Below are 72,089 nucleotides of genomic sequence, written 5' to 3' on the forward strand. Positions count from 1 at the left end.
ACAATGCTCAATGATCCTTGTTCATTCTTCATCGTTCATTCATTATTGATCATTGATCCTTGTTCATTCTTCATCGTTCATTCATTATTGATCATTGATCCTTGTTCATTCTTCATCGTTCATTCTACAATGCTCATTGATCCTTGTTCATTCTTCATCGTTCATTGTTCATTGATAATTGATCCTTGTTCATTCTTAATCGTTCATTCTTCAATGATCATTGAACCTTGTTCATTCTTCGTCGTTCATTCTTCAATGATCATTGATCCTTGTTCATTCTTCATCGTTCATTCTTCAATGATCATTGATCCTTGTTCATTCTTCATCGTTCATTGTTCATTGATAATTGATCCTTGTTCATTCTTTATCGTTCATTCTTCAATGATCATTTAACCTTGTTCATTCTTCGCCGTTCATTCTTCAATGATCATTGATCCTTGTTCATTCTTCATCGTTCATTCTTCAATAATCATTGATCCTTGTTCATTCTAAAAAGTTCAATCTACAATGCTCAATGATCCTTGTTCATTCTTCATCGTTCATTCATTTTTGATCATTGATCCTTGTTCATTCTTCATCGTTCATTCTACAATGCTCATTGATCCTTGTTCATTGTTCATTGTTCATTGTTCATTGTTCATTGATAATTGATCCTTGTTCATTCTTTATTGTTCATTCTTCAATGATCATTGAACCTTGTTTATTCTTCGTCGTTCATTCTTCAATGATCATTGATCCTTGTTCATTCTTCATCGTTCATTCTTCAATGATCATTGATCCTTATTCATTCTTCATCATTCATTCATTGATGTTCATTGATCCATGTTCATTCTACATCGTTCATTCTACAATGATCAATGATCCTTGTTCATTCTTCATCGTTCATTCATTATTGATCATTGATCCTTGTTCATTCTTCATCGTTCATTCTACAATGCTCATTGATCCTTGTTCTTTCTTCATCGTTCATTGTTCATTGATAATTGATCCTTGTTCATTCTTAATCGTTCATTCTTCAATGATCATTGAACCTTGTTCATTCTTCGTCGTTCATTCTTCAATGATCATTGATCCTTGTTCATTCTTCATCGTTCATTCTTCAATAATCATTGATCCTTGTTCATTCTACATCGTTCATTCTACAATGCTTAATATTCCTTGTTCATTCTTCATTGTTCATTGTTCATTGATCAATGATCCTTGTTTATTCTTCATCGTTCATTCTTTAATGATCATTGATCCTTGTTCATTCTTTATCGTTCATTCTACAATGCTCATTGATCCTTGTTCATTCTTCATCGTTCATTGTTCATTGATAATTGATTCTTGTTCATTCTTAATCGTTCATTCTTCAATGATCATTGAACCTTGTTCATTCTTCGTCGTTCATTCTTCAATGATCATTGATCGTTGTTCATTCTTCATCGTTCATTCTTCAATAATCATTGATCCTTGTTCATTCTACATCGTTCATTCTACAATGCTCAATGATCCTTGTTCATTCTTCATCGTTCATTCATTATTGATCATTGCTCCTTGTTCATTCTTCATCGTTCATTCATTATTGATCATTGATCCTTGTTCATTCTTCATCGTTCATTCTACAATGCTCATTGATCCTTGTTCATTCTTCATCGTTCATTGTTCATTGATAATTGATCCTTGTTCATTCTTAATCGTTCATTCTTCAATGATCATTGAACCTTGTTCATTCTTCGTCGTTCATTCTTCAATGATCATTGATCCTTGTTCATTCTTCATCGTTCATTCTTCAATGATCATTGATCCTTGTTCATTCTTCATCGTTCATTGTTCATTGATAATTGATCCTTGTTCATTCTTTATCGTTCATTCTTCAATGATCATTTAACCTTGTTCATTCTTCGCCGTTCATTCTTCAATGATCATTGATCCTTGTTCATTCTTCATCGTTCATTCTTCAATAATCATTGATCCTTGTTCATTCTAAAAAGTTCATTCTACAATGCTCAATGATCCTTGTTCATTCTTCATCGTTCATTCATTATTGATCATTGATCCTTGTTCATTCTTCATCGTTCATTCTACAATGCTCATTGATCCTTGTTCATTGTTCATTGTTCATTGTTCATTGATAATTGATCCTTGTTCATTCTTTATTGTTCATTCTTCAATGATCATTGAACCTTGTTCATTCTTCGTCGTTCATTCTTCAATGATCATTGATCCTTGTTCATTCTTCATCGTTTATTCTTCAATGATCATTGATCCTTATTCATTCTTCATCATTCATTCATTATTGATCATTGATCCTTGTTCATTCTACATCGTTCATTCTACAATGATCAATGATCCTTGTTCATTCTTCATCGTTCATTCATTATTGATCATTGATCCTTGTTCATTCTTCATCGTTCATTCTACAATGCTCATTGATCCTTGTTCATTCTTCATCGTTCATTGTTAATTGATAATTGATCCTTGTTTATTCTTAATCGTTCATTCTTCAATGATCATTGAACCTTGTTCATTCTTCGTCATTCATTCTTCAATGATCATTGATGCTTGTTCATTCTTCATCGTTCATTCTTCAATAATCATTGATCCTTGTTCATTCTATATCGTTTATTCTACAATGCTTAATATTCCTTGTTCATTCTTCATTGTTCATTGTTCATTGATCAATGATCCTTGTTCATTCTTCATCGTTCATTCTTCAATGATCATTGATCCTTGTTCATTCTTCATCGTTCATTGTTCATTGATAATTGATCCTTGTTCATTCTTAATCGTTCATTCTTCAATGATCATTGAACCTTGTTCATTCTTCGTCGTTCATTCTTCAATGATCATTGATCCTTGTTCATTCTTCATCGTTCATTCTTCAATAATCATTGATCCTTGTTCATTCTACATCGTTCATTCTACAATGCTCAATGATCCTTGTTCATTCTTCATCGTTCATTAATTATTGATCATTGATCCTTGTTCATTCTTCATCGTTCATTCTACAATGCTCATTGATCCTTGTTCATTCTTCATTGTTCATTGTTCATCGATAACTGATCCTTGTTCATTCTTTATTGTTCATTCTTCAATGATCATTGAACCTTGTTCATTCTTCGTCGTTCATTCTTCAATGATCATTGATCCTTGTTCATTCTTCATCGTTCATTCTTCAATGATTATTGATCCTTGTTCATTCTTCATCATTCATTCATTATTGATCATTGCTCCATGTTCATTCTTCATCGTTCATTCTACAATGCTCATTGATCCTTGTTCATTCTTCATTGTTCATTCATTATTGATCATTGATCCTTGTTCATTCTTCATCGTTCATTCTACAATGATCATTGCTCCTTGTTCATTCTTCATCGTTCATTCTACAATGCTCATAGATCCATGTTCATTCTTCATCGTTCATTCATTATTGATCACTGATTCTTATTCATTTTTCATCGTTCATTCTACAATGCTCATTGATCCTTGTTCATTCTTCATCATTCATTCATTATTGATCATTGCTCCTTGTTCATTCTTCATCATTCATTCTACAATGCTCATTGATCCTTGTTTATTCTTCATCGTTCATTCTTTATTGATCATTGATCCTTGTTCTTTGTTCATTCTTCAATGATCATTGATCCTTGTTCATTCTTCATCGTTCATTCTACAATGCTCATTGATCCTTGTTCATTCTTCATCGTTCATTGTTCATTGATCATTGATCCTTGTTCATTCTTCATCGTTCATTCTTCAATTGATCCTTGTTCATTTTTCATCGTTCATTCATTATTGATCATTGATCCTTTTTCATTCTTCATCGTTCATTCTTCAATGATCATTCATCCTTGTTCATTCTTCATCATTCATTCATTATTGATTATTGCTCCTTGTTCATTCTTCATCGTTCATTCATTATTGATCATTGATCCTTGTTCATTCTTCATCATTCATTCTACAATGCTCATTGATCCTTGTTTATTCTTCATCGTTCATTCTTTATTGATCATTGATCCTTGTTCTTTCTTCATCGTTCATTCTTCAATGATCATTGATCCTTGTTCATTCTTAATCGTTCATTCTTCAATGATCATTGAACCTTGTTCATTCTTCGTCGTTCATTCTTCAATGATCATTGATCCTTGTTCATTCTTCATCGTTCATTCTTCAATAATCATTGATCCTTGTTCATTCTACATCGTTCATTCTACAATGCTCAATGATCCTTGTTCATTCTTCATCGTTCATTCATTATTGATCATTGATCCTTGTTCATTCTTCATCGTTCATTCTACAATGCTCATTGATCCTTGTTCATTCTTCATCGTTCATTGTTCATTGATAATTGATCCTTGTTCATTCTTAATCGTTCATTCTTCAATGATCATTGAACCTTGTTCATTCTTCGTCGTTCATTCTTCAATGATCATTGATCCTTGTTCATTCTTCATCGTTCATTCTTCAATAATCATTGATCCTTGTTCATTCTACATCGTTCATTCTACAATGCTTAATATTCCTTGTTCATTCTTCATTGTTCATTGTTCATTGATCAATGATCCTTTTTCATTCTTCATCGTTCATTCTTCAATGATCATTGATCCTTGTTCATTCTTCATCGTTCATTGTTCATTGATAATTGATTCTTGTTCATTCTTAATCGTTCATTCTTCAATGATCATTGAACCTTGTTCATTCTTCGTCATTCATTCTTCAATAATCATTGATCCTTGTTCATTCTTCATCGTTCATTCTTCAGTAATCATTGATCCTTGTTCATTCTACATCGTTCATTCTACAATGCTCAATGATCCTTGTTCATTCTTCATCGTTCATTCATTATTGATCATTGATCCATGTTCATTCTTCATCGTTCATTCATTATTGATCATTGATCCTTGTTCATTCTTCATCGTTCATTCTACAATGCTCATTGATCCTTGTTCATTCTTCATCGTTCATTGTTCATTGATAATTGATCCTTGTTCATTCTTAATCATTCATTCTTCAATGATCATTGAACCTTGTTCATTCTTCGTCGTTCATTCTTAAATGATCATTGATCATTGTTCATTCTTCATCGTTCACTCTTCAATGATCATTGATCCTTGTTCATTCTTCATCGTTCATTGTTCATTGATAATTGTTCCTTGTTCATTGATAATTGATCCTTGTTCATTCTTTTTCGTTCATTCTTCAATGATCATTGAACCTTGTTCATTCTTCGCCGTTCATTCTTCAATGATCATTGATCCTTGTTCATTCTTCATCGTTCATTCTTCAATAATCATTAATCCTTGTTCATTCTACATCGTTCATTCTACAATGCTCAATGATCCTTGTTCATTCTTCATCGTTCATTCATTATTGATCATTGATCCTTGTTCATTCTTCATCGTTCATTCTACAATGCTCATTGATCCTTGTTCATTGTTCATTGTTCATTGTTCATTGATAATTGATCCTTGTTCATTCTTTATTGTTCATTCTTCAATGATCATTGAACCTTGTTCATTCTTCGTCGTTCATTCTTCAATGATCATTGATCCTTGTTCATTCTTCATCGTTCATTCTTCAATGATCATTGATCCTTGTTCATTCTTCATCATTCATTCATTATTGATCATTGATCCTTGTTCATTCTACATCGTTCATTCTACAATGCTCAATGATCCTTGTTCATTCTACATCGTTCATTCATTATTGATCATTGATCCTTGTTCATTCTTCATCGTTCATTCTACAATGCTCATTGATCCTTGTTCATTCTTCATCGTTCATTGTTCATTGATAATTGATCCTTGTTCATTCTTAATCGTTCATTCTTCAATGATCATTGAACCTTGTTCATTCTTCGTCGTTCATTCTTCAATGATCATTGATCCTTGTTCATTCTTCATCGTTCATTCTTCAATAATCATTGATCCTTGTTCATTCTATATCGTTCATTCTACAATGCTTAATATTCCTTGTTCATTCTTCATTGTTCATTGTTCATTGATCAATGATCCTTGTTCATTCTACATCGTTCATTCTTCAATGATCATTGATCCTTGTTCATTCTTCATCGTTCATTGTTCATTGATAATTGATTCTTGTTCATTCTTAATCGTTCATTCTTAAATGATCATTGAACCTTGTTCATTCTTCGTCGTTCATTCTTCAATGATCATTGATCCTTGTTCATTCTTCATCGTTCATTCTTCAATAATCATTGATCCTTGTTCATTCTACATCGTTCATTCTACAATGCTCAATGATCCTTGTTCATTCTTCATCGTTCATTCATTATTGATCATTGATCCTTGTTCATTCTTCATCGTTCATTCTACAATGCTCATTGATCCTTGTTCATTGTTCATTGTTCATTGTTCATTGATAATTGATCCTTGTTCATTCTTTATTGTTCATTCTTCAATGATCATTAAACCTTGTTCATTCTTCGTCGTTCATTCTTCAATGATCATTGATCCTTGTTCATTCTTCATCGTTCATTCTTCAATGATCATTGATCCACGTTCATTCTTCATCATTCATTCATTATTGATCATTGCTCCTTGTTCATTCTTCATCGTTCATTCTACAATGCTCATTGATCCTTGTTCATTCTTCATCATTCATTCATTATTGATCATTGCTCCTTGTTCATTCTTCATCATTCATTCTACAATGCTCATTGATCCTTGTTTATTCTTCATCGTTCATTCTTTATTGATCATTGATCCTTGTTCTTTCTTCATCGTTCATTCTTCAATGATCATTGATCCTTGTTCATTCGTCATCGTTCATTCTACAATGCTCATTGATCCTTGTTCATTCTTCATCGTTCATTGTTCATTGATCATTGATCCTTGTTCATTCTTCATCGTTTATTCTTCAATTGAACCTTGTTCATTTTTCATCATGCATTCATTATTGATCATTGATCCTTGTTCATTCTTCATCGTTCATTCTTCAATGATCATTGATCCTTGTTCATTCTTCATCATTCATTCATTATTGATTATTGCTCCTTGTTCATTCTTCATCCTTCATTCTACAATGCTTAATGATCCTTGTTCATTCTTCATCGTTCATTCATTATTGATCATTGATCCTTGTTCATTCTTCATCGTTCATTCTACAATGCTCATTGATCCTTGTTCATTCTTCATCGTTCATTGTTCATTGATAATTGATCCTTGTTCATTCTTAATCGTTCATTCTTCAATGATCATTGAACCTTGTTCATTCTTCGTCGTTCATTCTTCAATGATCATTGATCCTTGTTCATTCTTCATCGTTCATTCTTCAATGATCATTGATCCTTGTTCATTCTTCATCGTTCATTGTTCATTGATAATTGATCCTTGTTCATTCTTTATCGTTCATTCTTCAATGATCATTGAACCTTATTCATTCTTCGCCGTTCATTCTTCAATGATCATTGATCCTTGTTCATTCTTAATCGTTCATTCTTCAATGATCATTGAACCTTGTTCATTTTTCGTCGTTCATTCTTCAATGATCATTGATCCTTGTTCATTCTTCATCGTTCATTCTTCAATGATCATTGATCCTTGTTCATTCTTCATCATTCATTCATTATTGATTATTGCTCCTTGTTCATTCTTCAATGATCATTGAACCTTGTTCATTCTTCGTCGTTCATTCTTCAATGATCATTGATCCTTGTTCATTTTTCATCGTTCATTCTTCAATAATCATTGATCCTTGTTCATTCTACATCGTTCATTCTACAATGCTCAATGATCCTTGTTCATTCTTCATCGTTCATTCATTATTGATCATTGATCCTTGTTCATTCTTCATCGTTCATTCTACAATGCTCATTGATCCTTGTTCATTCTTCATTGTTCATTTATTATTGATCAATGATCCTTGTTCATTCTTCATCGTTTATTCTACAATGATCATTGCTCCTTGTTCATTCTTCATCGTTCATTCTACAATGCTCATAGATCCATGTTCATTCTTCATCGTTCATTCATTATTGATCACTGATTCTTATTCATTTTTCATCGTTCATTCTACAATGCTCATTGATCCTTGTTCATTCCTCATCATTCATTCATTATTGATCATTGCTCCTTGTTCATTCTTCATCATTCATTCTACAATGCTCATTGATCCTTGTTTATTCTTCATCGTTCATTCTTTATTGATCATTGATCCTTGTTCTTTCTTCATCGTTCATTTTTCAATGATCATTGATCCTTGTTCATTCTTCATCGTTCATTCTACAATGCTCATTGATCCTTGTTCATTCTTCATCGTTCATTGTTCATTGATCATTGATCCTTGTTCATTCTTCATCGTTCATTCTTCAATTGATCCTTGTTCATTTTTCATCGTTCATTCATTATTGATCATTGATCCTTGTTCATTCTTCATCGTTCATTCTTTAATGATTATTCATCCTTGTTCATTCTTCATCATTCATTCATTATTGATTATTGCTCCTTGTTCATTCTTCATCGTTCATTCTACAATGCTCAATGATCCTTCTTCATTCTTCATCGTTCATTCATTATTGATCATTGATCCTTCTTCATTCTTCATCATTCAATCTACAATGCTCATTGATCCTTGTTTATTCTTCATCGTTCATTCTTTATTGATCATTGATCCTTGTTCTTTCTTCATCGTTCATTCTTCAATGATCATTGATCCTTGTTCATTCTTAATCGTTCATTCTTCAATGATCATTGAACCTTGTTCATTTTTCGTCGTTCATTCTTCAATGATCATTGATCCTTGTTCATTCTTCATCGTTCATTCTTCAATGATCATTGATCCTTGTTCATTCTTCATCATTCATTCATTATTGATTATTGCTCCTTGTTCATTCTTCAATGATCATTGAACCTTGTTCATTCTTCGTCGTTCATTCTTCAATGATCATTGATCCTTGTTCATTTTTCATCGTTCATTCTTCAATAATCATTGATCCTTGTTCATTCTACATCGTTCATTCTACAATGCTCAATGATCCTTGTTCATTCTTCATCGTTCATTCATTATTGATCATTGATCCTTGTTCATTCTTCATCGTTCATTCTACAATGCTCATTGATCCTTGTTCATTCTTCATTGTTCATCGTTCATTGATAATTGATCCTTGTTCATTCTTTATTGTTCATTCTTCAATGCTCATTGATTCTTGTTCATTCTTCATTGTTCATTCATTATTGATCATTGATCCTTGTTCATTCTTCATCGTTCATTCTACAATGATCATTGCTCCTTGTTCATTCTACATCGTTCATTCTACAAAGGTCAATGATCCTTGTTCATTCTTCATCGTTCATTCATTATTGATCATTGATCCTTGTTCATTCTTCATCGTTCATTCTTTAATGATTATTCATCCTTGTTCATTCTTCATCATTCATTCATTATTGATTATTGCTCCTTGTTCATTCTTCATCGTTCATTCTACAATGCTCAATGATCCTTCTTCATTCTTCATCGTTCATTCATTATTGATCATTGATCCTTCTTCATTCTTCATCATTCAATCTACAATGCTCATTGATCCTTGTTTATTCTTCATCGTTCATTCTTTATTGATCATTGATCCTTGTTCTTTCTTCATCGTTCATTCTTCAATGATCATTGATCCTTGTTCATTCTTAATCGTTCATTCTTCAATGATCATTGAACCTTGTTCATTTTTCGTCGTTCATTCTTCAATGATCATTGATCCTTGTTCATTCTTCATCTTTCATTCTTCAATGATCATTGATCCTTGTTCATTCTTCATCATTCATTCATTATTGATTATTGCTCCTTGTTCATTCTTCAATGATCATTGAACCTTGTTCATTCTTCGTCGTTCATTCTTCAATGATCATTGATCCTTGTTCATTTTTCATCGTTCATTCTTCAATAATCATTGATCCTTGTTCATTCTACATCGTTCATTCTACAATGCTCAATGATCCTTGTTCATTCTTCATCGTTCATTCATTATTGATCATTGATCCTTGTTCATTCTTCATCGTTCATTCTACAATGCTCATTGATCCTTGTTCATTCTTCATTGTTCATCGTTCATTGATAATTGATCCTTGTTCATTCTTTATTGTTCATTCTTCAATGCTCATTGATCCTTGTTCATTCTTCATTGTTCATTCATTATTGATCATTGATCCTTGTTCATTCTTCATCGTTCATTCTACAATGATCAATGCTCCTTGTTCATTCTACATCGTTCATTCTACAAAGGTCAATGATCCTTGTTCATTCTTCATCGTTCATTCATTATTGATCATTGATCCTTGTTCATTCTTCATCGTTCATTCTACAATGCTCATTGATCCTTGTTCATTCTTCATTGTTCATTGTTCATTGATAATTGATCCTTGTTCATTCTTTATTGTTCATTCATCAATGATCATTGAACCTTGTTCATTCTTCGTCGTTCATTCTTCAATGATCATTGATCCTTGTTCATTCTTCATCATTCATTCATTATTGATCATTGCTCCTTGTTCATTCTTCATCGTTCATTCTACAATGCTCATTGATCCTTGTTCATTCATTATTGATCATTGATCCTTGTTCATTCTTCATCGTTCATTCTACAATGATCATTGCTCCTTGTTCATTCTTCATCGTTGATTCTACAATGCTCATTGATCCATGTTCATTCTTCATCGTTCATTCATTATTGATCATTGATTCTTATTCATTTTTCATCGTTCATTCTACAATGCTCATTGATCCTTGTTCATTCTTCATCATTCATTCATTATTGATCATTGCTCCTTGTTCATTCTTCATCATTCATTCTACAATGGTCATTGATCCTTTTTTATTCTTCATCGTTCATTCTTTATTGATCATTGCTCCTTGTTCATTCTTCATCGTTCATTCTACAATGCTCATTGATCCTTGTTCATTCTTCATTGTTCATTCATTATTGATCATTGATCCTTGTTCATTCTTCATCGTTCATTCTCCAATGATCATTGCTCCTTGTTCATTCTTCATCGTTCATTCTACAATGCTCATTGATCCTTGTTCATTCTTCATCATTCATTCATTATTGATCATTGCTCCTTGTTCATTCTTCATCATTCATTCTACAATGCTCATTGATCCTTGTTTATTCTTCATCGTTCATTCTTTATTGATCATTGATCCTTGTTCTTTCTTCATCGTTCATTCTTCAATGATCATTGATCCTTGTTCATTCTTCATCGTTCATTCTACAATGCTCATTGATCCTTGTTCATTCTTCATCGTTCATTGTTCATTGATCATTGATCCTTGTTCATTCTTCATCGTTCATTCTTCAATTGATCCTTGTTCATTTTTCATCGTTTATTCATTATTGATCATTGATCCTTGTTCATTCTTCATCGTTCATTCTTCAATGATCATTGAACCTTGTTCATTCTTCGCCGTTCATTCTTCAATGATCATTGATCCTTGTTCATTCTTCATCGTTCATTCTTCAATAATCATTGATCCTTGTTCATTCTACATCGTTCATTCTACAATGCTTAATATTCCTTGTTCATTCTTCATTGTTCATTGTTCATTGATCAATGATCCTTGTTCATTCTTCATCGTTCATTCTTCAATGATCATTGATCCTTGTTCATTCTTCATCGTTCATTGTTCATTGATAATTGATCCTTGTTCATTCTTAATCGTTCATTCTTCAATGATCATTGAACCTTGTTCATTCTTCGTCGTTCATTCTTCAATGATCAATGATCCTTGTTCATTCTTCATCGTTCATTCTTCAATAATCATTAATCCTTGTTCATTCTACATCGTTCATTCTACAATGCTCAATGATCCTTGTTCATTCTTCATCGTTCATTCATTATTGATCATTGATCCTTGTTTATTCTTCATCGTTCATTCTACAATGCTCATTGATCCTTGTTCATTCTTCATTGTTCATCGTTCATTGATAATTGATCCTTGTTCATTCTTTATTGTTCATTCTTCAATGCTCATTGATCCTTGTTCATTCTTCATTGTTCATTCATTATTGATCATTGATCCTTGCTCATTCTTCATCGTTCATTCTACAATGATCATTGCTCCTTGTTCATTCTACATCTTTCATTCTACAAAGGTCAATGATCCTTGTTCATTCTTCATCGTTCATTCATTATTGATCATTGATCCTTGTTCATTCTTCATCGTTCATTCTACAATGCTCATTGATCCTTGTTCATTCTTCATTGTTCATTGTTCATTGATAATTGATCCTTGTTCATTCTTTATTGTTCATTCATCAATGATCATTGAACCTTGTTCATTCTTCGTCGTTCATTCTTCAATGATCATTGATCCTTGTTCATTTTTCAATGATCATTGATCCTTGTTCATTCTTCAGCATTCATTCATTATTGATCATTGCTCCTTGTTCATTCTTCATCGTTCATTCTACAATGCTCATTGATCCTTGTTCATTCATTATTGATCATTGATCCTTGTTCATTCTTCATCGTTCATTCTACAATGATCATTGCTCCTTGTTCATTCTTCATCGTTCATTCTACAATGCTCATTGATCCTTGTTTATTCTTCATCGTTCATTCTTTATTGATCATTGATCCTTGTTCTTTCTTCATCGTTCATTCTTCAATGATCATTGATCCTTGTTCATTCTTCATCGTTCATTCTACAATGCTCAAAGATCCTTGTTCATTCTTCATCGTTCATTCATTATTGATCATTGATCCTTGTTCATTCTTCATCGTTCATTCTACAATGCTCATTGATCCTTGTTCATTCTTCATCATTCATTCATTATTGATCATTGCTCCTTGTTCATTCTTCATCATTCATTCTACAATGCTCATTGATCCTTGTTTATTCTTCATCGTTCATTGTTCATTGATCATTGATTCTTGTTCATTCTTCATCGTTCATTCTTCAATTGATCCTTGTTCATTTTTCATCGTTCATTCATTATTGATCATTGATCCTTGTTCATTCTTCATCGTTCATTCTACAATGGTCAATGATCCTTGTTCATTCTCCATCGTTCATTCATTATTGATAATTGATCCTTGTTCATTCTTTATTGTTCATTCTTCAATGATCATTGAACCTTGTTCATTCTTCGTCGTTCATTCATTATTGATCATTGATCCTTGTTCATTCTTTATTGTTCATTATTCAATGATCATTGAACCTTGTTCATTCTTCATCGTTCATTCATTATTGATCATTGATCCTTGTTCATTCTTCATCGTTCATTCTACAATGCTCATTGATCCTTGTTCATTCTTCATTGTTCATTGTTCAATGATAATTGATCCTTGTTCATTCTTTATTGTTCATTCTTCAAATATCATTGAACCTTGTTCATTCTTCGTCGTTCATTCTTCAATGATCATCCTTGTTCATTCATCATCGTTCATTCATTATTGATCATTGATCCTTGTTCATTCTTCATCGTTCATTCTACAATGCTCATTGATCCTTGTTCATTCTTCATCTTTCATTGTTCATTGATAATTGATCCTTGTTCATTCTTAATCGTTCATTCTTCAATGATCATTGAACCTTGTTCATTCTTCGTCGTTCATTCTTCAATGATCATTGATCCTTGTTCATTCTTCATCATTCATTCATTATTGATCATTGCTCCTTGTTCATTCTTCATCGTTCATTCTACAATGCTCATTGATCCTTGTTCATTCATTATTGATCATTATTCCTTGTTCATTCTTCATCGTTCATTCATTATTGATCATTATTCCTTGTTCATTCTTCATCGTTCATTCTACAATGCTCATTGATCCTTGTTCATTCTTCATTGTTCATTGTTCATTAATAATTGATCCTTGTTCATTCTTTATTGTTCATTCATCAATGATCATTGAACCTTGTTCATTCTTCGTCGTTCATTCTTCAATGATCATTGATCCTTGTTCATTCTTCAATGATCATTGATCCTTGTTCATTCTTCATCATTCATTCATTATTGATCATTGCTCCTTGTTCATTCTTCATCGTTCATTCTACAATGCTCATTGATCCTTGTTCATTCATTATTGATCATTGATCCTTGTTCATTCTTCATCGTTCATTCTACAATGATCATTGCTCCTTGTTCATTCTTCATCGTTCATTCTACAATGCTCATTGATCCTTGTTTATTCTTCATCGTTCATTCTTTATTGATCATTGATCCTTGTTCTTTCTTCATCGTTCATTCTTCAATGATCATTGATCCTTGTTCATTCTTCATCGTTCATTCTACAATGCTCAAAGATCCTTGTTCATTCTTCATCGTTCATTCATTATTGATCATTGATCCTTGTTCATTCTTTATTGTTCATTCTTCAATGATCATTGAACCTTGTTCATTCTTCGTCGTTCATTCATTATTGATCATTGATCCTTGTTCATTCTTTATTGTTCATTATTCAATGATCATTGAACCTTGTTCATTCTTCATCGTTCATTCATTATTGATCATTGATCCTTGTTCATTCTTCATCATTCATTCTACAATGCTCATTGATCCTTGTTTATTCTTCATCGTTCATTGTTCATTGATCATTGATCCTTGTTCATTCTTCATCGTTCATTCTTCAATTGATCCTTGTTCAGTTTTCATCGTTCATTCATTATTGATCATTGATCCTTGTTCATTCTTCATCGTTCATTCTACAATGGTCAATGATCCTTGTTCATTCTTCATCGTTCATTCATTATTGATAATTGATCCTTGTTCATTCTTTATTGTTCATTCTTCAATGATCATTGAACCTTGTTCATTCTTCGTCGTTCATTCATTATTGATCATTGATCCGTGTTCATTCTTTATTGTTCATTATTCAATGATCATTGAACCTTGTTCATTCTTCATCGTTCATTCATTATTGATCATTGATCCTTGTTCATTCTTCATCGTTCATTCTACAATGCTCATTGATCCTTGTTCATTCTTCATTGTTCATTGTTCATTGATAATTGATCCTTGTTCATTCTTTATTGTTCATTCTTCAAATATCATTGAACCTTGTTCATTCTTCGTCGTTCATTCTTCAATGATCATCCTTGTTCATTCATCATCGTTCATTCATTATTGATCATTGATCCTTGCTCATTCTTCATCGTTCATTCTACAATGCTCATTGATCCTTGTTCATTCTTCATCTTTCATTGTTCATTGATAATTGATCCTTGTTCATTCTTAATCGTTCATTCTTCAATGATCATTGAACCTTGTTCATTCTTCGTCGTTCATTCTTCAATGATCATTGATCCTTGTTCATTCTTCATCATTCATTCATTATTGATCATTGCTCCTTGTTCATTCTTCATCGTTCATTCTACAATGCTCATTGATCCTTGTTCATTCATTATTGATCATTATTCCTTGTTCATTCTTCATCGTTCATTCTACAATGATCATTGCTCCTTGTTCATTCTTCATCGTTCATTCTACAATGCTCATTGATCCATGTTCATTCTTCATCGTTCATTCATTATTGATCATTGATTTTTGTTCATTTTTCATCGTTCATTCTACAATGCTCAATGATCTTTGTTCATTCTTCATCGTTCATTCGTTATTGATCATTGATCCTTGTTCATTCTTGATACAAATATGGTATCAAAGACTCGGAACAGCACCAAGGGCCTGAAAGAACAAGACAGTGCATTGGACTTGTCATCTACGCCAAATGCACATATAACACGAAAGGCTCCCATAGATACTCCTCAACAATCAGCTATGGGCCTAAAAACAACTAGCAAGACCAAGGAAGCCAAGAACATCACAAGGAACAGCAACCAAGCTCCAACAGGACAGACAGACTCCAAGAATAGAGCCACAGAGCTACCTAGCAAACAGCTGACCTTGGTGAACCGCCTGAGTTCAGACCGGGATCACTTAGACCGGAAGGAGGGCTGGAATGACATCTCTCTACATGGGCCAAGCCACCAAGGGCCAAGGTTCTTACTAATAGTGCACCAGGAAGACAGTAGAGCAAGCTAAAGGAGGCTTGGTCACCGATTGGTAAATATCAGAAATTTGGCTAAGTGTTGAAGCCTTTCTGTTTGTTTTTGTTTAAGTAATTAGCCACGTGTATTTGTTAGTTAATTGTAACGGCTAGTCTAGATCCCAAAGCCTATAAATATATGGGCCCTCATTGTAATAAACACGCTTAGACATTGTTTTGAATATCAATAATACTTGAGGTATTTTTCAGAAAAAGGATTTTTCTGAGTTTTGAAGTTTGTTTGCAAACTTCTTCAAGGGGTTGCGGAGCAGCCTTTTGGCCGGAGGGAAGTCTTATCACGGAGTGGTTTGAGTTCTCAAAGGCACCCAGCAATCAAGGTTTTATCATCCTTGCATTGTTTCTATCCTAGTTCGCCCATAGTTTACGTTTCACGGTGTTTGTTTCCCCCTCATCAGAAAAACAAGAAACTCTTTCTTGGTTGTTTTTGTGAGTCAGTGTGTGTGTTCATTGGATTTCTGAGTGTTTGAGTGTTCCCTTGATCAAGATAATTGTCTTATCTTCATCCTTGCACTACACCCAACAATTCCCACCCTTGAACACGCATCAACTTGGTATCAGAGCCCAGCCACGAATTGGGCAAAGATAGCACATATTGAGTTTCTGAGGAAAGAGGTTTCATTATTTCTGGGCATTTCAAAGGCAGCAGCATTTGGCGATTTTGAAGCATCGTGGAATTTTTCAATCAATCATTGAATTCACGACATTCAGGGAGTGATCTTCCTATTTCATTTTCATTATCATTCATTTGTTTTTCATTAATTCGTATTGTCATACATAGAAGATTTATTAAATTTCTGAAATTGGGATTCTTGCATTTTCGTTTTTCGCATACATTTCATAATCATCATTTTCGTGCATTGCTGGTATTATAGCTGTCTCTGGTCGAGTGGATATGACCATGGAGGAAAGATTTGGGATATTAGAAGAAAATATGAGATTAGTCATACAAACTCTGAATCAATTAAGGATCGACAATCAACAAGATAGAACACCAAACCCTAATTTGCGACCCTACGAAGATAGAACGGTTAAAATTGATATCCCTGAATTCGATGGACATTCCTATGACCCTGGGAAATATCTTGAATGGGAAGATCGAATGGACAATTACTTTGAATTCAAGAACACGCCCCCAGACCAACAGTACAAACTAGCTAAGGTTAAGTTGATTAAATCGGCTGCCATATGGCTCGAGGGAGTGCAGAAACGTAGAGTCAGGGAAGAGAGGGGTAGGATTAATTCTTGGACCAAACTCAAGAAGCACATGAGAAGGAAGTATGTCCCTACCTCATACAAACAACAGCAGTACATCCAACTAAATGCCATGAAACAGGGAACGAAATCTGTGGATGAGTATCGAAATGAGTGGGAAAGGTTGTATGTGCTTTGTGACCCCCATGAAACTGAAGAGATGAGAGTGGGAAGGTTCATAGCTGGGCTGAGGGAGGAAATCAGGGATAGGCTTATGACTACACCTGACCTCATAGTGCACATAGCCAGTTTGCAGGCTGTGGAGATTGAGAGACAAATCAATAGGGCAGCCCACTCCCAAACCAGAGGCACAAGGACCTACACCCCTAGGAATACGAGCACCATCCCTGCACCTAAGAGAGATATCCAGAACAGTGGGCCAAGAGCCAACACCACAAGAGTAGACCCACCCACAAACCCCAAGGATGTGGTATGTTTTAAATGCAATGGGAGAGGACACTATAAGAGGGATTGTCCTAATGCTAGAGCCTTTACTATGAGGGAGTGGAATGAAATTAGGCAAGATACTAGGCCAAAGAAGATCTTAGTTGCCCAGAATGGTCAGGAAGAGGAGATTCACCCCCCAAATTTGAGTGATGATGATGGCACCTATATAAGGGATGATGAGGGAAACTTACAGAGGTTTGAGGGGAGCACTGAAGAGGATGAAAATGAGGAGCTGGAGAGAGTGTTGCTTGAGGAGGAGCACATGAGTCAGGTCATTAGAAGGAGCTTTCACACTACACCCTTAGCAAGGAAGTCTGACCAAAGGGAAAACATTTTTCAAACAAAGTGTAAAGTGCAGGGGAAGGTTTGTGACCTTATCATTGACAGTGGGAGTGAGTCCAACTGTGTAAGCAAACAACTTGTGGATGAGCTAAACCTTGACACTAAACCCCACCCCAATCCATATAAAATGAAATGGTTAGACAACAAAGCTAGTGGTTCAGTACATAGACAATGCTTAGTGAGTCTCACCTTAGGATCCTACACTGATGAAGTTATGTGTGATGTATTGGATATGGAGGCTTGCCATTTATTGCTGGGCAGGCCCTGGCAGTATGACAAACAAACCATACACAATGGCTACACTAACACTTATACACTTGAGCATAATGGGAAGAAAAAGGAGCTGGTACCTCTACCTCCACATAAGGCTGTTCCCCCTAAACCATCTAAAGCACCCATACACTTGATGACCAGAAAAGAGTGTGAAAGGGAGATTGAACAGGAGGAAGAACTATACCTGTTGATCACTAAGGAAGTGCAGGACACCACACCTATACCCTCTGAGCTGAACAGTCTCCTGGGTCAGTATAGGGATGTTTTCCCAGATGAGTTAACCCCTGGTCTACCTCCTGTGAGGGGTGTTGAACACCAAATAGATTTGATTCCAGGAGCTAGCTTGCCTAACAAACCTGCTTATAGATCCAACCCCAAAGAAACCAAGGAATTGCAGAGACAGGTGGATGAGTTAATGCAAAGGGGCTATGTTAGGGAAAGTTTGAGTCCATGCGCTGTGCCCACCCTGTTGGTACCCAAAAAAGATGGCACGTGGAGAATGTGCATTGACAGTAGAAGCATGAATAATATAACTATTAAGTATAGGTTCCCTATACCTAGAATTGATGATATGTTAGATGAGTTGGGAGGTTCAGAGTGGTTCAGCAAGATAGATTTAAGAAGTGGATACCACCAAATACGCATGAAACAGGGAGATGAATGGAAAACTGCATTCAAGACCAAGTATGGGCTTTATGAATGGCTTGTGATGCCCTTTGGCTTGACTGGAGCTCCTAGCACCTTCATGAGGTTGATGAATGAGGTGCTTAGACCCTTCTTAGGAAAATTCATTGTGGTTTACTTAGATGACATACTAGTTTACAGCAAGGAGATCACAGAACACCTCAATCACCTTCAACAATTATTTGAAGTTCTAAGGAAACAGAGACTTTATGCAAAATTAGAAAAATGCAGCTTCCTTCTTTCAAAGGTCAGTTTCTTGGGTTATATAGTGGGGAAGGAAGGAGTTAGAGTTGATCCTGCAAAGGTCAAGGCTATACAAGAATGGCCCACACCCACTACCCTTACACAAGTGAGATCATTCCATGGGCTGGCTTCATTTTATAGAAGGTTCATCAAAAATTTCAGCTCTGTTTTAGCCCCAGTAACAGAGTGCACAAAACAGGGGAAATTTGAGTGGACACCGGCTGCACAGAGGGCCTTTGAGACCCTTAAGGACATGATGTGTAAAGCTCCCATACTTAAGCTTCCTGATTTTGCCAAACCCTTTGAGCTAAAGTGTGATGCTAGTGGGGTAGGAATTGGAGCAGTTTTGGTACAAGAGGGTAGACCCATAGCCTTTTTCAGTGAGAAGCTGAATCATAGCAGGTTGAATTATTCCACATATGATAAGGAATTTTATGCAATTGTTAGGGCCTTTGAACACTGGTCTCATTACCTAAGAATTCAACCATTTGTGTTGCACACAGACCATGAGTCCTTGAAGCACATCAATAGCCAGCACAAACTGAACAGTAGGCATGCTAGGTGGGTGGAGTTCATGCAAACGTTTGATTTCTCAGCTAGATACAAGGTGGGAAAGACCAATGTAATAGCAGATGCCCTTAGTAGGAAGCACAGCTTGCTTGGGATAGTAGGATCTAGGATTTTAGGCTTTGAATTCATCAAAGATCAATACTCTGCTTGCTCTGATTTCTCTAAAATTTATCAGTCTTGCAAAGACAGACCTCAAGGATTATTTAGCATTCACCAAGGCTTTTTGTTCAAGGGTAATAGGTTATGCATACCAAAGCTTCCCCTCAGATCTGTTTTGGTAAAAGAGGTGCATGAGGGAAGCATAGCAGGCCATTTTGGAATACAGAAAACATTAGATATGCTTGCTAAACACTTCTATTGGCCCAAGATGCTTGGCATAGCGGGCAAACATGTTTTAAAATGTGAGCCTTGCCTTAAGGCTAAGGTAACTTTTCACAAAGGGGAATATATACCCTTACCTATTGCACACAAGCCTTGGGAACACATTAGTATGGATTTTGTGATGGCTTTGCCTAAGACAAGAAGGGGAAAAGATGCTATAATGGTTGTTGTAGATAGATTTTCAAAGATGTCTCATTTTATTGCATGCACTAAAGTGGATGATGCACAACATATTGCAAAATTGTTCTTTGCTGAAATTGTGAGATTGCATGGCATACCCAAAACTATTGTCTCAGACAGAGACAGTAAGTTCCTAAGCCATTTTTGGAGGAGTTTATGGAAGATGTTGGGCACTAAACTATTGTTTAGTACCGCCTACCACCCACAAACGGATGGCCAAACAGAAGTCACTAACAGGACACTAGGCACTCTGCTCAGAATTTTGGTAAAGGATAACATTAGGGAATGGGACTTAAAGCTTTGTTATGCTGAATTTGCATATAACAGAGCACCCAGTCATGCTACCAAATTCACACCATTTGAATGTGTTTATCGCATCAACCCTTTACTTCCTGTATCTCTCATTAATTTACCTATGTGTGACAGCAAAGGAATAGGAGCTGAGGAGATGATCAAGCAAATGGAAGCAGTACACAAGCAAGTGCATGATAACCTGGAAAGCACAAGCGCAAAGTATAAAAAGAAAGCAGACAAGCACATGAGAATCAAACAAGCCATCAAAGAAGGAGATCTTGTATGGGTATACTTGAGGAAAGAAAGATTCCCCCAGCTCAGGAAAAACAAATTCACGCCCAGAGCCATAGGCCTTTACCCAGTAAAGAAGAAATATGGGGAGAATGCATTTGAAGTTCAGAACCCAGCAGAGTATAATATCTCCCACACATTCAACGTAGGAGACTTGACTCTATATGAACCTGCACAAGAATTGAGGACAATTCTCTCCCAAGAGGGAGGAGTTGATACAAATATGGTATCAAAGACTCGGAACAGCACCAAGGGCCTGAAGGAACAAGACAGTGCATTGGACTTGTCATCTACGCCAAATGCACATATAACACGAAGGGCTCCCATAGATACTCCTCAACAATCAGTTATGGGCCTAAAAACAACTAGCAAGACCAAGGAAGCCAAGAACATCACAAGAAACAGCAACCAAGCTCCAACAGGACAGACAGACTCCAAGAACAGAGCCACAGAGCTACCTAGCAAACAGCTGACCTTGGTGAACCGCCTGAGTTCAGACCGGGATCACTTAGACCGGAAGGAGGGCTGGAATGGCATCTCTCTACATGGGCCAAGCCACCAAGGGCCAAGGTTCTTACTAATAGTGCACCAGGAAGACAGTAGAGCAAGCTAAAGGAGGCCTGGTCACCGATTGGTAAATATCAGAAATTTGGCTAAGTGTTGAAGCCTTTCTGTTTGTTTTTGTTTAAGTAATTAGCCACGTGTATTTGTTAGTTAATTATAACGGCTAGTCTAGATCCCAAAGCCTATAAATATATGGGCTCTCATTGTAATAAACACGCTTAGACATTGTTTTGAATATCAATAATACTTGAGGTATTTTTCAGAAAAAGGATTTTTCTGAGTTTTGAAGTTTGTTTGCAAACTTCTTCAAGGGGTTGCGGAGCAGCCTTTTGGCCGGAGGGAAGTCTTATCACGGAGTGGTTTGAGTTCTAAAAGGCACCCAGCAATCAAGGTTTTATCATCCTTGCATTGTTTCTATCCTAGTTCGCCCATAGTTTACGTTTCACGGTGTTTGTTTCCCCCTAATCAGAAAAACAAGAAACTCTTTCTTGGTTGTTTGTGTGAGTCAGTGTGTGTGTTCATTGGATTTCTGAGTGTTTGAGTGTTCCCTTGATCAAGATAATTGTCTTATCTTCATCCTTGCACTACACCCAACAATTCCCACCCTTGAACACGCATCAACTCTTCATCGTTCATTCTACAATGCTCATTGATCCTTGTTCATTCTTCATCGTTCATTGTTCATTGATAATTGATCCTTGTTCATTCTTTATCGTTCAATCTTAAATGATCATTGAACCTTGTTCATTCTTCGTCGTTCATTCTTCAATGATCATTGATCCTTGTTCATACTTCATCGTTCATTCTTAAATGATCATTGATCCTTGTTCATTCTTCTTCATTCATTCATTATTGATCATTGCTCCTTGTTCATTCTTCATCATTCATTCTACAATGCTCAATGATCCTTGTTCATTCTTCATCGTTCATTCATTATTGATCATTGATCCTTGTTCATTCTTCATCGTTCATTCTACAATGCTCATTGATCCTTGTTCATTCTTCATCGTTCATTGTTCATTGATCATTGATCCTTGTTCATTCTTCATCGTTCATTCTTCAATAATCATTGATCCTTGTTCATTCTACATCGTTCATTCTACAATGCTTAATGTTCCTTGTTCATTCTTCATTGTTCATTGTTCATTGATCAATGATCCTTGTTCATTCTTCATCGTTCATTCTACAATGCTCATTGATCCTTGTTCATTCTTCATCGTTCATTGTTCATTGATCATTGATCCTTGTTCATTCTTCATCGTTCATTCTTCAATGATCATTGATCCTTGTTCATTCTTCATCATTCATTCATTATTGATAATTGCTCCCTGTTCATTCTTCATCGTTCATTCTACAATGCTCATTGATCCTTGTTCATTCATTATTGATCATTGATCCTTGTTCATTCTTCATCGTTCATTCTACAATGATCATTGCTCCTTGTTCATTCTTCATCATTCAATCTACAATGCTTAATGTTCCTTGTTCATTCTTCATTGTTCATTGTTCATTGATCAATGATGCTTGTTCATTCTTCATCGTTCATTCTTCAATGATCATTGATACTTGTTCATTCTTCATCGTTCATTGTTCATTGATAATTGATCCTTGTTCATTCTTAATCGTTCATTCTTCAATGATCATTGAACCTTGTTCATTCTTCGTCGTTCATTCTTCAATGATCATTGATCCTTGTTCATTCTTCATCGTTCATTCTACAATGCTCATTGATCCTTGTTCATTCCTCATCGTTCATTGTTCATTGATAATTGATCCTTGTTCATTCTTAATCGTTCATTCTTCAATGATCATTGAACCTTGTTCATTCTTCGTCGTTCATTCTTCAATGATCATTGATCCTTGTTCATTCTTCATCGTTCATTCTTCAATAATTATTGATCCTTGTTCATTCTACATCGTTCATTCTACAATGCTTAATGTTCCTTGTTCATTTTTCATTGTTCATTGTTCATTGATCAATGATCCTTGTTCATTCTACAATGCTCATTGATCCTTGTTCATTCTTCATTGTTCATTGTTCATTGATAATTGATCCTTGTTCATTCTTTATTGTTCATTCATCAATGATCATTGAACCTTGTTCATTCTTCGTCGTTCATTCTTCAATGATCATTGATCCTTGTTCATTCTTCATCGTTCATTCTTCAATGATCATTGATCCTTGTTCATTCTTCATCATTCATTCATTATTGATAATTGCTCCCTGTTCATTCTTCATCGTTCATTCTACAATGCACATTGATCCTTGTTCATTCATTATTGATCATTGATCCTTGTTCATTCTTCATCGTTCATTCTACAATGATCATTGCTCCTTGTTCATTCTTCATCATTCATTCTACAATGCTTAATGTTCCTTGTTCATTCTTCATTGTTCATTGTTCATTGATCAATGATGCTTGTTCATTCTTCATCGTTCATTCTTCAATGATCATTGATACTTGTTCATTCTTCATCGTTCATTGTTCATTGATAATTGATCCTTGTTCATTCTTAATCGTTCATTCTTCAATGATCATTGAACCTTGTTCATTCTTCGTCGTTCATTCTTCAATGATCATTGATCCTTGTTCATTCTTCATCGTTCATTCTTCAATGATCATTGATCCTTGTTCATTCTTCATCATTCATTCATTATTGATTATTGCTCCTTGTTCATTCTTCATCGTTCATTCTACAATGCTCAATGATCCTTGTTCATTCTTCATTGTTCATTCATTATTGATCATTGATCCTTGTTATTTCTTCATCGTTCATTCTACAATGCTCATTGATCCTTGTTCATTCTTCATCGTTCATTGTTCATTGATAATTGATCCTTGTTCATTCTTAATCGTTCATTCTTCAATGATCATTGAATCTTGTTCATTCTTCGTCGTTCATTCTTCAATGATCATTGATCCTTGTTCATTCTTCATCGTTCATTCTTCAATAATCATTTATCCTTGTTCATTCTACATCGTTCATTCTACAATGCTCAATGATCCTTCTTCATTCTTCATCGTTCATTCATTATTGATCATTGATCCTTGTTCATTCTACAATGCTCATTGATCCTTGTTCATTCTTCATTGTTCATTGTTCATTGATAATTGATCCTCGTTCATTCTTTATTGTTCATTCATCAATGATCATTGAACCTTGTTCATTCTTCGTCGTTCATTCTTCAATGATCATTGATCCTTGTTCATTCTTCATCGTTCATTCTTCAATGATCATTGATCCTTGTTCATTCTTCATCATTCATTCATTATTGATCATTGCTCCTTGTTCATTCTTCATCGTTCATTCTACATTGTTCATTGATCCTTGTTCATTAATTATTGATCATTGATCCTTGTTCATTCTTCATCGTTCATTCTACAATGATCATTGCTCCTTGTTCATTCTTCATCGGTCATTCTACAATGCTCATTGATCCATGTTCATTCTTCATCGTTCATTCATTATTGATCATTGATTCTTATTCATTTTTCATCGTTCATTCTACAATGCTCATTGATCCTTGTTCATTCTTCATCGTTCATTCTTCAATGATCGTTGATCCTTGTTCATTCTACATCGTTCATTCTACAATGCTCATTGATCCTTGTTCATTCTTCATCGTTCATTCTTCAATGATCATTGATCCTTGTTCATTCTACATCGTTCATTCTACAATGCTCAATGATCCTTGTTCATTCTTCATCGTTCATTCTACAATGATCATTGCTCCTTGTTCATTCTTCATCGTTTATTCTACAATGCTCATTGATCCTTGTTCATTCTTCATCATTCATTCATTATTGATCATTGCTCCTTGTTAATTCTTCATCATTCATTCTACAATGCTCATTGATCCTTGTTTATTCTTCATCGTTCATTCTTTATTGATCATTGATCCTTGTTCTTTCTTCATCGTTCATTCTTCAATGATCATTGATCCTTGTTCATTCTTCATCGTTCATTGTTCATTGATCATTGATCCTTGTTCATTCTTCATCGTTCATTCTTCAATTGATCCTTGTTCATTTTTCATCGTTCATTCATTATTGATCATTGATCCTTGTTCATTCTTCATCGTTCATTCTTCAATGATCATTGATCCTTGTTCATTCTTCACCATTCATTCATTATTGATTATTGCTCCTTGTTCATTCTTCATCCTTCATTCTACAATGCTCAATGATCCTTGTTCATTCTTCATCGTTCATTCATTATTGATCATTAATCCTTGTTCATTCTTCATCGTTCATTCTACAATGCTCATTGATCCTTGTTCATTCTTCATCGTTCATTGTTCATTGATAATTGATCCTTGTTCATTCTTAATCGTTCATTCTTCAATGATCATTGAACCTTGTTCATTCTTCGTCGTTCATTCTTCAATGATCATTGATCGTTGTTCATTCTTCATCGTTCATTCTTCAATAATCATTGATCCTTGTTCATTCTACATCGTTCATTCTACAATGCTTAATATTCCTTGTTCATTCTTCATTGTTCATTGTTCATTGATCAATGATCCTTGTTCATTCTTCATCGTTCATTCTTCAATGATCATTGATCCTTGTTCATTCTTCATCGTTCATTGTTCATTGATAATTGATCCTTGTTCATTCTTAATCGTTCATTCTTCAATGATCATTGAACCTTGTTCATTCTTCGTCGTTCATTCTTCAATGATCATTGATCCTTGTTCATTCTTCATCGTTCATTCTTCAATAATCATTGATCCTTGTTCATTCTACATCGTTCATTCTACAATGCTCAATGATCCTTGTTCATTCTTCATCGTTCATTCATTATTGATCATTGATCCTTATTCATTCTTCATCGTTCATTCTACAATGCTCATTGATCCTTGTTCATTCTTCATTGTTCATCGTTCATTGATAATTGATCCTTGTTCATTCTTTATTGTTCATTCTTCAATGCTCATTGACCCTTGTTCATTCTTCATTGTTCATTCATTATTGATCATTGATCCTTCTTCATTCTTCATCGTTCATTCTACAATGATCATTGCTCCTTGTTCATTCTACATCGTTCATTCTACAAAGGTCAATGATCCTTGTTCATTCTTCATCGTTCATTCATTATTGATCATTGATCCTTGTTCATTCTTCATCGTTCATTCTACAATGCTCATTGATCCTTGTTCATTCTTCATTGTTCATTGTTCATTGATAATTGATCCTTGTTCATTCTTTATTGTTCATTCATCAATGACCATTGAACCTTGTTCATTCTTCGTCGTTCATTCTTCAATGATCATTGATCCTTGTTCATTCTTCAATGATCATTGATCCTTGTTTATTCTTCATCATTCATTCATTATTGATCATTGCTCCTTGTTCATTCTTCATCGTTCATTCTACAGTGCTCAATGATCCTTGTTCATTCATTATTGATCATTGATCCTTGTTCATTCTTCATCGTTCATTCTACAATGATCATTGCTCCTTGTTCATTCTTTATCGTTCATTCTATAATGCTCATTGATCCATGTTCATTCTTCATCGTTCATTCATTATTGATCATTGATTCTTATTCATTTTTCATCGTTCATTCTACAATGCTCATTGATCCTTGTTCTTTCTTCATCATTCATTCATTATTGATCATTGCTCCTTGTTCATTCTTCATCATTCATTCTACAATGCTCATTGATCCTTGTTTATTCTTCATCGTTCATTCTTTATTGATCATTGATCCTTGTTCTTTCTTCATCGTTCATTCTTCAATGATCATTGATCCTTGTTCATTCTTCATCGTTCATTCTACAATGCTCAAAGATCCTTGTTCATTCTTCATCGTTCATTCATTATTGATCATTGATCCTTGTTCATTCTTCATCGTTCATTCTACAACGCTCATTGATCCTTGTTCATTCTTCATCATTCATTCATTATTGATCATTGCTCCTTGTTCATTCTTCATCATTCATTCTACAATGCTCATTGATCCTTGTTTATTCTTCATCGTTCATTGTTCATTGATCATTGATCCTTGTTCATTCTTCATCGTTCATTCTTCAATTGATCCTTGTTCATTTTTCATCGTTCATTCATTATTGATCATTGATCCTTGTTCATTCTTCATCGTTCATTCTACAATGGTTAATGATCCTTGTTCATTCTTCATCGTTCATTCATTATTGATAATTGATCCTTGTTCATTCTTTATTGTTCATTCTTCAATGATCATTGAACCTTGTTCATTCTTCGTCGTTCATTCATTATTGATCATTGATCCTTGTTCATTCTTTATTGTTCATTATTCAATGATCATTGAAACTTGTTCATTCTTCATCGTTCATTCATTATTGATCATTGATCCTTGTTCATTCTTCATCCTTCATTCTACAATGCTCATTGATCCTTGTTCATTCTTCATTGTTCATTGTTCATTGATAATTGATCCTTGTTCATTCTTTATTATTCATTCTTCAAATATCATTGAACCTTGTTCATTCTTCATCGTTCATTCTTCAATGATCATCCTTGTTCATTCATCATCGTTCATTCATTATTGATCATTGATCCTTGTTCATTCTTCATCGTTCATTCTACAATGCTCATTGATCCTTGTTCATTCTTCATCTTTCATTGTTCATTGATAATTGATCCTTGTTCATTCTTAATCGTTCATTCTTCAATGATCATTGAACCTTGTTCATTCTTCGTCGTTCATTCTTCAATGATCATTGATCCTTGTTCATTCTTCATCGTTCATTCTACAATGATCATTGATCCTTGTTCATTCTTCATCATTTATTCATTATTGATCATTGCTCCTTGTTCATTCTTCATCGTTCATTCTTTAATGATCATTGAACCTTGTTCATTCTTCGCCGTTCATTCTTCAATGATCATTGATCCTTGTTCATTCTTCATCGTTCATTCTTCAATAATCATTGATCCTTGTTCATTCTACATCGTTCATTCTACAATGCTTAATATTCCTTGTTCATTCTTCATTGTTCATTGTTCATTGATCAATGATCCTTGTTCATTCTTCATCGTTCATTCTTCAATGATCATTGATCCTTGTTCATTCTTCATCGTTCATTGTTCATTGATAATTGATCCTTGTTCATTCTTAATCGTTCATTCTTCAATGATCATTGAACCTTGTTCATTCTTCGTCGTTCAATCTTCAATGATCATTGATCATTGTTCATTCTTCATCGTTCATTCTTCAATAATCATTGATCCTTGTTCATTCTACATCGTTCATTCTACAATGCTCAATGATCCTTGTTCATTCTTCATCGTTCATTCATTATTGATCATTGATCCTTGTTCATTCTTCATCGTTCATTCTACAATGCTCATTGATCCTTGTTCATTCTTCATTGTTCATCGTTCATTGATAATTGATCCTTGTTCATTCTTCATTGTTCATTCTTCAATGCTCATTGATCCTTGTTCATTCTTCATTGTTCATTCATTATTGATCATTGATCCTTGTTCATTCTTCATCGTTCATTCTACAATGATCATTGCTCCTTGTTGATTCTACATCGTTCATTCTACAAAGGTCAATGATCCTTGTTCATTCTTCATCGTTCATTCATTATTGATCATTGATCCTTGTTCATTCTTCATCGTTCATTCTACAATGCTCATTGATCCTTGTTCATTCTTCATTGTTCATTGTTCATTGATAATTGATCCTTGTTCATTCTTTATTGTTCATTCATCAATGATCATTGAACCTTGTTCATTCTTCGTCGTTCATTCTTCAATGATCATTGATCCTTGTTCATTCTTCAATGATCATTGATCCTTGTTCATTCTTCATCATTCATTCATTATTGATCATTGCTCCTTGTTCATTCTTCATCGTTCATTCTACAATGCTCAATGATCCTTGTTCATTCATTATTGATCATTTATCCTTGTTCATTCTTCATCGTTCATTCTACAATGATCATTGCTCCTTGTTCATTCTTCATCGTTCATTCTACAATGCTCATTGATCCATGTTCATTCTTCATGGTTCATTCATTATTGATCATTGATTCTTATTCATTTTTCATCGTTCATTCTACAATGCTCATTGATCCTTGTTCATTCTTGATCATTCATTCATTATTGATCATTGCTCCTTGTTCATTCTTCATCATTCATTCTACAATGCTCATTGATCCTTGTTTATTCTTCATCGTTCATTCTTTATTGATCATTGATCCTTGTTCTTTCTTCATCGTTCATTCTTCAATGATCATTGATCCTTGTTCATTCTTCATCGTTCATTCTACAATGCTCAAAGATCCTTGTTCATTCTTCATCGTTCATTCATTATTGATCATTGATCCTTGTTCATTCTTCATCGTTCATTCTACAATGCTCATTGATCCTTGTTCATTCTTCATCATTCATTCATTATTGATCATTGCTCCTTGTTCATTCTTCATCATTCATTCTACAATGCTCATTGATCCTTGTTTATTCTTCATCGTTCATTGTTCATTGATCATTGATCCTTGTTAATTCTTCATCGTTCATTCTTCAATTGATCCTTGTTCATTTTTCATCGTTCATTCATTATTGATCATTGATCCTTGTTCATTCTTCATCGTTCATTCTACAATGGTCAATGATCCTTGTTCATTCTTCATCGTTCATTCGTTATTGATAATTGATCCTTGTTCATTCTTTATTGTTCATTCTTCAATGATCATTGAACCTTGTTCATTCTTCGTCGTTCATTCATTATTGATCATTGATCCTTGTTCATTCTTTATTGTTCATTATTCAATGATCATTGAACCTTGTTCATTCTTCATCGTTCATTCATTATTGATCATTGATCCTTGTTCATTCTTCATCCTTCATTCTACAATGCTCATTGATCCTTGTTCATTCTTCATTGTTCATTGTTCAATTATAATTGATCCTTGTTCATTCTTTATTATTCATTCTTCAAATATCATTGAACCATGTTCATTCTTCATTGTTCATTCTTCAATGATCATCCTTGTTCATTCATCATCGTTCATTCATTATTGATCATTGATCCTTGTTCATTCTTCATCGTTCATTCTACAATGCTCATTGATCCTTGTTCATTCTTCATCTTTCATTGTTCATTTATAATTGATCCTTGTTCATTCTTAATCGTTCATTCTTCAATGATCATTGAACCTTGTTCATTCTTCGTCGTTCATTCTTCAATGATCATTGATCCTTGTTCATTCTTCATCGTTCATTCTACAATGATCATTGATCCTTGTTCATTCTTCATCATTTATTCATTATTGATCATTGCTCCTTGTTCATTCTTCATCGTTCATTCTTTAATGATCATTGAACCTTGTTCATTCTTCGCCGTTCATTCTTCAATGACCATTGATCCTTGTTCATTCTTCATCGTTCATTCTTCAATAATCATTGATCCTTGTTCATTCTACATCGTTCATTCTACAATGCTTAATATTCCTTGTTCATTCTTCATTGTTCATTGTTCATTGATCAATGATCCTTGTTCATTCTTCATCGTTCATTCTTCAATGATCATTGATCCTTGTTCATTCTTCATCATTCATTGTTCATTGATAATTGATCCTTGTTCATTTTTAATCGTTCATTTTTCAATGATCATTGAACCTTGTTCATTCTTCGTCGTTCATTCTTCAATGATCATTGATCCTTGTTCATTCTTCATCGTTCATTCTTCAATAATCATTGATCCTTGTTCATTCTACATCGTTCATTCTACAATGCTCAATGATCCTTGTTCATTCTTCATCGTTCATTCATTATTGATCATTGATCCTTGTTCATTCTTCATCGTTCATTCTACAATGCTCATTGATCCTTGTTCATTCTTCATTGTTCATCGTTCATTGATAATTGATCCTTGTTCATTCTTTATTGTTCATTCTTCAATGCTCATTGATCCTTGTTCATTCTTCATTGTTCATTCATTATTGATCATTGATCCTTGTTCATTCTTCATCGTTCATTCTACAATGATCATTGCTCCTTGTTCATTCTACATCGTTCATTCTACAAAGGTCAATGATCCTTGTTCATTCTTCATCGTTCATTCATTATTGATCATTGATCCTTGTTCATTCTTCATCGTTCATTCTACAATGCTCATTGATCCTTGTTCATTCTTCATTGTTCATTGTTCATTGATAATTGATCCTTGTTCATTCTTTATTGTTCATTCATCAATGATCATTGAACCTTGTTCATTCTTCGTCGTTCATTCTTCAATGATCATTGATCCTTGTTCATTCTTCAATGATCATTGATCCTTGTTCATTCTTCATCATTCATTCATTTTTGATCATTGCTCCTTGTTCATTCTTCATCGTTCATTCATTATTGATCATTGATCCTTGTTCATTCTTCATCGTTCATTCTACAATGCTCATTGATCCTTGTTCATTCTTCATCATTCATTCATTATTGATCATTGCTCCTTGTTCATTCTTCATCATTCATTCTACAATGCTCATTGATCCTTGTTTATTCTTCATCGTTCATTGTTCATTGATCATTGATCCTTGTTCATTCTTCATCGTTCATTCTTCAATTGATCCTTGTTCATTTTTCATCGTTCATTCATTATTGATCATTGATCCTTGTTCATTCTTCATCGTTCATTCTACAATGGTCAATGATCCTTGTTCATTCTTCATCGTTCATTCATTATTGATAATTGATCCTTGTTCATTCTTTATTGTTCATTCTTCAATGATCATTGAACCTTGTTCATTCTTCGTCGTTCATTCATTATTGATCATTGATCCTTGTTCATTCTTTATTGTTCATTATTCAATGATCATTGAACCTTGTTCATTCTTCATCCTTCATTCATTATTGATCATTGATCCTTGTTCATTCTTCATCCTTCATTCTACAATGCTCATTGATCCTTGTTCATTCTTCATTGTTCATTGTTCATTGATAATTGATCCTTGTTCATTCTTTATTATTCATTCTTCAAATATCATTGAACCATGTTCATTCTTCATTGTTCATTCTTCAATGATCATCCTTGTTCATTCATCATCGTTCATTCATTATTGATCATTGATCCTTGTTCATTCTTCATCGTTCATTCTACAATGCTCATTGATCCTTGTTCATTCTTCATCATTCATTGTTCATTGATAATTGATCCTTGTTCATTCTTAATCGTTCATTCTTCAATGATCATTGCTCCTTGTTCATTGTTCATCGTTCATTCTACAATGCTCATTGATCCATGTTCATTCTTCATGGTTCATTCATTATTGATCATTGATTCTTATTCATTTTTCATCGTTCATTCTACAATGCTCATTGATCCTTGTTCATTCTTGATCATTCATTCATTATTAATCATTGCTCCTTGTTCATTCTTCATCATTCATTCTACAATGCTCATTGATCCTTGTTTATTCTTCATCGTTCATTCTTTATTGATCATTGATCCTTGTTCTTTCTTCATCGTTCATTCTTCAATGATCATTGATCCTTGTTCATTCTTCATCGTTCATTCTACAATGCTCAAAGATCCTTGTTCATTCTTCATCGTTCATTCATTATTGATCATTGATCCTTGTTCATTCTTCATCGTTCATTCTACAATGCTCATTGATCCTTGTTCATTCTTCATCATTCATTCATTATTGATCATTGCTCCTTGTTCATTCTTCATCATTCATTCTACAATGCTCATTGATCCTTGTTTATTCTTCATCGTTCATTGTTCATTGATCATTGATCCTTGTTCATTCTTCATCGTTCATTCTTCAATTGATCCTTGTTCATTTTTCATCGTTCATTCATTATTGATCATTGATCCTTGTTCATTCTTCATCGTTCATTCTACAATGGTCAATGATCCTTGTTCATTCTTCATCGTTCATTCATTATTGATAATTGATCCTTGTTCATTCTTTATTGTTCATTCTTCAATGATCATTGAACCTTGTTCATTCTTCGTCGTTCATTCATTATTGATCATTGATCCTTGTTCATTCTTTATTGTTCATTATTCAATGATCATTGAACCTTGTTCATTCTTCATCGTTCATTCATTATTGATCATTGATCCTTGTTCATTCTTCATCGTTCATTCTACAATGCTCATTGATCCTTGTTCATTCTTCATTGTTCATTGTTCATTGATAATTGATCCTTGTTCATTCTTTATTATTCATTCTTCAAATATCATTGAACCTTGTTCATTCTTCATCGTTCATTCTTCAATGATCATCCTTGTTCATTCATCATCGTTCATTCATTATTGATCATTGATCCTTGTTCATTCTTCATCGTTCATTCTACAATGCTCATTGATCCTTGTTCATTCTTCATCTTTCATTGTTCATTGATAATTGATCCTTGTTCATTCTTAATCGTTCATTCTTCAATGATCATTGAACCTTGTTCATTCTTCGTCGTTCATTCTTCAATGATCATTGATCCTTGTTCATTCTTCATCGTTCATTCTTCAATGATCATTGATCCTTGTTCATTCTTCATCATTCATTCATTATTGATCATTGCTCCTTGTTCATTCTTCATCGTTCATTCTTTAATGATCATTGAACCTTGTTCATTCTTCGCCGTTCATTCTTCAATGATCATTGATCCTTGTTCATTCTTCATCGTTCATTCTTCAATAATCATTGTTCCTTGTTCATTCTACATCGTTCATTCTACAATGTTTAATATTCCTTGTTCATTCTTCATTGTTCATTGTTCATTGATCAATGATCCTTGTTCATTCTTCATCGTTCATTCTTCAATGATCATTGATCCTTGTTCATTCTTCATCGTTCATTGTTCATTGATAATTGATCCTTGTTCATTCTTAATCGTTCATTCTTCAATGATCATTGAACCTTGTTCATTCTTCGTCGTTCATTCTTCAATGATCATTCATCCTTGTTCATTCTTCATCGTTCATACTTCAATAATTATTGATCCTTGTTCATTCTACATCGTTCATTCTACAATGCTCAATGATCCTTGTTCATTCTTCATCGTTCATTCATTATTGATCATTGATCCTGCTTCATTCTTCATCGTTCATTCTACAATGCTCATTGATCCTTGTTCATTCTTCATTGTTCATCGTTCATTGATAATTGATCCTTGTTCATTCTTTATTGTTCATTCTTCAATGCTCATTGATCCTTGTTCATTCTTCATTGTTCATTCATTATTGATCATTGATCCTTGTTCATTCTTCATCGTTCATTCTACAATGATCATTGCTCCTTGTTCATTCTACATCGTTCATTCTACAAAGGTCAATGATCCTTGTTCATTCTTCATCGTTCATTCATTATTGATCATTGATCCTTGTTCATTCTTCATCGTTCATTCTACAATGCTTATTGATCCTTGTTCATTCTTCATTGTTCATTGTTCATTGATAATTGATCCTTGTTCATTGTTTATTGTTCATTCATCAATGATCATTGAACCTTGTTCATTCTTCGTCGTTCATTCTTCAATGATCATTGATCCATGTTCATTCTTCAATGATCATTGATCCTTGTTCATTCTTCATCATTCATTCATTATTGATCATTGCTCCTTGTTCATTCTTCATCGTTCATTCTACAATGCTCAATGATCCTTGTTCATTCATTATTGATCATTGATCCTTGTTCATTCTTCATCGTTCATTCTACAATGATCATTGCTCCTTGTTCATTCTTCATCGTTCATTCTACAATGCTCATTGATCCATGTTCATTCTTCATCGTTCATTCATTATTTATCATTGATTCTTATTCATTTTTCATCGTTCATTCTACAATGCTCATTGATCCTTGTTCATTCTTCATCATTCATTCATTATTGATCATTGCTCCTTGTTCATTCTTCATCATTCATTCTACAATGCTCATTGATCCTTGTTTATTCTTCATCGTTCATTCTTTATTGATCATTGATCCTTGTTCTTTCTTCATCGTTCATTCTTCAATGATCATTGATCCTTGTTCATTCTTCATCGTTCATTCTACAATGCTCAAAGATCCTTGTTCATTCTTCATCGTTCATTCATTATTGATCATTGATCCTTGTTCATTCTTCATCGTTCATTCTACAATGCTCATTGATCCTTGTTCATTCTTCATCATTCATTCATTATTGATCATTGCTCCTTGTTCATTCTTCATCATTCATTCTACAATGCTCATTGATCCTTGTTTATTCTTCATCGTTCATTGTTCATTGATCATTGATCCTTGTTCATTCTTCATCGTTCATTCTTCAATTGATCCTTGTTCATTTTTCATCGTTCATTCATTATTGATCATTGATCCTTGTTCATTCTTCATCGTTCATTCTACAATGGTCAATGATCCTTGTTCATTCTTCATCGTTCATTCATTATTGATAATTGATCCTTGTTCATTCTTTATTGTTCATTCTTCAATGATCATTGAACCTTGTTCATTCTTCGTCGTTCATTCATTATTGATCATTGATCCTTGTTCATTCTTTATTGTTCATTATTCAATGATCATTGAACCTTGTTCATTCTTCATCGTTCATTCATTATTGATCATTGATCCTTGTTCATTCTTCATCGTTCATTCTACAATGCTCATTGATCCTTGTTCATTCTTCATTGTTCATTGTTCATTGATAATTGATCCTTGTTCATTCTTTATTATTAATTCTTCAAATATCATTGAACCTTGTTCATTCTTCATCGTTTATTCTTCAATGATCATCCTTGTTCATTCATCATCGTTCATTCATTATTGATCATTGATCCTTGTTCATTCTTCATCGTTCATTCTACAATGCTCATTGATCCTTGTTCATTCTTCATCTTTCATTGTTCATTGATAATTGATCCTTGTTCATTCTTAATCGTTCATCCTTCAATGATCATTGAACCTTCTTCATTCTTCGTCGTTCATTCTTCAATGATCATTGATCCTTGTTCATTCTTCATCGTTCATTCTACAATGCTCATTGATCCTTGTTCATTCTTCATCGTTCATTGTTCATTGATAATTGATCCTTGTTCGTTCTTCATCGTTCACTCTACAATGATCATTGCTCCTTGTTCATTCTTCATCGTTCATTCTACAATGCTCATTGATCCATGTTCATTCTTCATCGTTCATTCATTATTGATCATTGATTTTTGTTCATTTTTCATCGTTCATTCTACAATGCTCAATGATCTTTGTTCATTCTTCATCGTTCATTCGTTATTGATCATTGATCCTTGTTCATTCTTCATCGTTCATTCTACAATGCTCATTGATCCTTGTTCATTCTTCATCGTTCATTGTTCATTGATAATTGATCCTTGTTCATTCTTTATCGTTCAATCTTAAATGATCATTGAACCTTGTTCATTCTTCGTCGTTCATTCTTCAATGATCATTGATCCTTGTTCATACTTCATCGTTCATTCTTCAATGATCATTGATCCTTGTTCATTCTTCATCATTCATTCATTATTGATCATTGCTCCTTGTTCATTCTTCATCATTCATTCTACAATGCTCAATGATCCTTGTTCATTCTTCATCGTTCATTCATTATTGATCATTGATCCTTGTTCATTCTTTATCGTTCATTCTACAATGCTCATTGATCCTTGTTCATTCTTCATCGTTCATTGTTCATTGATCATAGATCCTTGTTCATTCTTCATCGTTCATTCTTCAATAATCATTGATCCTTGTTCATTCTACATCGTTCATTCTACAATGCTTAATGTTCCTTGTTCATTCTTCATTGTTCATTGTTCATTGATCAATGATCCTTGTTCCTTCTTCATCGTTCATTCTACAATGCTCATTGATCCTTGTTCATTCTTCATCGTTCATCGTTCATTGATCATTGATCCTTGTTCATTCTTCATCGTTCATTCTTCAATAATCATTGATCCTTGTTCATTCTACATCGTTCATTCTACAATGCTCAATGATCCTTGTTCATTCTTCATCATTCATTCATTATTGATCATTGATCCTTGTTCATTCTTCATTGTTCATTGTTCATTGATCAATGATCCTTGTTCATTCTTCATCGTTCATTCTTCAATGATCATTGATCCTTGTTCATTCTTCATCGTTCATTGTTCATTGATAATTGATCCTTGTTCATTCTTAATCGTTCATTCTTCAATGATTATTGAACCTTGTTCATTCTTCGTCGTTCATTGTTCAATGATCATTGATCCTTGTTCATTCTTCATCGTTCATTCTACAATGCTCATTGATCCTTGTTCATTCTTCATCGTTCATTGTTCATTGATAATTGATCCTTGTTCATTCTTAATCGTTCATTCTTCAATGATCATTGATCGTTGTTCATTATTCATCGTTCATTCTACAATGATCATTGCTCCTTGTTCATTCTTCATCGTTCATTCTACAATGCTTAATGTTCCTTGTTCATTCTTCGTTGTTCATTGTTCATTGATCAATGATCCTTGTTCATTCTTCATCGTTCATTCTTCAATGATCATTGATCCTTGTTCATCCTTGTTCATTGATAATTGATCCTTGTTCATTCTTTATTGTTCATTCTTCAATGATCATTGAACCTTGTTCATTCTTCGTCGTTTATTCTTCAATGATCATTGATCCTTGTTCATTCTTCATCGTTCATTCTTCAATGATCATTGATCCTTGTTCATTCTTCATCATTCATTCATTATTGATCATTGCTCCTTGTTCATTCTTCATCGTTCATTCTACAATGCTCATTGATCCTTGTTCATTCTTTATTGTTCATTCTTTAATGATCATTGAACCTTGTTCATTCTTCGTCGTTCATTCTTCAATGATCATTAATCCTAGTTCATTCTTCATCGTTCATTCTTCAATGATCATTGATCCTTGTTCATTCTTCATCGTTCATTCTACAATGATCATTGCTCCTTGTTCATTCTTCATCGTTCATTCTACAATGCTTAATGTTCCTTGTTCATTCTTCATTATTCATTGTTCATTGATCAATGATCCTTGTTCATTCTTCATCGTTCATTCTTCAATGATCATTGATCCTTGTTCATTCTTCATCGTTCATTGTTCATTGATAATTGATCCTTGTTCATTCTTAATCGTTCATTCTTCAATGATCATTGATCCTTGTTCATTCTTCATCGTTCATTCTTCAATGATCATTGATCCTTGTTCATTCTTCATCATTCATTCATTATTGATTATTGCTCCTTGTTCATTCTTCATCGTTCATTCTACAATGCTCAATGATCCTTGTTCATTCTTCATCGTTCATTCATTATTGATCATTGATCCTTGTTCATTCTTCATCGTTCATTCTACAATGCTCATTGATCCTTGTTCATTCTTCATCGTTCATTGTTCATTGATAATTGATCCTTGTTCATTCTTAATCGTTCATTCTTCAATGATCATTGAATCTTGTTCATTCTTCGTCGTTCATTCTTCAATGATTATTGATCCTTGTTCATTCTTCATCGTTCATTCTTCAATAATCATTGATCCTTGTTCATTCTACATCGTTCATTCTACAATGCTCAATGATCCTTCTTCATTCTTCATCGTTCATTCATTATTGATCATTGAACCTTGTTCATTCTTCGTCGTTCATTCTTCAATGATCATTGATCCTTGCTCATTCTTCATCGTTCATTCTTCAATGATCATTGATCCTTGTTCATTCTTCATCATTCATTCATTATTGATCATTGCTCCTTGTTCATTCTTCATCGTTCATTGTTCATTGATCATTGATCCTTGTTCATTCTTTATTGTTCATTCTTCAATGATCATTGAACCTTGTTCATTCTTCGTCGTTCATTCTTCAATGATCATTGATCCTTGTTCATTCTTCATCGTTCATTCTTCAATGATCATTGATCCTTGTTCATTCTTCATCATTCATTCATTATTGATCATTGCTCCTTGTTCATTCTTCATCGTTCATTCTACAATGCTCATTGATCCTTGTTCATTCATTATTGATCATTGATCCTTGTTCATTCTTCATCATTCATTCTACAATGATCCTTGCTCCTTGTTCATTCTTCATCGTTCATTCTACAATGCTCATTGATCCTTGTTCATTCTTCATCGTTCATTCATTATTGATCATTGATTCTTATTCATTTTTCATCGTTCACTCTACAATGCTCATTGATCCTTGTTCATTCTTCATCGTTCATTCTTCAATGATCATTGATCCTAGTTCATTCTTCATCGTTCGTTCTACAATGCTCAATGATCCTTGTTCATTCTTCATCGTTCATTCATTATTGATCATTGATCCTTGTTCATTCTTCATCGTTCATTCTACAATGCTCATTGATCCTTGTTCATTCTTCATCGTTCATTGTTCATTGATAATTGATCCTTGTTCATTCTTAATCTTTCATTCTTCAATGATCATTGAACCTTGTTCATTCTTCGTCGTTCATTCTTCAATGATCATTGATCCTTGTTCATTCTTCATCGTTCATTCTTCAATAATCATTGATCCTTGTTCATTCTACATCGTTCATTCTACAATGCTTAATGTTCCTTGTTCATTGTTCATTGTTCATTGTTCATTGATCAATGATCCTTATTCATTCTACAATGCTCATTGATCCTTGTTCATTCTTCATTGTTCATTGTTCATTGATAATTGATCCTTGTTCATTCTTTATTGTTCATTCATCAATGATCATTGAACCTTGTTCATTCTTCGTCGTTCATTCTTCAATGATCACTGATCCTTGTTCATTCTTCATCGTTCATTCTTCAATGATCATTGATCCTTGTTCATTCTTCATCATTCATTCATTATTGATCATTGCTCCTTGTTCATTCTTCATCGTTCATTCTACAATGCTCATTCATCCTTGTTCATTCATTATTGACCATTGATCCTGGTTCATTCTTCATCGTTCATTCTACAATGATCATTGCTCCTTGTTCATTCTTCATCGTTCATTCTACAATGCTTAATGTTCCTTGTTCATTCTTCATTGTTCATTGTTCATTGATCAATGATCCTTGTTCATTCTTCATCGTTCATTCTTCAATGATCATTGATCCTTGTTCATTCTTCATCGTTCATTGTTCATTGATAATTGATCCTTGTTCATTCTTAATCGTTCATTCTTCAATGATCTTTGAACCTTGTTCATTCTTCGTCGTTCATTCTTCAATGATCATTGATCCTTGTTCATTCTTCATCGTTCATTCTTCAATGATCATTGATCCTTGTTCATTCTTCATCATTCATTCATTATTGATCATTGCTCCTTGTTCATTCTTCATCGTTCATTCTACAATGCTCATTGATCCTTGTTCATTCATTATTGACCATTGATCCTGGTTCATTCTTCATCGTTCATTCTACAATGATCATTGCTCCTTGTTCATTCTTCATCGTTCATTCTACAATGCTTAATGTTCCTTGTTCATTCTTCATTGTTCATTGTTCATTGATCAATGATCCTTGTTCATTCTTCATCGTTCATTCTTCAATGATCATTGATCCTTGTTCATTCTTCATCGTTCATTGTTCATTGATAATTGATCCTTGTTCATTCTTAATCGTTCATTCTTCAATGATCTTTGAACCTTGTTCATTCTTCGTCGTTCATTCTTCAATGATCATTGATCCTTGTTCATTCTTCATCGTTCATTCTTCAATGATCATTGATCCTTGTTCATTCTTCATCATTCATTCATTATTGATCATTGCTCCTTGTTCATTCTTCATCGTTCATTGTTCATTGATAATTGATCCTTGTTCATTCTTTATTGTTCATTCTTCAATGATCATTGAACCTTGTTCATTCTTCGTCGTTCATTCTTCAATGATCATTGATCCTTGTTCATTCTTCATCGTTCATTCTTCAATGATCATTGATCCTTGTTCATTCTTCATCGTTCGTTCTACAATGCTCAATGATCCTTGTTCATTCTTCATCGTTCATTCATTATTGATCATTGATCCTTGTTCATTCTTCATCGTTCATTCTACAATGCTCATGGATCCTTGTTCATTCTTCATCGTTCATTGTTCATTGATAATTGATCCTTGTTCATTCTTAATCGTTCATTCTTCAATGATCATTGAACCTTGTTCATTCTTCGTCGTTCATTCTTCAATGATCATTGATCCTTGTTCATTCTTCATCGTTCATTCTTCAATAATCATTGATCCTTGTTCATTCTGCATCGTTCATTCTACAATGCTTAATGTTCCTTGTTCATTCTTCATTGTTCATTGTTCATTGATCAATGATCCTTGTTCATTCTACAATGCTCATTGATCCTTGTTCATTCTTCATTGTTCATTGTTCATTGATAATTGATCCTTGTTCATTCTTTATTGTTCATTCATCAATGATCATTGAACCTTGTTCATTCTTCAATGATCATTGATCCTTGTTCATTCTTCATCGTTCATTCTTCAATGATCATTGATCCTTGTTCATTCTTCATCATTCATTCATTATTTATCATTGCTCCTTGTTCATTCTTCATCGTTCATTCTACAATGCTCATTGATCCTTGTTCATTCATTATTGACCATTGATCCTGGTTCATTGTTCATCGTTCATTCTACAATGATCATTGCTCCTTGTTCATTCTTCATCGTTCATTCTAAAATGCTTAATGTTCCTTGTTCATTCTTCATTGTTCATTGTTCTTTGATCAATGATCCTTGTTCATTCTTCATCGTTCATTCTTCAATGATCATTGATCCTTGTTCATTCTTCATCCTTCATTGTTCATTGATAATTGATCCTTGTTCATTCTTAATCGTTCATTCTTCAATGATCTTTGAACCTTGTTCATTCTTCGTCGTTCATTCTTCAATGATCATTGATCCTTGTTCATTCTTCATCGTTTATTCTTCAATGATCATTGATCCTTGTTCGTTCTTCATCATTCATTCATTATTGATCATTGCTCCTTGTTCATTCTTCATCGTTCATTGTTCATTGATAATTGATCCTTGTTCATTCTTTATTGTTCATTCTTCAATGATCATTGAACCTTGTTCATTCTTCGTCGTTCATTCTTCAATGATCATTGATCCTTGTTCATTCTTCATCGTTCATTCTTCAATGATCATTGATCCTTGTTCATTCTTCATCATTCGTTCTACAATGCTCAATGATCCTTGTTCATTCTTCATCGTTCATTCATTATTGATCATTGATCCTTGTTCATTCTTCATCGTTCATTCTACAATGCTCATTGATCCTTGTTCATTCTTCATCGTTCATTGTTCATTGATAATTGATCCTTGTTCATTCTTAATCGTTCATTCTTCAATGATCATTGAACCTTGTTCATTCTTCGTCGTTCATTCTTCAATGATCATTGATCCTTGTTCATTCTTCATCGTTCATTCTTCAATAATCATTGATCCTTGTTCATTCTACATCGTTCATTCTACAATGCTTAATGTTCCTTGTTCATTCTTCATTGTTCATTGTTCATTGATCAATGATCCTTGTTCATTCTACAATGCTCATTGATCCTTGTTCATTCTTCATTGTTCATTGTTCATTGATAATTGATCCTTGTTCATTCTTTATTGTTCATTCATCAATGATCATTGAACCTTGTTCATTCTTCAATGATCATTGATCCTTGTTCATTCTTCATCGTTCATTCTTCAATGATCATTGATCCTTGTTCATTCTTCATCATTGATTCATTATTTATCATTGCTCCTTGTTCATTCTTCATCGTTCATTCTACAATGCTCATTGATCCTTGTTCATTCATTATTGACCATTGATCCTGGTTCATTGTTCATCGTTCATTCTACAATGATCATTGCTCCTTGTTCATTCTTCATCGTTCATTCTAAAATGCTTAATGTTCCTTGTTCATTCTTCATTGTTCATTGTTCATTGATCAATGATCCTTGTTCATTCTTCATCGTTCATTCTTCAATGATCATTGATCCTTGTTCATTCTTCATCGTTCATTGTTCATTGATAATTGATCCTTGTTCATTCTTAATCGTTCATTCTTCAATGATCTTTGAACCTTGTTCATTCTTCGTCGTTCATTCTTCAATGATCATTGATCCTTGTTCATTCTTCATCGTTTATTCTTCAATGATCATTGATCCTTGTTCATTCTTCATCATTCATTCATTATTGATCATTGCTCCTTGTTCATTCTTCATCGTTCATTGTTCATTGATAATTGATCCTTGTTCATTCTTTATTGTTCATTCTTCAATGATCATTGAACCTTGTGCACCATGTTTGATATGGTGCAGGTCTTTGAGTTCACCATGTGCAAGTGCATCCTCCAAAACAGCCATACAAAGAGGGAAACATGGCACAAGCACAGAGGAACTACAAGCTGTTCCTATTGATCCTACCGTTCCTACTCAAGGGCATAACATGAAAAATACCGAGCACCGAAGTCTTGAGCATGATGAGAGCAACAATCCACGTCATGTTCAGTAGCCCTACTGTTCCTACTGTTCCCAAGAGGTATACAAGGAGACAAGAGGCCACACAGCAGCCCAAGTGCTGATCAGCAGCCTACTCGCGTCCAGGTCACCTTGCACACGTGCTTGAGCCTTTACCATGGAGATTTGGGCCTAACCAATCATGGGGACGTCATCTCTATATATAGGCCTAGCCATAAAGGTCAAAGAACCATGATGGTAGTGCACACAATCGCCTAGAACACAAGCACAAGGGAACCTGCTCGCTGATCCTAACCAGAACAGTACAGCAGCAACTTGCGAGCAGGCCACCTTGCACGACACGTGGAGACCAAACCTTTGCACCTAGGACCTTAGCTATGGTAGAAATGGAATCTTGGTACTTGGAGCTAGCCATCAAGAGTCTAAGTGTCCATTTCCAAGCATGGCAGGTCATTCAAAAAGTTAGCCCAAGGTCACCCAGTCGCCAGTGTTAGTTTGAAGGCTTTGTAGAGTATTTTTGTTGTTTGTTATGTTTTTAAGTGTGCACGTGTTTTGCACATGGTTGTTTTTAGCCGTTAGAGTATAGAACTCTATAAATAAGACTCTAGGCCTCATGTAAATGCATCCATTATTGATTAATTCAGTTTCATTTCTCAAATACACGTTCAAGTATTAGAAATTCTTCCTTTTCCTTTTCCTTGTGATTGTGTGTGTTTATTCAATCAGTCCCAACGCATTCAAAGAGTGGATAATCTCTGAAGCTAGATTGAGGAATAATCTAGAGTGTAACCTTTTCTACAAGAGTGAGTGAAGCCTTGAGGAAGGTCGTGGATTCAGCCCAAGGGTGAGTGAAGCCTGAAGAGGAGGATCACGAGGCTGGCCTAAGAATCAAGAAGTGTATTCTTGGGTGCATATTGGTGGAGTTTGTGAGTGCTTCTGCATTTATTTGGCTATCTCCAAGTGAAGGAGTGATTCAGTGCAAGATTGAGAGGGCGAGGGACCCAATCTTGGTGCAAATTGGTATCAGAGCGTAAGTGAGGAGAGGGCACAACCCACCATAGTTGAAGAGAAACCGAAGAGAATCACACAGGAATATCAGAGGAAAATTTCAGATTTGGTCAGTTTTTGGGGTTGAAACTTGATCGATTTGGAGAACCGTTTGAAGTTATTTTGCGAAACGGTTTTTACACCATATTCTTCATTGAGTTGGTGAACTTTTGGCTTTTGAATTATTAGATTTGGTGGAGTAGTGAAGGAGATATACATGATTCTTTACAGACTGCGCACAACTGATCAGTTTTGTGCACTGTGGTAAGTTGTCTTCGAAAACCCATCAAGATTCCTTTCTTTGGCCTTCATTTTCCATCACATTATCAATAACTATCCTATTTTCATTAAACCACATCATTTTTTCACTTTTACATACGTTTTATAGATTTCTTGAATGACCCATTCATTGTGTTTTTGCAAAATACTTGTTCATTCTTCATCGTTCATTCTACAATGTTCATTGATCCTTGTTCATTCTTCATCGTTCATTGTTCATTGATAATTGATCCTTGTTCATTCTTTATCGTTCATTCTTCAATGATCATTGAACCTTGTTCATTCTTCGTCGTTCATTCTTCAATGATCATTGATCCTTGTTCATTCTTCATCGTTCATTCTTCAATAATCATTGATCCTTGTTCATTCTACATCGTTCATTCTACAATACTCAATGATCCTTGTTCATTCTTCATCGTTCATTCATTATTGATCATTGATCCTTGTTCATTCTTCATCGTTCATTCTACAATGCTCATTGATCCTTGTTCATTCTTCATTGTTCATTGTTCATTGATAATTGATCCTTGTTCATTCTTTATTGTTCATTCTTCAATGATCATTGATCCTTGTTCATTCTTCATCGTTTATTCTTCAATGATCATTGATCCTTGTTCATTCTTCATCATTCATTCATTATTGATCATTGCTCCTTGTTCATTCTTCATCGTTCATTGTTCATTGATAATTGATCCTTGTTCATTCTTTATTGTTCATTCTTCAATGATCATTGAACCTTGTGCACCATGTTTGATATGGTGCAGGTCTTTGAGTTCACCATGTGCAAGTGCATCCTCCAAAACAGCCATACAAAGAGGGAAACATGGCACAAGCACAGAGGAACTACAAGCTGTTCCTATTGATCCTACCGTTCCTACTCAAGGGCATAACATGAAAAATACCGAGCACCGAAGTCTTGAGCATGATGAGAGCAACAATCCACGTCATGTTCAGTAGCCCTACTGTTCCTACTGTTCCCAAGAGGTATACAAGGAGACAAGAGGCCACACAGCAGCCCAAGTGCTGATCAGCAGCCTACTCGCGTCCAGGTCACCTTGCACACGTGCTTGAGCCTTTACCATGGAGATTTGGGCCTAACCAATCATGGGGACGTCATCTCTATATATAGGCCTAGCCATAAAGGTCAAAGAACCATGATGGTAGTGCACACAATCGCCTAGAACACAAGCACAAGGGAACCTGCTCGCTGATCCTAACCAGAACAGTACAGCAGCAACTTGCGAGCAGGCCACCTTGCACGACACGTGGAGACCAAACCTTTGCACCTAGGACCTTAGCTATGGTAGAAATGGAATCTTGGTACTTGGAGCTAGCCATCAAGAGTCTAAGTGTCCATTTCCAAGCATGGCAGGTCATTCAAAAAGTTAGCCCAAGGTCACCCAGTCGCCAGTGTTAGTTTGAAGGCTTTGTAGAGTATTTTTGTTGTTTGTTATGTTTTTAAGTGTGCACGTGTTTTGCACATGGTTGTTTTTAGCCGTTAGAGTATAGAACTCTATAAATAAGACTCTAGGCCTCATGTAAATGCATCCATTATTGATTAATTCAGTTTCATTTCTCAAATACACGTTCAAGTATTAGAAATTCTTCCTTTTCCTTTTCCTTGTGATTGTGTGTGTTTATTCAATCAGTCCCAACGCATTCAAAGAGTGGATAATCTCTGAAGCTAGATTGAGGAATAATCTAGAGTGTAACCTTTTCTACAAGAGTGAGTGAAGCCTTGAGGAAGGTCGTGGATTCAGCCCAAGGGTGAGTGAAGCCTGAAGAGGAGGATCACGAGGCTGGCCTAAGAATCAAGAAGTGTATTCTTGGGTGCATATTGGTGGAGTTTGTGAGTGCTTCTGCATTTATTTGGCTATCTCCAAGTGAAGGAGTGATTCAGTGCAAGATTGAGAGGGCGAGGGACCCAATCTTGGTGCAAATTGGTATCAGAGCGTAAGTGAGGAGAGGGCACAACCCACCATAGTTGAAGAGAAACCGAAGAGAATCACACAGGAATATCAGAGGAAAATTTCAGATTTGGTCAGTTTTTGGGGTTGAAACTTGATCGATTTGGAGAACCGTTTGAAGTTATTTTGCGAAACGGTTTTTACACCATATTCTTCATTGAGTTGGTGAACTTTTGGCTTTTGAATTATTAGATTTGGTGGAGTAGTGAAGGAGATATACATGATTCTTTACAGACTGCGCACAACTGATCAGTTTTGTGCACTGTGGTAAGTTGTCTTCGAAAACCCATCAAGATTCCTTTCTTTGGCCTTCATTTTCCATCACATTATCAATAACTATCCTATTTTCATTAAACCACATCATTTTTTCACTTTTACATACGTTTTATAGATTTCTTGAATGACCCATTCATTGTGTTTTTGCAAAATACTTGTTCATTCTTCATCGTTCATTCTACAATGTTCATTGATCCTTGTTCATTCTTCATCGTTCATTGTTCATTGATAATTGATCCTTGTTCATTCTTTATCGTTCATTCTTCAATGATCATTGAACCTTGTTCATTCTTCGTCGTTCATTCTTCAATGATCATTGATCCTTGTTCATTCTTCATCGTTCATTCTTCAATAATCATTGATCCTTGTTCATTCTACATCGTTCATTCTACAATACTCAATGATCCTTGTTCATTCTTCATCGTTCATTCATTATTGATCATTGATCCTTGTTCATTCTTCATCGTTCATTCTACAATGCTCATTGATCCTTGTTCATTCTTCATTGTTCATTGTTCATTGATAATTGATCCTTGTTCATTCTTTATTGTTCATTCTTCAATGATCATTGAACCTTGTTCATTCTTCGTCGTTCATTCTTCAATGATCATTGATCCTTGTTCATTCTTCATCGTTCATTCTTCAATGATCATTGATCCTTGTTCATTCTTCATCATTCATTCATTATTGATCATTGCTCCTTGTTCATTCTTCATCGTTCATTCTACAATGCTCATTGATCCTTGTTTATTCTTCATCGTTCATTCTTTATTGATCATTGATCCTTGTTCTTTCTTCATCGTTCATTCTTCAATGATCATTGATCCTTATTCATTCTTCATCGTTCATTCTTCAATAATCATTGATCCTTGTTCATACTACATCGTTCATTCTACAATGCTCATTGATCCATGTTCATTCTTCATTGTTCATTCATTAATGATCATTGATCCTTGTTCATTCTTCATCGTTCATTCTACAATGATCATTGCTCCTTGTTCATTCTTCATCGTTGATTCTACAATGCTCATTGATCCATGTTCATTCTTCATCGTTCATTCATTATTGATCGTTGATTCTTATTCATTTTTCATCGTTCATTCTACAATGCTCATTGATCCTTGTTCATTCTTCATCATTCATTCATTATTGATCATTGCTCCTTGTTCATTCTTCATCATTCATTTTACAATGCTCATTGATCCTTGTTTATTCTTCATCGTTCATTCTTTATTGATCATTGATCCTTGTTCTTTCTTCATCGTTCATTCTTCAATGATCATTGATCCTTGTTCATTCCTCATCGTTCATTCTACAATGCTCAAAGATCCTTATTCATTCTTCATCGTTCATTCATTATTGATCATTGATCCTTGTTCATTCTTCATCTTTCATTCTACAATGATCATTGCTCCTTGTTCATTCTTCATCGTTCATTCTACAATGCTCATTGATCCATGTTCATTCTTCATCGTTCATTTATTATTGATCATTGATTCTTATTCATTTTTCATCGTTCATTCTACAATGCTCATTGATCCTTGTTCATTCTTCATCATTCATTCATTATTGATCATTGCTCCTTGTTCATTCTTCATCATTCATTTTACAATGCTCATTGATCCTTGTTTATTCTTCATCGTTCATTCTTTATTGATCATTGATCCTTGTTCTTTCTTCATCGTTCATTCTTCAATGATCATTGATCCTTGTTCATTCTTCATCGTTCATTCTACAATGCTCAAAGATCCTTGTTCATTCTTCATCGTTCATTCATTATTGATCATTGATCCTTGTTCATTCTTCATCTTTCATTCTACAATGCTCATTGATCCTTGTTCATTCTTCATCATTCATTCATTATTGATCATTGCTCCTTCTTCATTCTTCATCATTCATTCTACAATGCTCATTGATCCTTGTTTATTCTTCATCGTTCATTGTTCATTGATCATTGATCCTTGTTCATTCTTCATCGTTCATTCTTCAATTGATCCTTGTTCATTTTTCATCGTTCATTCATTATTGATCATTGATCCTTGTTCATTCTTCATCGTTCATTCTACGATGCTCAATGATCCTTGTTCATTCTTCATCGTTCATTCATTATTGATCATTGATCATTGTTCATTTTTCATCGTTCATTCTACAATGCTCATTGATCCTTGTTCATTATTCATCGTTCATTGTTCATTGATAATTGATCCTTGTTCATTCTTTATCGTTCATTCTTCAATGATCGTTGAACCTTGTTCATTCTTCGTCGTTCATTCTTCAATGATCATTCATCCTTGTTCATTCTTCATCGTTCATTCTTCAATAATCATTGATCCTTGTTCATTCTACAACGTTCATTCTACAATGGTCAATGATCCTTGTTCATTCTTCATCGTTCATTCATTATTGATCATTGATCCTTGTTCATTTTTCATCGTTCATTCTACAATGCTCATTGATCCTTGTTCTTTCTTCATCGTTCATTGTTCATTGATAATTGATCCTTGTTCATTCTTTATCGTTCATTCTTCAATGATCATTGAACCTTGTTCATTCTTCGTCGTTCATTTTTCAATGATCATTGATCCTTGTTCATTCTTCATCGTTCATTCTTCAATGATCATTGATCCTTGTTCATTCTTCATCATTCATTCATTATTGATCATTGCTCCTTGTTCATTCTTCATCGTTCATTCTACAATGCTCATTGATCCTTGTTTATTCTTCATCGTTCATTCTTTATTGATCATTAATCCTTGTTCTTTCTTCATCGTTCATTCTTCAATGATCATTGATCCTTATTCATTCTTCATCGTTCATTCTTCAATAATCATAGATCCTTGTTCATTCTACGTCGTTCATTCTACAATGCTCATTGATCCATGTTCATTCTTCATTGTTCATTCATTATTGATCATTGATCCTTGTTCATTCTTCATAGTTCATTCTACAATGATCATTGCTCCTTGTTCATTCTTCATCGTTCATTCTACAATGCTCATTGATCCTTGTTCATTCATTATTGATCATTGATCCTTGTTCATTCTTCATCATTCATTCTACAATGATCATTGCTCCTTGTTCATTCTTCATCGTTCATTCTACAATGCTCATTGATCCATGTTCATTCTTCATCGTTCATTCATTATTGATCATTTATTCTTATTCATTTTTCATCGTTCATTCTACAATGCTCATTGATCCTTGTTCATTCTTCATCGTTCATTCTTCAATGATCATTGATCCTTGTTCATTCTTCATTATTCGTTCTACAATGCTCAATAATCCTTGTTCATTCTTCATCGTTCATTCATTATTGATCATTGATCCTTGTTCATTCTTCATCGTTCATGCTACAATGTTCATTGATCCTTGTTCATTCTTCATCGTTCATTGTTCATTGATAATTGATCCTTGTTCATTCTTAATCGTTCATTCTTCAATGATCATTGAACCTTGTTCATTCTTCGTCGTTCATTCTTCAATGATCATTGATCCTTGTTCATTCTTCATCGTTCATTCTTCAATAATCATTGATCCTTGTTCATTCTACATCGTTCATTCTACTATGCTCAATGATCCTTGTTCATTCGTCATCGTTCATTCATTATTGATCATTGATCCATGTTCATTCTTCATCGTTCCTTCATTATTGATCATTAATTCTTATTCATTTTTCATCGTTCATTCTACAATGCTCATTGATCCTTGTTCATTCTTCATCGTTCATTCTTCAATGATCATTGATCCTTGTTCATTCTTCATCGTTCGTTCTACAATGCTCAATGATCCTTGTTCATTCTTCATCGTTCATTCATTATTGATCATTGATCCTTGTTCATTCTTCATCGTTCATTCTACAATGCTCATTGATCCTTGTTCATTCTTCATCGTTCATTGTTCATTGATCATTGATCCTTGTTCATTCTTCATCGTTCATTCTTCAATAATCATTGATCCTTGTTCATTCTTTATTGTTCATTCTTCAATGATCATTGAACCTTGTTCATTCTTCGTCGTTCATTCTTCAATGATCATCCTTGTTCATTCTTCATCGTTCATTCTTTAATGATCATTGATCCTTGTTCATTCTTCATCTTTAATTCATTATTGATCATTGCTCCTTGTTCATTTTTCATCGTTCATTCTACAATGCTCATTGATCCTTGTTCATTCTTCATCGTTCATTGTTCATTGCTAATTGATCCTTGTTTATTCTTTATCGTTCATTCTTCAATGATCATTGAACCTTGTTCATTCTTCGTCGTTGATTCTTCAATGATCATTGAACCTTCATCGTTCATTCTTCAATGATCATTGATCCTTGTTCATTCTTCATCATTCATTCATTATTGATTATTGCTCCTTGTTCATTCTTCATCATTCATTCTACAATGCTCATTGATCCTTGTTTATTCTTCATCGTTCATTCTTTATTGATCATTGATCCTTGTTCTTTCTTCATCGTTCATTCTTCAATGATCATTGATCCTTATTCATTCTTCATCGTTCATTCTTCAATGATCATTGATCCTTGTTCTTTCTTCATCGTTCATTCTTCATTGATCATTGATCCTTGTTCCTTCTTCATCGTTCATTCTTCAAAGATGATTGATCCTTGTTCATTCGTCATCGTTCATTCATTATTGATCATTGATCCTTGTTCATTCTTCATAGTTCATTCTACAATGATCATTGCTCCTTGTTCATTCTTCATCGTTCATTCTACAATGCTCATTGATCCTTGTTCATTCTTCATCGTTCATTCTTAAATGATCATTGGTCCTTGTTCATTCTTCATTGTTCATTGTTCATTGATCAATGATCCTTGTTCCTTCTTCATCGTTCATTCTTCAAAGATGATTGATCCTTGTTCATTCGTCATTGTTCATTCTACAATGCTCATTGATCCTTGTTCATTCTTCATCGTTCATTGTTCATTGATAATTGATCCTTGTTCATTCTTTATCGTTCATTCTTCAATGATCATTGAACCTTGTTCATTCTTCGTCGTTGATTCTTCAATGATCATTGAACCTTGTTTATTCTTCATCGTTCATTCTTCAATGATCATTGATCCTTGTTCATTGATCCTTGATCATTGATCCTTGTTCATTCTTCATCATTCATTCATTATTGATTATTGATCCTTATTCATTCTTCATCATTCAATGATCATTGATCCTTGTTCATTCTTCATCATTCATTCATTATTGATTATTGATCCTTGTTCATTCTTCATCATTCATTCTACAATGCTCATTGATCCTTGTTTATTCTTCATCGTTCATTCTTTTTTGATCATTGATCCTTGTTCTTTCTTCATCGTTCATTCTTCAATGATCATTGATCCTTATTCATTCTTCATCGTTCATTCTTCAATGATCATTGATCCTTGTTCTTTCTTCATCGTTCATTCTTCATTGATCATTGATCCTTGTTCCTTCTTCATCGTTCATTCTTCAAAGATGATTGATCCTTGTTCATTCGTCATTGTTCATTCATTATTGATCATTGATCCTTGTTCATTCTTCATTGTTCATTGTTCATTGATCAATGATCCTTGTTCATTCTTCATCGTTCATTCTACAATGCTCAAAGATCCTTGTTCATTCTTCATCGTTCATTCATTATTGATCATTGATCCTTGTTCATTCTTCATCTTTCATTCTACAATGCTCATTGATCCTTGTTCATTCTTCATCATTCATTCATTATTGATCATTGCTCCTTCTTCATTCTTCATCATTCATTCTACAATACTCATTGATCCTTCTTTATTCTTCATCGTTCATTGTTCATTGATCATTGATCCTTGTTCATTCTTCATCGTTCATTCTTCAATTGATCCTTGTTCATTTTTCATCGTTCATTCATTATTGATCATTGATCCTTGTTCATTCTTCATCGTTCATTCTACGATGCTCAATGATCCTTGTTCATTCTTCATCGTTCATTCATTATTGATCATTGATCATTGTTCATTTTTCATCGTTCATTCTACAATGCTCATTGATCCTTGTTCATTATTCATCGTTCATTGTTCATTGATAATTGATCCTTGTTCATTCTTTATCGTTCATTCTTCAATGATCGTTGAACCTTGTTCATTCTTCGTCGTTCATTCTTCAATGATCATTGATCCTTGTTCATTGTTCATCGTTCATTCTTCAATAATCATTGATCCTTGTTCATTCTACATCGTTCATTCTACAATGGTCAATGATCCTTGTTCATTCTTCATCGTTCATTCATTATTGATCATTGATCCTTGTTCATTTTTCATCGTTCATTCTACAATGCTCATTGATCCTTGTTCTTTCTTCATCGTTCATTGTTCATTGATAATTGATCCTTGTTCATTCTTTTTCGTTCATTCTTCAATGATCATTGAACCTTGTTCATTCTTCGTCGTTCATTTTTCAATGATCATTGATCCTTGTTCATGCTTCATCGTTCATTCTTCAATGATCATTGATCCTTGTTCATTCTTCATCATTCATTCATTATTGATCATTGCTCCTTGTTCATTCTTCATCGTTCATTCTACAATGCTCATTGATCCTTGTTTATTCTTCATCGTTCATTCTTTATTGATCATTGATCCTTGTTCTTTCTTCATCGTTCATTCTTCAATGATCATTGATCCTTATTCATTCTTCAATGATCATTGATCCTTATTCATTCTTCATCGTTCATTCTTCAATAATCATTGATCCTTGTTCATTCTACGTCGTTCATTCTACAATGCTCATTGATCCATGTTCATTCTTCATTGTTCATTCTACAATGATCATTGATCCTTGTTCTTTCTTCATCGTTCAATGTTCATTGATAATTGATCCTTGTTCATTCTTTATCGTTCATTCTTAATTGATCATTGAACCTTGTTCATTCTTCGTCGTTCATTTTTCAATGATCATTGATCCTTGTTCATTCTTCATCGTTCATTCTTCAATGATCATTGATCCTTGTTCATTCTTCATCATTCATTCATTATTGATCATTGATCCTTGTTCATTCTTCATCGTTCATTCTACAATGATCATTGCTCCTTGTTCATTCTTCATCGTTCATTCTACAATGCTCATTGATCCTTGTTCATTCATTATTGATCATTGATCCTTGTTCATTCTTCATCATTCATTCTACAATGATCATTGCTCCTTGTTCATTCTTCATCGTTCATTCTACAATGCTCATTGATCCATGTTCATTCTTCATCGTTCATTCATTATTGATCATTGATTCTTATTCATTTTTCATCGTTCATTCTACAATGCTCATTGATCCTTGTTCATTCTTCATCGTTCATTCTTCAATGATCATTGATCCTTGTTCATTCTTCATCGTTCGTTCTACAATGCTCAATAATCCTTGTTCATTCTTCATCGTTCATTCATTATTGATCATTGATCCTTGTTCATTCTTCATTGTTCATGCTACAATGTTCATTGATCCTTGTTCATTCTTCATCGTTCATTGTTCAATTATAATTGATCCTTGTTCATTCTTAATCGTTCATTCTTCAATGATCATTGAACCTTGTTCATTCTTCGTCGTTCATTCTTCAATGATCATTGATCCTTGTTCATTCTTCATCGTTCATTCTTCAATAATCATTGATCCTTGTTCATTCTACATCGTTCATTCTACTATGCTCAATGATCCTTGTTCATTCTTCATCGTTCATTCATTATTGATCATTGATCCATGTTCATTCTTCATCGTTCCTTCATTATTGATCATTAATTCTTATTCATTTTTCATCGTTCATTCTACAATGCTCATTGATCGTTGTTCATTCTTCATCGTTCATTCTTCAATGATCATTGATCCTTGTTCATTCTTCATCGTTCGTTCTACAATGCTCAATGATCCTTGTTCATTCTTCATCGTTCATTCATTATTGATCATTGATCCTTGTTCATTCTTCATCGTTCATTCTACAATGCTCATTGATCCTTGTTCATTCTTCATCGTTCATTGTTCATTGATCATTGATCCTTGTTCATTCTTCATCGTTCATTCTTCAATAATCATTGATCCTTGTTCATTCTTTATTGTTCATTCTTCAATGATCATTGAACCTTGTTCATTCTTCGTCGTTCATTCTTCAATGATCATCCTTGTTCATTCTTCATCGTTCATTCTTCAATGATCATTGATCCTTGTTCATTCTTCATCTTTAATTCATTATTGATCATTGCTCCTTGTTCATTCTTCATCGTTCATTCTACAATGCTCATTGATCCTTGTTTATTCTTCATCGTTCATTGTTCATTGATAATTGATCCTTGTTCATTCTTTATCGTTCATTCTTCAATGATCATTGGACCTTGTTCATTCTTCGTCGTTGATTCTTCAATGATCATTGAACCTTGTTCATTCTTCATCGTTCATTCTTCAATGATCATTGATCCTTGTTCATTCTTCATCATTCATTCATTATTGATTATTGCTCCTTGTTCATTCTTCATCATTCATTCTACAATGCTCATTGATCCTTGTTTATTCTTCATCGTTCATTCTTTATTGATCATTGATCCTTGTTCTTTCTTCATCGTTCATTTTTCAATGATCATTGATCCTTATTCATCCTTCATCGTTCATTCTTCAACGATCATTGATCCTTGTTCTTTCTTCATCGTTCATTCTTCATTGATCATTGATCCTTGTTCCTTTTTCATCGTTCATTCTTCAAAGATGATTGATCCTTGTTCATTCGTCATCGTTCATTCATTATTGATCATTGATCCTTGTTCATTCTTCATCGTTCATTCTACAATGATCATTGCTCCTTGTTCATTCTTCATCGTTCATTCTACAATGCTCATTGATCCTTGTTCATTCTTCATCGTTCATTCTTAAATCATCATTGATCCTTGTTCATTCTTCATTGTTCATTGTTCATTGATCAATGATCCTTGTTCCTTCTTCATCGTTCATTCTTCAAAGATGATTGATCCTTGTTCATTCGTCATTGTTCATTCTACAATGCTCATTGATCCTTGTTCATTCTTCATCGTTCATTTTTCATTGATAATTGATCCTTGTTCATTCTTTATCGTTCATTCTTCAATGATCATTGAACCTTGTTCATTCTTCGTCGTTGATTCTTCAATGATCATTGAACCTTGTTCATTCTTCATCGTTCATTCTTCAATGATCATTGATCCTTGTTCATTGATCCTTGATCATTGATCCTTGTTCATTCTTCATCATTCATTCATTATTGATTATTGATCCTTGTTCATTCTTCATCATTCAATGATCATTGATCCTTGTTCATTCTTCATCATTCATTCATTATTGATTATTGATCCTTGTTCATTCTTCATCATTCATTCTACAATGCTCATTGATCCTTGTTTATTCTTCATCGTTCATTCTTTATTGATCATTGATCCTTGTTCTTTCTTCATCGTTCATTCTTCAATGATCATTGATCCTTATTCATTCTTCATCGTTCATTCTTCAATGATCATTGATCCTTGTTCTTTCTTCATCGTTCATTCTTCATTGATCATTGATCCTTGTTCCTTCTTCATCGTTCATTCTTCAAAGATGATTGATCCTTGTTCATTTGTCATTGTTCATTCATTATTGATCATTGATCCTTGTTCATTCTTCATTGTTCATTGTTCATTGATCAATGATCCTTGTTCATTCTTCATCGTTCATTCTTCAATGATCATTGATCCTTGTTCATTCTTCATCGTTCATTGTTCATTGATAATTGATCCTTGTTCATTCTTAATCGTTCATTCTTCAATGATCATTTAACCTTGTTCATTCTTCGTCGTTCATTCTTCAATGATCATTGATCCTTGTTTATTCTTCATCGTTCATTCTTCAATAATCATTGATCCTTGTTCATTCTACATCGTTCATTCTACTATGCTCAATGATCCTTCTTCATTCTTCATCGTTCATTCATTATTGATCATTGATCCATGTTCATTCTTCATCGTTCCTTCATTATTGATCATTAATTCTTATTCATTTTTCATCGTTCATTCTACAATGCTCATTGATCCTTGTTCATTCTTCATCGTTCATTCTTCAATGATCATTGATCCTTGTTCATTCTTCATCGTTCGTTCTACAATGCTCAATGATCCTTGTTCATTCTTCATCGTTCATTCATTATTGATCATTGATCCTTGTTCATTCTTCATCTTTCATTCTACAATGATCATTGCTCCTTGTTCATTCTTCATCGTTCATTCTACAATGCTCATTGATCCATGTTCATTCTTCATCGTTCATTCATTATTGATCATTGATTCTTATTCATTTTTCATCGTTCATTCTACAATGCTCATTGATCCTTGTTCATTCTTCATCATTCATTCATTATTGATCATTGCTCCTTGTTTATTCTTCATCATTCATTTTACAATGCTCATTGATCCTTGTTTATTCTTCATCGTTCATTCTTTATTGATCATTGATCCTTGTTCTTTCTTCATCGTTCATTCTTCAATGATCATTGATCCTTGTTCATTCTTCATCGTTCATTCTACAATGCTCAAAGATCCTTGTTCATTCTTCATCGTTTATTCATTATTGATCATTGATCCTTGTTCATTCTTCATCTTTCATTCTACAATGCTCATTGATCCTTGTTCATTCTTCATCATTCATTCATTATTGATCATTGCTCCTTGTTCATTCTTCATCATTCATTCTACAATGCTCATTGATCCTTGTTTATTCTTCATCGTTCATTGTTCATTGATAATTGATCCTTGTTCATTCTTTATTATTCATTCTTCAAATATCATTGAACCTTGTTCATTCTTCATCGTTCATTCTTCAATGATCATCCTTGTTCATTCATCATCGTTCATTCATTATTGATTATTGATCCTTGTTCATTCTTCATCGTTCATTCTACAATGCTCATTGATCCTTGTTCATTCTTCATCTTTCATTCTTCATTGATAATTGATCCTTGTTCATTCTTAATCGTTCATTCTTCAATGATCATTGAACCTTGTTCATTCTTCGTCGTTCATTCTTCAATGATCATTGATCCTTGTTCATTCTTCATCGTTCATTCTTCAATGATCATTGATCCTTGTTCATTCTTCATCATTCATTCATTATTGATCATTGCTCCTTGTTCATTCTTCATCGTTCATTCTTTAATGATCATTGAACCTTGTTCATTCTTCGCCGTTCATTCTTCAATGATCATTGATCCTTGTTCATTCTTCATCGTTCATTCTTCAATAATCATTGATCCTTGTTCATTCTACATCGTTCATTCTACAATGCTTAATATTCCTTGTTCATTCTTCATTGTTCATTGTTCATTGATCAATGATCCTTGTTCATTCTTCATTGTTCATTCTTCAATGATCATTGATCCTTGTTCATTCTTCATCGTTCATTGTTCATTGATAATTGATCCTTGTTCATTCTTAATCGTTCATTCTTCAATGATCATTGAACCTTGTTCATTCTTCGTCGTTCATTCTTCAATGATCATTGATCCTTGTTCATTCTTCATCGTTCATTCTTCAATAATCATTGATCCTTGTTCATTCTACATCGTTCATTCTACAATGCTCAATGATCCTTGTTCATTCTTCATCGTTCATTCATTATTGATCATTGATCCTTGTTCATTCTTCATCGTTCATTCTACAATGCTCATTGATCCTTGTTCATTCTTCATTGTTCATCGTTCATTGATAATTGATCCTTGTTCATTCTTTATTGTTCATTCTTCAATGCTCATTGATCCTTGTTCATTCTTCATTGTTCATTCATTATTGATCATTGATCCTTGTTCATTCTTCATCGTTCATTCTACAATGATCATTGCTCCTTGTTCATTCTACATCGTTCATTCTACAAAGGTCAATGATCCTTGTTCATTCTTCATCGTTCATTCATTATTGATCATTGATCCTTGTTCATTCTTCATCTTTCATTCTACAATGCTCATTGATCCTTGTTCATTCTTCATCATTCATTCATTATTGATCATTGCTCCTTGTTCATTCTTCATCATTCATTCTACAATGCTCATTGATCCTTGTTTATTCTTCATCGTTCATTGTTCATTGATAATTGATCCTTGTTCATTCTTTATTATTCATTCTTCAAATATCATTGAACCTTGTTCATTCTTCATCGTTCATTCTTCAATGATCATCCTTGTTCATTCATCATCGTTCATTCATTATTGATCATTGATCCTTGTTCATTCTTCATCGTTCATTCTACAATGCTCATTGATCCTTGTTCATTCTTCATCTTTCATTCTTCATTGATAATTGATCCTTGTTCATTCTTAATCGTTCATTCTTCAATGATCATTGAACCTTGTTCATTCTTCGTCGTTCATTCTTCAATGATCATTGATCCTTGTTCATTCTTCATCGTTCATTCTTCAATGATCATTGATCCTTGTTCATTCTTCATCATTCATTCATTATTGATCATTGCTCCTTGTTCATTCTTCATCGTTCATTCTACAATGCTCATTGATCCTTGTTCATTCTTCATCGTTCATTCTTCAATAATCATTGATCCTTGTTCATTCTACATCGTTCATTCTACAATGCTCAATGATCCTTGTTCATTCTTCATCGTTCATTCATTATTGATCATTGATCCTTGTTCATTCTTCATCGTTCATTCTACAATGCTCATTGATCCTTGTTCATTCTTCATTGTTCATCGTTCATTGATAATTGATCCTTGTTCATTCTTTATTGTTCATTCTTCAATGCTCATTGATCCTTGTTCATTCTTCATTGTTCATTCATTATTGATCATTGATCCTTGTTCATTCTTCATCGTTCATTCTACAATGATCATTGCTCCTTGTTCATTCTACATCGTTCATTCTACAAAGGTCAATGATCCTTGTTCATTCTTCATCGTTCATTCATTATTGATCATTGATCCTTGTTCATTCTTCATCTTTCATTCTACAATGCTCATTGATCCTTGTTCATTCTTCATCATTCATTCATTATTGATCATTGCTCCTTGTTCATTCTTCATCATTCATTCTACAATGCTCATTGATCCTTGTTTATTCTTCATCGTTCATTGTTCATTGATAATTGATCCTTGTTCATTCTTTATTATTCATTCTTCAAATATCATTGAACCTTGTTCATTCTTCATCGTTCATTCTTCAATGATCATCCTTGTTCATTCATCATCGTTCATTCATTATTGATCATTGATCCTTGTTCATTCTTCATCGTTCATTCTACAATGCTCATTGATCCTTGTTCATTCTTCATCTTTCATTCTTCATTGATAATTGATCCTTGTTCATTCTTAATCGTTCATTCTTCAATGATCATTGAACCTTGTTCATTCTTCGTCGTTCATTCTTCAATGATCATTGATCCTTGTTCATTCTTCATCGTTCATTCTTCAATGATCATTGATCCTTGTTCATTCTTCATCATTCATTCATTATTGATCATTGCTCCTTGTTCATTCTTCATCGTTCATTCTACAATGCTCATTGATCCTTGTTCATTCTTCATCGTTCATTCTTCAATAATCATTGATCCTTGTTCATTCTACATCGTTCATTCTACAATGCTCAATGATCCTTGTTCATTCTTCATCGTTCATTCATTATTGATCATTGATCCTTGTTCATTCTTCATCGTTCATTCTACAATGCTCATTGATCCTTGTTCATTCTTCATTGTTCATCGTTCATTGATAATTGATCCTTGTTCATTCTTTATTGTTCATTCTTCAATGCTCATTGATCCTTGTTCATTCTTCATTGTTCATTCATTATTGATCATTGATCCTTGTTCATTCTTCATCGTTCATTCTACAATGATCATTGCTCCTTGTTCATTCTACATCGTTCATTCTACAAAGGTCAATGATCCTTGTTCATTCTTCATCGTTCATTCATTATTGATCATTGATCCTTGTTCATTCTTCATCGTTCATTCTACAATGCTTATTGATCCTTGTTCATTCTTCATTGTTCATTGTTCATTGATAATTGATCCTTGTTCATTCTTTATTGTTCATTCATCAATGATCATTGAACCTTGTTCATTCTTCGTCGTTCATTCTTCAATGATCATTGATCCTTGTTCATTCTTCAATGATCAATGATCCTTGTTCATTCTTCATCATTCATTCATTATTGATCATTGCTCCTTGTTCATTCTTCATCGTTCATTCTACAATGCTCAATGATCCTTGTTCATTCATTATTGATCATTGATCCTTGTTCATTCTTCATCGTTCATTCTACAATGCTCATTGATCCATGTTCATTCTTCATCGTTCATTCATTATTGATCATTGATTCTTATTCATTTTTCATCGTTCATTCTACAATGCTCATTGATCCTTGTTCATTCTTCATCATTCATTCATTATTGATCATTGCTCCTTGTTTATTCTTCATCATTCATTCTACAATGCTCATTGATCCTTGTTTATTCTTCATCGTTCATTCTTTATTGATCATTGATCCTTGTTCTTTCTTCATCGTTCATTCTTCAATGATCATTGATCCTTGTTCATTCTTCATCGTTCATTCTACAATGCTCAAAGATCCTTGTTCATTCATCATCGTTCAATTATTATTGATCATTGATCCTTGTTCATTCTTCATCGTTCATTCTACAATGCTCATTGATCCTTGTTCATTCTTCATCATTCATTCATTATTGATCATTGCTCCTTGTTCATTCTTCATCATTTATTCTACAATGCTCATTGATCCTTGTTTATTCTTCATCGTTCATTGTTCATTGATCATTGATCCTTGTTCATTCTTCATCGTTCATTCTTCAATTGATCCTTGTTCATTTTTCATCGTTCATTCATTATTGATCATTGATCCTTGTTCATTCTTCATCGTTCATTCTACAATGGTCAATGATCCTTGTTCATTCTTCATCGTTCATTCATTATTGATAATTGATCCTTGTTCATTCTTTATTGTTCATTCTTCAATGATCATTGAACCTTGTTCATTCTTCGTCGTTCATTCATTATTGATCATTGATCCTTGTTCATTCTTTATTGTGCATTCTTCAATGATCATTGAACCTTGTTCATTCTTCATCGTTCATTCATTATTGATCATTGATCCTTGTTCATTCTTCATCGTTCATTCTACAATGCTCATTGATCCTTGTTCATTCTTCATTGTTCATTGTTCATTGATAATTGATCCTTGTTAATTCTTTATTATTCATTCTTCAAATATCATTGAACCTTGTTCATTCTTCATCGTTCATTCTTCAATGATCATCCTTGTTCATTCATCATCTTTCATTCATTATTGATCATTGATCCTTGTTCATTCTTCATCGTTCATTCTACAATGCTCATTGATCCTTGTTCATTCTTCATCGTTCATTGTTCATTGATAATTGATCCTTGTTAATTCTTTATCGTTCAATCTTAAATGATCATTGAACCTTGTTCATTCTTCGTCGTTCATTCTTCAATGATCATTGATCCTTGTTCATACTTCATCGTTCATTCTTCAATGATCATTGATCCTTGTTCATTCTTCATCATTCATTCATTATTGATCATTGCTCCTTGTTCATTCTTCATCATTCATTCTACAATGCTCAATGATCCTTGTTCATTCTTCATCGTTCATTCATTATTGATCATTGATCCTTGTTCATTCTTTATCGTTCATTCTACAATGCTCATTGATCCTTGTTCATTCTTCATCGTTCATTGTTCATTGATCATAGATCCTTGTTCATTCTTCATCGTTCATTCTTCAATAATCATTAATCCTTGTTCATTCTACATCGTTCATTCTACAATGCTTAATGTTCCTTGTTCATTCTTCATTGTTCATTGTTCATTGATCAATGATCCTTGTTCATTCTTCATCGTTCATTCTACAATGCTCATTGATCCTTGTTCATTCTTCATCGTTCATTGTTCATTGATAATTGATCCTTGTTCATTCTTAATCGTTCATTCTTCAATGATTATTGAACCTTGTTCATTCTTCGTCGTTCATTCTTCAATGATCATTGATCCTTGTTCATTCTTCATCGTTCATTCTACAATGCTCATTGATCCTTGTTCATTCTTCATCGTTCATTGTTCATTGATAATTGATCCTTGTTCATTCTTAATCGTTCATTCTTCAATGATCATTGATCCTTGTTCATTCTTCATCGTTCATTCTACAATGATCATTTCTCCTTGTTCATTCTTCATCGTTCATTCTACAATGCTTAATGTTCCTTGTTCATTCTTCATTGTTCATTGTTCATTGATCAATGATCCTTGTTCATTCTTCATCGTTCATTCTTCAATGATCATTGATCCTTGTTCATCCTTGTTCATTGATAATTGATCCTTTGTCATTCTTTATCGTTCATTCTTCAATGATCATTGAACCTTGTTCATTCTTCGTCGTTTATTCTTCAATGATCATTGATCCTTGTTCATTCTTCATCGTTCATTCTTCAATGATCATTGATCCTTGTTCATTCTTCATCATTCATTCATTATTGATCATTGCTCCTTGTTCATTCTTCATCGTTCATTCTACAATGCTCATTGATCCTTGTTCATTCTTTATTGTTCATTCTTCAATGATCATTGAACCTTGTTCATTCTTCGTCGTTCATTCTTCAATGATCATTGATCCTTGTTCATACTTCATCGTTCATTCTTCAATGATCATTGATCCTTGTTCATTCTTCATCATTCATTCATTATTGATCATTGCTCCTTGTTCATTCTTCATCATTCATTCTACAATGCTCAATGATCCTTGTTCATTCTTCATCGTTCATTCATTATTGATCATTGATCCTTGTTCATTCTTTATCGTTCATTCTACAATGCTCATTGATCCTTGTTCATTCTTCATCGTTCATTGTTCATTGATCATAGATCCTTGTTCATTCTTCATCGTTCATTCTTCAATAATCATTAATCCTTGTTCATTCTACATCGTTCATTCTACAATGCTTAATGTTCCTTGTTCATTCTTCATTGTTCATTGTTCATTGATCAATGATCCTTGTTCATTCTTCATCGTTCATTCTACAATGCTCATTGATCCTTGTTCATTCTTCATCGTTCATTGTTCATTGATCATTGATCCTTGTTCATTCTTCATCGTTCATTCTTCAATAATCATTGATCCTTGTTCATTCTACATCGTTCATTCTACAATGCTTAATTTTCCTTGTTCATTCTTCGTTGTTCATTGTTCATTGATCAATGATCCTTGTTCATTCTTCATCGTTCATTCTTCAATGATCATTGATCCTTGTTCATTCTTCATCGTTCATTGTTCATTGATAATTGATCCTTGTTCATTCTTAATCGTTCATTCTTCAATGATTATTGAACCTTGTTCATTCTTCGTCGTTCATTCTTCAATGATCATTGATCCTTGTTCATTCTTCATCGTTCATTCTACAATGCTCATTGATCCTTGTTCATTCTTCATCGTTCATTGTTCATTGATAATTGATCCTTGTTCATTCTTAATCGTTCATTCTTCAATGATCATTGATCCTTGTTCATTCTTCATCGTTCATTCTACAATGATCATTTCTCCTTGTTCATTCTTCATCGTTCATTCTACAATGCTTAATGTTCCTTGTTCATTCTTCATTGTTCATTGTTCATTGATCAATGATCCTTGTTCATTCTTCATCGTTCATTCTTCAATGATCATTGATCCTTGTTCATCCTTGTTCATTGATAATTGATCCTTTGTCATTCTTTATCGTTCATTCTTCAATGATCATTGAACCTTGTTCATTCTTCGTCGTTTATTCTTCAATGATCATTGATCCTTGTTCATTCTTCATCGTTCATTCTTCAATGATCATTGATCCTTGTTCATTCTTCATCATTCTTTCATTATTGATCATTGCTCCTTGTTCATTCTTCATCGTTCATTCTACAATGCTCATTGATCCTTGTTCATTCTTTATTGTTCATTCTTCAATGATCATTGAACCTTGTTCATTCTTCGTCGTTCATTCTTCAATGATCATTGATCCTTGTTCATACTTCATCGTTCATTCTTCAATGATCATTGATCCTTGTTCATTCTTCATCATTCATTCATTATTGATCATTGCTCCTTGTTCATTCTTCATCATTCATTCTACAATGCTCAATGATCCTTGTTCATTCTTCATCGTTCATTCATTATTGATCATTGATCCTTGTTCATTCTTTATCGTTCATTCTACAATGCTCATTGATCCTTGTTCATTCTTCATCGTTCATTGTTCATTGATCATAGATCCTTGTTCAATCTTCATCGTTCATTCTTCAATAATCATTGATCCTTGTTCATTCTACATCGTTCATTCTACAATGCTTAATGTTCCTTGTTCATTCTTCATTGTTCATTGTTCATTGATCAATGATCCTTGTTCATTCTTCATCGTTCATTCTACAATGCTCATTGATCCTTGTTCATTCTTCATCGTTCATTGTTCATTGATCATTGATCCTTGTTCATTCTTCATCGTTCATTCTTCAATAATCATTGATCCTTGTTCATTCTACATCGTTCATTCTACAATGCTTAATTTTCCTTGTTCATTCTTCATTGTTCATTGTTCATTGATCAATGATCCTTGTTCATTCTTCATCGTTCATTCTTCAATGATCATTGATCCTTGTTCATTCTTCATCGTTCATTGTTCATTGATAATTGATCCTTGTTCATTCTTAATCGTTCATTCTTCAATGATTATTGAACCTTGTTCATTCTTCGTCGTTCATTCTTTAATGATCATTGATCCTTGTTCATTCTTCATCGTTCATTCTACAATGCTCATTGATCCTTGTTCATTCTTCATCGTTCATTGTTCATTGATAATTGATCCTTGTTCATTCTTAATCGTTCATTCTTCAATGATCATTGATCCTTGTTCATTCTTCATCGTTCATTCTACAATGATCATTTCTCCTTGTTCATTCTTCATCGTTCATTCTACAATGCTTAATGTTCCTTGTTCATTCTTCATTGTTCATTGTTCATTGATCAATGATCCTTGTTCATTCTTCATCGTTCATTCTTCAATGATCATTGATCCTTGTTCATCCTTGTTCATTGATAATTGATCCTTTGTCATTCTTTATCGTTCATTCTTCAATGATCATTGAACCTTGTTCATTCTTCGTCGTTTATTCTTCAATGATCATTGATCCTTGTTCATTCTTCATCGTTCATTCTTCAATGACCATTGATCCTTGTTCATTCTTCATCATTCATTCATTATTGATCATTGCTCCTTGTTCATTCTTCATCGTTCATTCTACAATGCTCATTGATCCTTGTTCATTCTTTATTGTTCATTCTTCAATGATCATTGATCCTTGTTCATTCTTCATCGTTCATTCTACAATGCTCATTGATCCTTGTTCATTCTTCATCGTTCATTGTTCATTGATAATTGATCCTTGTTCATTCTTAATCGTTCATTCTTCAATGATCATTGATCCTTGTTCATTCTTCATCGTTCATTCTACAATGATCATTTCTCCTTGTTCATTCTTCATCGTTCATTCTACAATGCTTAATGTTCCTTGTTCATTCTTCATTGTTCATTGTTCATTGATCAATGATCCTTGTTCATTCTTCATCGTTCATTCTTCAATGATCATTGATCCTTGTTCATCCTTGTTCATTGATAATTGATCCTTTGTCATTCTTTATCGTTCATTCTTCAATGATCATTGAACCTTGTTCATTCTTCGTCGTTTATTCTTCAATGATCATTGATCCTTGTTCATTCTTCATCGTTCATTCTTCAATGACCATTGATCCTTGTTCATTCTTCATCATTCATTCATTATTGATCATTGCTCCTTGTTCATTCTTCATCGTTCATTCTACAATGCTCATTGATCCTTGTTCATTCTTTATTGTTCATTCTTCAATGATCATTGATCCTTGTTCATTCTTCATCGTTCATTCTACAATGCTCATTGATCCTTGTTCATTCTTCATCGTTCATTGTTCATTGATAATTGATCCTTGTTCATTCTTAATCGTTCATTCTTCAATGATCATTGATCCTTGTTCATTCTTCATCGTTCATTCTACAATGATCATTTCTCCTTGTTCATTCTTCAATGATCATTGAACCTTGTTCATTCTTCGTCGTTCATTCTTCAATGATCATTGATCCTTGTTCATACTTCATCGTTCATTCTTCAATGATCATTGATCCTTGTTCATTCTTCATCATTCATTCATTATTGATCATTGCTCCTTGTTCATTCTTCATCATTCATTCTACAATGCTCAATGATCCTTGTTCATTCTTCATCGTTCATTCATTATTGATCATTGATCCTTGTTCATTCTTTATCGTTCATTCTACAATGCTCATTGATCCTTGTTCATTCTTCATCGTTCATTGTTCATTGATCATAGATCCTTGTTCATTCTTCATCGTTCATTCTTCAATAATCATTAATCCTTGTTCATTCTACATCGTTCATTCTACAATGCTTAATGTTCCTTGTTCATTCTTCATTGTTCATTGTTCATTGATCAATGATCCTTGTTCATTCTTCATCGTTCATTCTACAATGCTCATTGATCCTTGTTCATTCTTCATCGTTCATTGTTCATTGATCATTGATCCTTGTTCATTCTTCATCGTTCATTCTTCAATGATCATTGATCCTTGTTCATTCTTCATCGTTCATTGTTCTTTGATAATTGATCCTTGTTCATTCTTAATCGTTCATTCTTCAATGATTATTGAACCTTGTTCATTCTTCGTCGTTCATTCTTCAATGATCATTGATCCTTGTTCATTCTTCATCGTTCATTCTACAATGCTCATTGATCCTTGTTCATTCTTCATCGTTCATTGTTCATTGATAATTGATCCTTGTTCATTCTTAATCGTTCATTCTTCAATGATCATTGATCCTTGTTCATTCTTCATCGTTCATTCTACAATGATCATTTCTCCTTGTTCATTCTTCATCGTTCATTCTACAATGCTTAATGTTCCTTGTTCATTCTTCATTGTTCATTGTTCATTGATCAATGATCCTTGTTCATTCTTCATCGTTCATTCTTCAATGATCATTGATCCTTGTTCATCCTTGTTCATTGATAATTGATCCTTTGTCATTCTTTATCGTTCATTCTTCAATGATCATTGAACCTTGTTCATTCTTCGTCGTTTATTCTTCAATGATCATTGATCCTTGTTCATTCTTCATCGTTCATTCTTCAATGATCATTGATCCTTGTTCATTCTTCATCATTCTTTCATTATTGATCATTGCTCCTTGTTCATTCTTCATCGTTCGTTCTACAATGCTCATTGATCCTTGTTCATTCTTTATTGTTCATTCTTCAATGATCATTGAACCTTGTTCATTCTTCGTCGTTCATTCTTCAATGATCATTGATCCTTGTTCATACTTCATCGTTCATTCTTCAATGATCATTGATCCTTGTTCATTCTTCATCATTCATTCATTATTGATCATTGCTCCTTGTTCATTCTTCATCATTCATTCTACAATGCTCAATGATCCTTGTTCATTCTTCATCGTTCATTCATTATTGATCATTGATCCTTGTTCATTCTTTATCGTTCATTCTACAATGCTCATTGATCCTTGTTCATTCTTCATCGTTCATTGTTCATTGATCATAGATCCTTGTTCATTCTTCATCGTTCATTCTTCAATAATCATTGATCCTTGTTCATTCTACATCGTTCATTCTACAATGCTTAATGTTCCTTGTTCATTCTTCATTGTTCATTGTTCATTGATCAATGATCCTTGTTCATTCTTCATCGTTCATTCTACAATGCTCATTGATCCTTGTTCATTCTTCATCGTTCATTGTTCATTGATCATTGATCCTTGTTCATTCTTCATCGTTCATTCTTCAATAATCATTGATCCTTGTTCATTCTACATCGTTCATTCTACAATGCTTAATTTTCCTTGTTCATTCTTCATTGTTCATTGTTCATTGATCAATGATCCTTGTTCATTCTTCATCGTTCATTCTTCAATGATCATTGATCCTTGTTCATTCTTCATCGTTCATTGTTCATTGATAATTGATCCTTGTTCATTCTTAATCGTTTATTCTTCAATGATTATTGAACCTTGTTCATTCTTCGTCGTTCATTCTTCAATGATCATTGATCCTTGTTCATTCTTCATCGTTCATTCTACAATGCTCATTGATCCTTGTTCATTCTTCATCGTTCATTGTTCATTGATAATTGATCCTTGTTCATTCTTAATCGTTCATTCTTCAATGATCATTGATCCTTGTTCATTCTTCATCGTTCATTCTACAATGATCATTTCTCCTTGTTCATTCTTCATCGTTCATTCTACAATGCTTAATGTTCCTTGTTCATTCTTCATTGTTCATTGTTCATTGATCAATGATCCTTGTTCATTCTTCATCGTTCATTCTTCAATGATCATTGATCCTTGTTCATCCTTGTTCATTGATAATTGATCCTTTGTCATTCTTTATCGTTCATTCTTCAATGATCATTGAACCTTGTTCATTCTTCGTCGTTTATTCTTCAATGATCATTGATCCTTGTTCATTCTTCATCGTTCATTCTTCAATGACCATTGATCCTTGTTCATTCTTCATCATTCATTCATTATTGATCATTGCTCCTTGGTCATTCTTCATCGTTCATTCTTCAATGATCATTGATCCTTGTTCATTCTTCATCGTTCATTGTTCATTGATAATTGATCCTTGTTCATTCTTAATCGTTCATTCTTCAATGATTATTGAACCTTGTTCATTCTTCGTCGTTCATTCTTCAATGATCATTGATCCTTGTTCATTCTTCATCGTTCATTCTACAATGCTCATTGATCCTTGTTCATTCTTCATCGTTCATTGTTCATTGATAATTGATCCTTGTTCATTCTTAATCGTTCATTCTTCAATGATCATTGATCCTTGTTCATTCTTCATCGTTCATTCTACAATGATCATTTCTCCTTGTTCATTCTTCATCGTTCATTCTACAATGCTTAATGTTCCTTGTTCATTCTTCATTGTTCATTGTTCATTGATCAATGATCCTTGTTCATTCTTCATCGTTAATTCTTCAATGATCATTGATCCTTGTTCATCCTTGTTCATTGATAATTGATCCTTTGTCATTCTTTATCGTTCATTCTTCAATGATCATTGATCCTTGTTCATTCTTCATCGTTCATTGTTCATTGATAATTGATCCTTGTTCATTCTTAATCGTTTATTCTTCAATGATTATTGAACCTTGTTCATTCTTCGTCGTTCATTCTTCAATGATCATTGATCCTTGTTCATTCTTCATCGTTCATTCTACAATGCTCATTGATCCTTGTTCATTCTTCATCGTTCATTGTTCATTGATAATTGATCCTTGTTCATTCTTAATCGTTCATTCTTCAATGATCATTGATCCTTGTTCATTCTTCATCGTTCATTCTACAATGATCATTTCTCCTTGTTCATTCTTCATCGTTCATTCTACAATGCTTAATGTTCCTTGTTCATTCTTCATTGTTCATTGTTCATTGATCAATGATCCTTGTTCATTCTTCATCGTTCATTCTTCAATGATCATTGATCCTTGTTCATCCTTGTTCATTGATAATTGATCCTTTGTCATTCTTTATCGTTCATTCTTCAATGATCATTGAACCTTGTTCATTCTTCGTCGTTTATTCTTCAATGATCATTGATCCTTGTTCATTTTTCATCGTTCATTCTTCAATGACCATTGATCCTTGTTCATTCTTCATCATTCATTCATTATTGATCATTGCTCCTTGTTCATTCTTCATCGTTCATTCTTCAATGATCATTGATCCTTGTTCATTCTTCATCGTTCATTGTTCATTGATAATTGATCCTTGTTCATTCTTAATCGTTCATTCTTCAATGATTATTGAACCTTGTTCATTCTTCGTCGTTCATTCTTCAATGATCATTGATCCTTGTTCATTCTTCATCGTTCATTCTACAATGCTCATTGATCCTTGTTCATTCTTCATCGTTCATTGTTCATTGATAATTGATCCTTGTTCATTCTTAATCGTTCATTCTTCAATGATCATTGATCCTTGTTCATTCTTCATCGTTCATTCTACAATGATCATTTCTCCTTGTTCATTCTTCATCGTTCATTCTACAATGCTTAATGTTCCTTGTTCATTCTTCATTGTTCATTGTTCATTGATCAATGATCCTTGTTCATTCTTCATCGTTCATTCTTCAATGATCATTGATCCTTGTTCATCCTTGTTCATTGATAATTGATCCTTTGTCATTCTTTATCGTTCATTCTTCAATGATCATTGAACCTTGTTCATTCTTCGTCGTTTATTCTTCAATGATCATTGATCCTTGTTCATTCTTCATCGTTCATTCTTCAATGACCATTGATCCTTGTTCATTCTTCATCATTCATTCATTATTGATCATTGCTCCTTGTTCATTCTTCATCGTTCATTCTACAATGCTCATTGATCCTTGTTCATTCTTTATTGTTCATTCTTCAATGATCATTTCTCCTTGTTCATTCTTCATCGTTCATTCTACAATGCTTAAT

General features: G+C 33.6%; 1 protein-coding gene across 1 annotated transcript; it reads left to right on the forward strand.

Annotated features, from left to right (window-relative positions):
- The first annotated feature begins 15,583 nt into the window (after positions 1–15,583).
- Positions 15,584–43,943, forward strand: LOC130802568 (uncharacterized). Its single transcript, XM_057666580.1, has 5 exons — positions 15,584–15,959; positions 16,236–16,424; positions 16,871–21,553; positions 21,830–22,028; positions 43,751–43,943. The coding sequence occupies exons 1-5, from the start codon at positions 15,584–15,586 to the stop codon at positions 43,941–43,943; spliced, it is 5,640 nt and encodes a 1,879-aa protein (XP_057522563.1).
- Positions 43,944–72,089: the final 28,146 nt, after the last annotated feature.

This window comes from Amaranthus tricolor, chromosome 16 (assembly GCF_026212465.1).
Source record: "Amaranthus tricolor cultivar Red isolate AtriRed21 chromosome 16, ASM2621246v1, whole genome shotgun sequence".
Taxonomy (NCBI): Eukaryota; Viridiplantae; Streptophyta; class Magnoliopsida; order Caryophyllales; family Amaranthaceae; genus Amaranthus; species Amaranthus tricolor.

Excerpts from the sequence above, each read along its gene's own strand:
- LOC130802568 (XM_057666580.1), top strand. The coding sequence starts at position 15,584 with ATGGTATCAAAGACTCGGAACAGCACCAAGGGCCTGAAAGAACAAGAC. Across the intron at positions 15,960-16,235 it reads AATAGTGCACCAGGAAGACA|GGGTTGCGGAGCAGCCTTTT; the intron begins GTAGAGCAAGCT and ends AACTTCTTCAAG. Across the intron at positions 21,554-21,829 it reads AATAGTGCACCAGGAAGACA|GGGTTGCGGAGCAGCCTTTT; the intron begins GTAGAGCAAGCT and ends AACTTCTTCAAG.